General features: G+C 33.5%; 1 protein-coding gene across 1 annotated transcript; it reads right to left on the reverse strand.

The window, feature by feature from the left end:
* Positions 1-31,445: 31,445 nt before the first annotated feature.
* LOC149261494 (protein JINGUBANG-like) lies at positions 31,446-32,676 on the reverse strand. Its single transcript, XM_089369441.1, has 2 exons — positions 32,472-32,676; positions 31,446-32,347 (listed from the first exon to the last, which is right to left on the reverse strand). Exons 1-2 carry the CDS (start codon positions 32,674-32,676, stop codon positions 31,446-31,448), a joined length of 1,107 nt encoding a protein of 368 aa, XP_089225567.1.
* Between the last annotated feature and the right edge of the window lie 39,413 nt (positions 32,677-72,089).

Consider the following 72,089-nt stretch of genomic DNA (forward strand, 5'->3'; position numbering starts at 1 on the left):
CATTTTGATTATATTAGATACGGTGTTTTGCATTAATCTAATCTAATATCTAATCTAATTTACTTTTCAATATGTTTCGTATGAATCTTGATGTTAGCAATTAAAATCTTTTTACCACTACAAATATCTCTAGTGCAGCATATCAGTGGGCATCTTACAAAGATCCTTATACTTTTGTAGTGATTATGTGCTGCAAGGCATTCAGACGATCTTCTTTTCTCCAACATTTCTGGTTAAATGGACAAAAAAATTTCTTCTTTAGTACTCTTCATCACCATCCCAATTTCCTTCATAATTAAACACTTCCAACTGTACTCCCAATTTCCTTCATAATTAAACACTTCCTACTGGACTCTATTGTAAAACTCTTTCTGAGAATTGTCTGTTGCAATGGATGTGATTTGCCTTATATGGCAACTATTTCCACTTGTATTCCATCAGATTTTGTCTGTTTAAATGGATCCGAAGTCATACTAACCCGGTTTTGTCTGTGTCAGCATTTGCTCAACCAAAGTTTAGTAATAGTAGTATTAAATGCAGCTTTAATAATATATCTGACCTTTGAATATCTGTATTTTTATTTAAGATGTAAACTCCTGGGCTAAAAAAATTCATGCATCTCAAAAACCACAAAATTATTTTTGATAAACTTGCAAAATTATAATAAATTACATTGTACTGAATGATTGTTATCTTTATTTGTCATTAATTAAGGTAAATGCTTTCTAAATTTTGAAATAATGTATATATATATTTTTAAATAAATTTATAAATTACATTATACTGAATGATTGTTATCTTTATTTGTCATTAATTAAGGTAAATGCTTTCAAAATTTTGAAATAATGTATATATATATTTTTAAATAAATCTAATTTTTAATTAGTTAATTATAAAATGAAATAATATTTATAATCTACAAAATAAAAGGTAATATCAATGCATAATGTATTTAAAAAAATATATATTTCTCTTATCCAAATTAACTAATTATAAATTAGAAAATAAGAGATCAGAATTTATAGATAAAACTTATTTTTATTATGGAAAAATCATAGGTGTTAATTTCGTATAGTTTTTATGTGATGGGAAAAATCCTGGCTATTGATTTTATATAGTTTTTATGTGATTGGGGAATGGGTTTCCTAATTAGTACTTATGGTATTCTTTATTATTAACATCATTAATATCTCACACTAACAATTATTATCTTATTTTATTATTGTCATTATTATGTGAAAAAATTATATTTTAAACTGAGCATTATGTCTGCTTGGAAAGCGCCTCTATTATCGCTAGGGAAGAGCAACACCATAGGCGAAAGATCAGAGAAGCTCTTGAAATTATCAAACACCCGCATAATCTCAACAGAGACAATGGTATAGAGATTAGTGGAAGCTGGCTTTATTATTATTAGTATAATAATAATAATAATAATTAGTACACAATTAATCAATTTCATTATTAATTATGATAATGAACTTTATCATTAATTAATTTATTTATTTATTAATTACCCATATTAATTACTTTGATTCTTAATATTAAAATATCTATTTTAATATAATAATAATTATTTTTAATATTTATACATTCAAATAATTTTAACTAATTTTAATATTGTCCCATTACACTAATAATACTTCTCCCAAAATATCAAAAATATATTGATAATAATTCTATTAAAAAAAATAACATTGTACTAACATGTGTTATATATAATTATTATTAAATATTAAATATTAAATATTAAATATTATACTCAATATTCTAGAATTAATATTATCAATATTATATATTAATACAATATTCTAGGATTAATTTGATCAATTCTAATTATGATCATTATTAATATTATTAATACTAATTATTATTATTAATTATTATATTAATAAATAATAATTATTAATAACAATAATATTTACAATTAACAATAATTTCTTTATTAATTTATTTACTAAGCTAAATAGTAACCTATTCTAAAAATTTATTAATAAAAAAATTGTACCAACATATATTATAATAAATATTAAATATTAATTCACTATACTAAGATTAATATTTTTAACATTAATTATGATCAATATAATATCATTAATACTAATTATTATAATTCTAATTATTATTACTAATTATTATATTAATAATAATAATTAATGATAATAATAATAATAATTACACTTAATATTAATAATAAATAATAATAAATCATTTATTATAAATATTAAATATTAATTCAATTTTCGAGGATTAATACTTTTTAACATTAACTATGATCAATATAATATCATTAATACTAATTATTATTAACTATTATAATACTAATTATTTTTATTATTAATTAGTATATTAATAGTAATAATTAATAATAGAATTAATATTAATACTTACTATCATATTTAATTAAAAGTAACTAATTAATATTAATATAAATTTTTTTTATGATAATGGCCAATCTTAATAATAAGTGATATTAATATAAAAATAAATAAATAAATAAATAAATAAATATTAAAATTAATTAATTAATTAAATTAATCAGAGACAGCCGACATCTCATCAAAAATTATTTTTCAAAGCCGACATTCATCTTTTTTTCTCTCCTCATTACTATTTAATCCCTCAAAATAAGCTCTTCTTCTATCAAGCATTCAAGTTGTCCTGATGATGGATCTCGGTTGGGATTTGAAACATTGACAGAAAATGGTTCTTACTGTGGATTCACCGGTAACTAAGTCGAAAGCTTTACTTTATTTCATTGTAATCATTATTATTCTCTAAAAGATTTAGCTTTTAATTTTTGAGGATAAAAAGCTCATAGATGTCCAAAAAAAATCCACATACCCAATGTTTAAAATGTCATTTCTTCATAATTTGTTTCAAAGAATCTTCTAAAATATTTCTCTCCACATATACAATAATGTGTACATTAATCTCTTTATAACTTTTTCAATATATATAATATTATAATTTTCCAAAAAGTTCTCAATATCCTCAAAAGGGGATAAATATAAAATTGTAATAGCAAATTGTGAAGTGAATCCAAACCAACATTCTAGAAATGGACAATCAAAATTTACAAGCTAAATGATTTTAAAAAGTGCCACAATTAATAATAAAAAAAATATTTTCATCAAACATTTAATGATAATTGGTATGACTATGAAATTAAATAATAAAGATTGGGGTGACTATGAAACTAAATAATAAAAAATTGAAGCATGAAGAGAGATGTAATAAAAAATTTGAAGCATGAAGAGAAATGTAATATTTTTACGGTAAAAATCCATATATTTACAGAATGAGAATATTACTACTTTAATATATTCATATTTAGAGTTCAATATTCATAATTTTTTTTCTAATTGTTTAACAATTTTTGTTAGCATTCCTAATGGTTACAACTATTGTATGGGTAAGAAAAGTCAAGGCAATGGTGTGCATTCACTCTATTTCTTGTTGGAATAACATTTTATTTTCTCTTAAGTATGTGTGGATGTTATTGGCTCTCTATGGAGAGATGGAAAAGCTAGGATTCAAAGGCCTTCCCCACAACATATGCTCAACAATATATTGTATATTGTGAGATATTGTGAGCACAATGCAAAAGAAGTTGTGCATAAACATGGCCCCTAATTGACCAGAGAGCTTCTATCTTCTCAGCATGTGAATGATTGTGGAAGTTCCCCTCTAGTTTAGGGGATTTCAATTATAGTCTTTGTAGGATTTCATCACAAAATCTCTCATCTTAACAATGATTGACCTATTCTTTGACCATGATTGTGGAGTTATAGATGTGGTTAGATAACATCACATGACTTTGATACCAATATTACAAAAAATCATATGCTAGATTCTATCCTAGAGTGGAGCAACTAAACCATCTATGGAAGTGTTATTGAAATTATAGCTACTACAAGAATTATGGTAATAAGCTACTTAAAGTCTTCCATACACATAAATGTTGCATAAGGAAAATTCTATGCTAAAAATTCATTAAAAACGTAGGAAAAATATCTAAGAGTGTACAATAGGTTACCTAATGACAATTGAAAAGATATTCTTCAAAAAATGGTAGATATAATAGTATAATGGTTGATAGTAGGGAAGTTAACAAGGTAAAGAGATACAATTGGTAATGCAAAGTCATGAAAAAGGTTGAGCTCATTAGTATAATTATGACTTCACATTGGAGCACCCTTATTAGTTATAGAGAGCTCAATCCCTATCAATAGGTTTCCAATTGAGTTATTCTTCATAGGCGTATTAGTATGTTTTCAATGAATAATAGGAACACAAGCTTGAAATCCATTTCATAATCAACAAATGAGTTAGCTAATAATTTTCATAGGAACAAGAATAATTCTCATGATGACAATAATGCATATACAAATTTAGAAGGAAAAATTCATTATAGGGAAAATTAATACCCTAAAAAGGAAATAAATCTTGTTGAAATTTTTTTCATGATGATTTACATAACAATTACAAAGGTTGATCTTAGTTTACCTATTCATTTTTTTGGGACTTCTTCATATTCCAACTTCAAGCCAACTATTTTTCCTTTAAAATGGATGCCTAATCTGTAAGGGGATACTATTAAAATATATGGATGATGATGTATAATGTTTACAGGAGATTTGTTAGAAAGGTTCCTATTCCTTTTTCCTTAGAAAGTTTTTAATTCTTGGAACATCATTGATTAAATCCTTCCAAATCCTAACTACATAGAAAAAATGTGCTTTTATTCGAGAACATATCCTCCTAATTTCTTTCATATACATGGGTTTTTTTTAGTATTATCCTTATCTCTTTTATAGATGTCCCATACAAAGGTATCACTATACTAAGAATTTATTCATTAGTTTTGGGAATTCTAAGGGATCACATTTTAACCTTTTGGGGGAAGACTCACAGACGGTCTGACAAGACTACATTAACATGAAATTATGGTGAAGGGGGTCTCAAGGAGGTTTCCACACTCTAGGTTTAGAATACTCCTTGGAAGACCCCAATGACATTCTTTCAATGAATTTTATTTCCAAGGAATGTCTAGGATCATCCTAGGGCTACTCCAAGTAAGTACTTGAATAGGTAGATTAACATGATTAAAGGATGGTGTGGAACTAAGCCACATGGAGGGTAAGGGGAGACTTAGGAGTAGGGAAGATTTCAGGAACTAATATTTGCAAGTGGGCTAATTTTCCATGCTTTTTCAAGGAAAAAAGATTCACCAATTTCTAATTTTTTTTTAAATTATTTTCTCAAATTTTAAAGTATAAAATTATTTTACCCTAAACATCGCCAATATTTTAGAGATACAATATAAAATCATTATATATTTAATAAGTTTTCTAATTTTTTTAAAATTATTTTCTCAAATTTTAAAGAATAAAATTATTTTACCCTAAACATTGCCAATATTTTAGAGATACAATATAAAATCATTATATATTTAATAGGTGGTAGGTCAATAAAATGACACAAATTCAATGGATAGTACATGTTAGTGAGAAGACATCCTGTGATGAGAAGGAGTGGTTATGACAACAAATAACCAAATTTTATACTTCACAAGTGAGTGACAAGGTTGGCATGCCCTAGTTGTATTATTCAAATACAAATGGAAATATTGTTCAATATAAACTTTATAGTATCAATTTTTACGAGAAATGTGGTATAAATTACTAAGAGGTAGAACCTAATCATATTCAACATTTCAATATGACACAAACTATACATTAATATGTAGCCAAATTTTACTTTAATGCACACAAAAAAATGTTAAAGCTCTTACATACCCATTAACCCACATGCATATAGACCATTCTTTCAACACTAAACAAAGCTTTACTATATTTTCATGTGAACTACACTGAATAAGAAATCTATTTCTACAATTGCATTAGTGTTGGAAACAAAATTGTTGTATCTATATGTGTTGATGGATTTCTATTTAAATTTAGCAAGTTCACACACGCTAGAATTAGATATATAAAATGAACCACACATTAAGAACATAGATATGATTAAGATACTAACCTCCTTCATGAAATAATCATATTCAACAACCTTCATTAGCCCATAACATGTATGCTTGCAACTTGAACATTTATGAGGGTCACAAGAACTAGGATGACAATGCTTAATGTGTCCATGAGACCTCTCCTCTCCAAACTCTATTGTAGCCCTTGAAGACCCAAAATCTCCCCCAAAAAAACTTTAACCTCACTCCGAGTAGGATAATGCTATCAATAAGCTGTGTCACACTAGGATATGAGGCAAGTTAGATTTGGATGACTAGGTTTAGTTAATACTTTATGACATGGAATAATTTTAGGTGGGATTGTTAGGCATCTTCTTGGGAATATGAGGACCTATGAATGGCTCATGCATGGTACTTTGTTGATCTTATGTATATTGATAACCCTCCACTAGAACCCAATAATGTCAAAGTAGTTCACATGGTAACCTAATATAAACCTAACCCATATTTTCTTAAGTAAATGTAAAGAGAATTACCTATAATAATGGAGAGGTTTGTAAAAAACCATGAACCACTTATCCATCCAGTTGTATACGCAAGTTTAGTAGGTGCACTAGTCCATGCAAATGCATTTTGTTGTGGCTAGAGGCTAAGTTCTAGTTTTGTGGTCAATAAATAATGTCATCAAATCTTGTTTGATATGGTGAGGTATTTGACATGGTTTATATGTAGATATATCCTATAGTAGTTAGACATTTTATCCCCATAATGAAAAATATATAATAATTAGCCTTCAACATTCACAATAAAAAACGAATTGTATCTAGTGATATGGCTAGTGAAAACTCTGAAGGATCTATGGTATTTATAAATTTTGTATAACAGTTCTTATTGACCTCAACCCTACATCAATTTTAAAGTTTACATTTTTTGGTTATGAGTCTGGGTTTAATTTGTCATCATGTCATGACCATGGATGTGTTATTTAAAGTTACATTTCTTGGTTCTTGGTTGGGTTTTTGTCTATCTTCATGTGGTGATGGTGGATGTGGTTTTTCTAGAGGTGCAAGCTCCATGTTATTTAAATACACTTTATTAAAATAGGGAAAATCAAACTTTTTATTTGTTTTAATAAATTTAAAAAATTATGGTCAATTGGGTTGGGTTTATCTCAGGTGGTTGGGAGGAATGATTGGGATCCTCCCACAAGGTTCAATTCCCCCAAATGACATGATGGTATTTGATGCAGGGGATTTGTATTTGAGCCTTGTTGTTGAGAACAAATAGTCCCTTAAGGAGTGGAATATGTATATTCCTCAAATGGAATACCACATGAAAGAAAATAAAAAATTAAAATTATTAAATACAAAAGCAATAAGTTTGGATCTACACATGAAAAGAAAAGGAAAAAAATTTAAAGATATGAAATGAAAAAAAATAAGATTTAGAAACTTTTTTATTTAAAACTTGAATTTATATTACTACTTTAAATTTTTACATTGGATATGGCTCTATGTGAATGATCACCCTAAAGGGAAACCAACCCAAACCATAGATTGAGTTTCTTCAAATTGCAAATGTTTTTTTTCTTTTGATAAGCTCTTCAAACAAAATAAAAGAGAAAATAAGATTCCTAATTGTGTGCCAAGAGATATAAAAAAAAGTTGTCTCTGTTCCATAAAGTCATTTATACAAAGCAAAAAGAAATAGTCATTATTCATTGCCAAATAAAACAGAAAAATGTGCCATAATATAACATGATTCCTTGCGGAGGTCGCCAAGTTGATGTGTTGTTGGGAGTTATGAACGAGGAACCATAAACCATCCATCATCCACAGAGCCCAAGCCTTTGTCTCTTAGACGCTTGCCCTCTATCCATGAACCATGATGTCCAATACCACCTCAATCTAAGGTCAAAATCCTTTAGACTCTAGGGGTAGATACACAAGGTCATACATATACCCATCCACTTGAGAGTCACTAAATCTGAGCCTTAAATTCCAATTGAGGCCACATAATCTATACCGATCCACCCCTGCCACAGTGTACCATGGTTCCCTCTGCTATTCACCATGGAGAGGTGGATGATTTTGTCACGTAAATACCAATGTTGAACCTTATGTCAAAGTGGGATAAGGACATGAATTTACATACACCAAGAGGTGGAGCATTGAGCCCACTAGTTTGATTCGACACTTGTAATTTTCTTTTTGAACAAAATCGAGCTCCACTAGAAGAAGAGACTACCTAACCATAGATAGAAAGTTTCGAAATTACATTTTCTTTGAGTTATTGAAGCTGGTGAAAGGTGATGAAGAAAATTGTGTTCTAACAGGGCCTCACCGTGATGGTGAAAATACGTGGCCAATTGGATGTCCCTATCATCATCCTACAATATAGAGCGAGTATGAGGGGGCAGGCGAAACCAAAGGTAAGACATATTCCACCAATGCCTAGCTAGCATATAACAGATAATGCATAGGAGTAGACAATTTGAATAAGAGCGTGATGAGAGAATAAATAGTCCAATAGGGCATAGGGTGATTCTTGTGATGAAAAATAAAATACCATATCGCTACAAATATGGTATTTGGCCCATGGATTCACAATGAATATGTTTGGCGTATAAAATGTTTACTTGCATGAGACTTATGGAGAAATGACATATTCACATAAAGTGATGTGAAAACGAATGATTCACTTCCATCATGCGAAGTTGTAACCATACCATTCCATGTGATGATTTGTCTACTATGATACTTCGCTGAGCAAAGTTATGCTACTGAAACCAAAGGTAAGACATATTGTCCAATGCCTAGGATAATGCATAGGAGTATTAAAGAGCGTGATGAGAGAATAAATGCAATGGGCATGGTGATTCTTGGATGAAAAATACAATAATCGCTCTTGGAAATGAACAAATATGTTTGGCGTGGTACCAGAGGACATATTCAATAGTGATGGGACTGTTCATAGGAACCATGATACTTCGTCATTCCTTGTGATGATTTTCTCATAAGTGAGCAAAGTTTGCACTACAATACTCAAGGTATGAATTGTGTTATCTATCACAATTAAAATATAGTAAACGTTGGTGTTCTAGTGGATTGTGTTTTTGCTCACCACCAGTCATTGGGAAATAAGATTTAGAAACTTACCTAGAACTACTCAAGCCTTTTTTTAATAATGAGTAGTCCTTACAGAACAAGAACATTATATTCCTCATATACAATTCCATGTGAAAATATGAAAAGGAAAATTATGAAGTGCAAAAATAATACGGTTTAGAAACTTACATGCAACCAATAAAAAAACACATTAGTAATGTCCTATAATACCTCCTCAAGTTCTCTTCAAATCACCCAATTTTCTTAAAGAGATCAAAAAACACATTAGTAATGTCCTACAATACCTCCTCAAGCTTTCTTCAAATCACCCAATTTGCTCAAAGGATCTAGAGAGTCTATTGGGTGACAATGGACTCGCCACTACCCTTTTTGCACAATTCGTTTTATAGAAGTGCATGAATGCTTCCAAAAATACATACTCATTCTTAAGAAATTATACATTTTTTAAAATTTCTCTCAATGGGCAACCATTACAATTTTTTGGTTGAGAAATGGCAACAAGAAATTCCAGTTTAATTTGTCCTGGAATTAAACTGTGAAATAAATTCAAATTCTATTCTCATAACAACTTAAAATAGTTAAATTAAGTTTATTAAACTTACTTAACTTAGGAAATTCGAGTTGGAAGTATTTTGGAAGTCATGTATATGTTCTCCCTACTTCGTAGGAGTCTAGTGTGAGTTAATTGTCAGTTGTAAAATAGAAAACCTAGTTTCATGAATCAGTTCAGTTAAAACAGTTCTGAAACTAATTGAGAGAACTAATAGTGAGTTAACAGTTAGTGGTGTCACTAATGAACTCCATTAGTGCTACTATAGTTAACTAAATATTTACTGATCAGAAAATCATGCATGTCGATTTAGAGAAAGACCTAGTTGAGACTAGAGTGTAGGGATAGTGTACTACTTGTTTTAGATTTTTTTGAGTTGCATTGGTAGTACATGCATTCATGAAATGATCCTTAAGGGATTGCGCTACTTTTAGAGGTTTTATTTTCCATTTATGTACAATTTATCCTTCATAGGAATTACACATTGGAATAGAGACTTGGAGAGCTTGTGAAGAGGCTAAGCTTTGGTCTTTAGCTTGCTTATGAATTAGAGATTGAATTTGCTAATTGATGGGATTGTTCTAGAGAGAACAAGCATTGTAATTTCATCTTTATTTTCTGGATTAATACAAAATAGATAGTGGGGTTTTGTGTTGTGGATTTCCCCGAATATTATTGTGTTATATGCCTTTAATTCACTGCCTCTATTGATTACTGTTTGCTCTATGTTTATGGGCTTCCACTTTAAATAGTAGAAGAAGATTCTTGTCTCTTTCTTTAGCAAATTGCATTAGCTTGTGAATCTATAGGATTTTCTACATGGTATCAAAGCAAGATTTTTTTTTCAACCGAGAGTTTGCAGAGAAGATCTGAGAACTTTTATAAAAAAAAAATTAGAAATAATTTGTATATATGGTTTCCTTGGGAAACAATACCTAAATTAAAAAAAGAATCAGCCGAATTGGAGTTCAGGTAAGGGAAATATTGCAGATTTAAAATCAACTCTCTAGAGGAGCTTTTGAAGTTTTGAGTTTCTAGGTTACAGGTGAAAGTCAAATTTTCATACATACTTCAGGATTGGTACACGACATTCCATGGGTTAAAGCTTGAGTATGCCTTGGAAGGTAGCTCAAATTTTATAGCCTAGAGGGACAGGATGGAGGTTGTGCTAGAAGATAATGGCTTGAAGGAATGCATTGATCATGAAGTGCCCAAGCCAGCAACTACAGATGTAGAGAACTTGGCCAAATGGAAGAAGTGTGTGGCAAGGGCAAGGCGGATAATCCTTGAGGGAGTTCAATACCACATTGTCTCAAGTCTACATGGAAAGAAAACTTCACATGCTTTGTGGAAAACACTGATTAACTTGTATCAAAATAGCAGTGATCAAAGGAAGTTGGCACTGAAGAATAAACTTCGTAGAATCAAGATGGAGAAAGGCGAGACGATTCCAAAGTACTTGACCAAGTTCACTCAATGTCGGGATGAACTTGTAAGTGTTGGAATCATGGTTTCCAAGGAGGATATGGTGAGCCTTGCCTTCTTGGACTCCTAAAGAGTTGGCATAGTTATCATGACTCTGTCAATGGTCAGGAGAAGCTGCCAAATTGGGAACGACTATGGTCAGATTTGATGCAGGATGGGATTAGGAGGAACACCAGGAATGGCTCTTCATCAAGGACTGATGTAGAAGAGAACTGTGCCTTAGTGATTAGGGTGAGGAAGGGGAAAGGTAAAATTTCTTGTTCCAAATTAGATTATTATCATGGAGGTAAGAGGAAGGACATGACGAAAGTCAAATTCTTTCATTGTCACAAGATGGTTCACTTTGCTACAAATTATCCATTGAAGAAGTCCAACGAGAAGTCCTTAAGAGGAGTGTCGAGTGAGGCTTTGGCCGCCAATTCTAATTGGACGGTAAGTATAGTGTTATTGGTGTGGGCACTATTGCTTTTCAAAGGGAGCATTCAGCTCCACTCATGTTGAATAATATTATGCATGTACCTAGACTAACGAAGAACTTGGTATTTGTTTCCATGCCTGAGGAGAGGCTATGATGTGATATTTTCGAAAGGAAAGGCGTTCCTTTGACACATAGACATGATAAAAGTAAAGAAGATAGGGATTAAAGTTCAGAATCTCTATACGATAGAGGTATAGGAATGTGTTGCTTTGAGTTCAAAAGTGGAATATATGTTGAGCCAAGACATTAGCGAGTTGTGGCATAGGCAATTGGGCCACTTGCATCACGGGGATTTGAAGATATTGCAGAAAATCTCTACCGGTCTTCCCAAAGGTATGCTTGAGCAAGTTGATACATGCAAGGGTTGTACTTTGGGAAAATACACCAAGCCTTCCTTTGGAGATAGAGAAAGTACAACAGAGTCTATTCTGGAGAGAGTCCATTGAGATGTGTGTGAAGAATTCTCGACAACATCCATGGCCAAACACAAGTATTATGTTATATTTGTTGATGACTATTCTCATAAATGCTGGGTATTTTTTATGCAAAAAAGGGATCAAGCTTTCATAAAGTTTTGTGAGTTCAAAGCATTGGTAGAGAAAGAGTTTGGAATGAAGGTTAAATTTCTACTGAGTGATAACAGTGGTGAGTATGTCTCCAATGAGTTTAAGAACTTCTGTGCAGTGGAAGGGATTAAACGAGAGTTGACAACACCCCATAACGCTCAACAAAATGGGGTTGCCGAGAGGAAGAACATGAGCATAGTAGGGTCAGCAAGGGCAATATTGTATGATCAGGGCCTACCACTACACTTGTGGGTTGAGGCATGCCACACAACAGTTTATGTTCAAAACCATAACCCACATCGAATACTTGAGAGGAAGACACCAGAGGAAGCTTATTCTAGTAAGAGGCGAGATGTTGGTCACTTCAGGATTTTTGGGTCATCGGTTTATTTCCATGTGACCAAAGATGCAGGGAAGAAGCTTGAGCCAATAACAGAGTTTGGGATCTTTGTGGGGTATAAAAATACACCCCACAACTATCAAGTGTACATGCCAACTAGTCAGATGACAATAGTTCACAGGGATATGACGTTTGATGAGGAGAAGGCCATGCAAGTATCCCTTGAGAGGGAGCTTGAGCTACATATAGATGAGGATATTTTAGCTCTTAAGGTTGAGGGGACTCATATTGATGTGGATAAGCCACTTTGAAAGGTTCAAAGAATGGAGACATCCACTCAAGCAGAGTCTTCCAGAGAGGGAAGAAAGTGCACTAGAGAGGCTGACAGATTGTTGGATGATGCACGGGAGAATGTGGGAGCACCCTCTTCTCAGCACAGAAGGAGGAGGTCACGAGAGAGGTACACTGGATACATGGCACTTATGGGTGGATGTATTGTGAGAGAGCCACATTCCCTTCAAGAAGCATTGCAATAGTCGGTTTGGGTTGATGCGATGGTGGAGTATGACTCCATAGTTCGAAACAGTGTTTGTGACATCGTCCTAAGACGAGAGGACAAGTCAATTATGAGTTCCCGTTAGCTTTAAAAGGTAAATCAAGCTGCAGAGGCAATGTGGAGAAGCATAAGGCCAGATTTGTGGCTTGTGGCTTTTCACAGGTAGAGGGGATTGACTATGATGAGACATTTTCCCCTGTTGCAAGGTACTTGTCAATTGGATATATTTTGGCATTATCAACACAGATGGGTTGGAAGATCCATCAGATGGATGTGAAGGCTACCTTCCTCATTGGGATGATTGAGGGAGAGGTGTACATACAGCAGCCCGAAGGTTTTGAAACCTTGGACTGTGAGTTGCATGTGTGTCAACTCAAGAGAGCATTGTATGGGCTGAAGAAAGCACCTCGTGCTTGGTACACCAGGATTGATAGTTACTTCACTAGGTTGGGCTTCATGAAGAGTGAAGCAAGTGAGAACCTGTATCACATAGCGGTGTAAGGTAAGATGTTGATCATTATACTTTATGTAGATGATCTCATACTGACAGGTGATCAGAAGCTCAACAAATATTGTGAGGACCTTGCAAGAGAGTTTGAGATGAAGTACATGGGCTCATGCATTACTTTCTTGGCATGGAGGTTTGGCAGGGAGATGGGGAGTTGTTTGTATCTCTGGGAAAGTATGCCAATGAGATACTTAGGAGATTCCACATGGAGAGCAGTAAAGCAATGAAGACTCCTCTAGTTGGTAACTAGTGGAAGGAGGATGCTACTTCAGGGGAAGTAGTAGAAGCTATTGTTTACAAGAAGCTTGTGGGTTCACTCATGTACTTGGTAAACACACGAAGGGATATGTGTTATGCAATTAACTAGCTTAGTAAAGCGATGGTTAGGCTTACCAAGCTGTATTGGAAGGCGGAAACACATGTATTGCGATACCTCATAGGCACTATTCAGTTTGGCTTATGGTACAGATGGACAGAGGGAGTGAAGCTTCGAGGCTTCTGTTGGAAATAATACTGAGAGGGGGGGGGGGTGAATCAGTATTATCAAATTCTTTTCAATTTATACAAGGATTTGTAGATCTGACTATTGAAACTTGCATATACATTCCAGACTTATAATTTAATTTATTATTCAGATGTTGATCATTAATTTGTGTGTCAGAACCATATAACAGTAAGCAGGAACAGAAAAGTAGAACAGATAGTCACACAAAAGGAACATAAGATATAAGGTGGAAACCCAATGTGGGTGAAAACCACCTGCTGCAATATGTCTTTATCTTCTTTCAATTAGAAACTTCTTTTTACAATGATTCTGTACTGGTGCAGTCTTATACTAGCACATAGGCTTCAACCTGCAAAAGGCTACAACCTTATCTCATTCTCTAGACTCTTCTGGAAGGAAGATACAACCCCCTTAGCTCTTGTACTAGCTGAGGTACTAGTGCGTAGGTGCTGACCTACAAAAGACTTCTCTTTTCTTCCAGGGACCACGTTTCATAAATTTTCAAACTGGATCCATGAATATCAATCAAACATCAAATAGATCTAAAATCAACCAACTTCCTTGTGCAAATACTAAATCGATAACTTTTCAGAACACAGTACCAGTAACCAGACACCAATTCAGAACCCTAAACACTACAGTAATAGACATAAGAAGCTAAAACATATTTCAAGGAAAAGTCCACAAATTCACCAATAGAAACCTATGCACGTTCGTGCCTTCTCTGTGGCCAACCTACGGGTATCCGCACCCTCACTCTGTTGCTCCTGCGGACTTCGTGCCTGCGCTATGTAAAACCTGTAGATATCCGTGCCTGTATTGTGACGATCTTGCGGATCTCTGCACCTGAACTGTGTCGGACCTGCGGGTATCCGCGCCTACACTGTGTTGGACTTGCGGGTATAGATAATTTTTCAAACTTCAATTATACCCCAGACTATTAGATTTACAGATCTGATCTTGCGCCAAAGAGATTTCGCCCCATCAGTAGCTTCGTCTTGTAATGTTTAGGTTTCTCCTTGCTTTAGGTCCAGCTATAACTCACCAACCGATCACAGAGTTTCAGATCTTGCTCTTCTTAAGATATTCAACACATCAGTACCCAAACCAAATGATCTCCTTTCCTTTTTATAGTCTAGGCCTCACTCAAACCATGGTCCAAAACCATAGAGATCCAATACTAGGGACCCAATACCTGGGTTCAATACTTTAGATACAAAACCACGGACCAAAACCATAGGATCAAGAATGTCAGAATAAATACCATGGACCAACCATAATATTTCCCACGTGCGTGCTTTTTCTCTGCATGAAAGTGCATGTACTTTACGTCCGCACTTTTTGTTCGCAGCACCTGCATACATGTCTGCAGCTTTTGTTCGGTGCACCTGCGTATGTCCACAGCTTTATGAACAGGAACATGCGAGTATCTTATTTTCTACTATTTTGAGAGCCTGAACTTGTGATCTGCTATTTGAGTGAGTTGCCGTCAAGGAAAACACTGATTTCATCGAGCCAAACCTATGCCAATCCTGTGTCATGATGCCAACAATCTCCCCCTTTGGACTTGATGGCAACCCAAAGTCACTCAAAGTCTTTTATCCCACTTTGACATCAAGGGAAAAGGGTTATGCACCCCCTGAGTACATGCTAAAATCTCTGCTCTGCTTTGTTGTCCAAGCTCCCCCTAACATATAGGCAAGATCTGCAAGAAGATATTCTACAAAAGAAATCTGACATTATACACCATAACAGACCTTCCTATCACCAAAGACTCATACATACAATTCCCAACCAAGTGGGAATATACCATTGACTCATCCACCCAACCAAATGGGGATACATGATAAGCACATTACATTATCCATCCCAGGCATAGTGGGGCAACCAAGATAGGCCGTTACATGACCTTGACAAAAGAAATATAAGACATAGAGGCAAAACATCAACAACATCTGTCAATCATTATTTAGATCAACATCCATGTTCTCCTTCTCCTCCAAGATCTTCTATAATAATGCCAACAATGCATTATTAGAAGAATATATGCTCCCCCTAAACCTGTGCCTACTGGTCTCTCACAGATCCATAGCGGACTCTTCTCATCCTTGCTTTTCTGTATAAACCAACGAATGTATGCATATACCCCATATGAAACTCGCGTAAAATCAACAATCTCTGAAATAGATAAGATTCAACAGCTAGATGATGCATCAACTACCCCCAGCTTTTGTCTGAGGTATTCAAAGGTCTCCCTAGGCAGTGGTTTGGTGAGAATATCAACAACTTGTTCCTTAGAGGGAACATACTCCAATTTGACCTTTTTTTCAAGTACTTGTTCCCTGAGAAAATGATACTTGATTGGTATGTGCTTAGTCTTTGAATGCATGACAGGATTCTTTGAAATACTAATTTCACTTGTATTATCACAGAAGATGGAGATAGGTGGAGTACAAGTGATTTGCATGTCTTGCAATGTTTGCATCATCCAAAGGAGTTGTGTGCAGCAAGATGCAGTAACTACATATTCTGCTTCTACTATAGATAATGCAATAGAGCTTTGTTTCTTGCTGAACCAAGATACTAATCTAGGACCCATGAAGAATGCACCACCACTAGTGCTTTTCCTGTCATCCACGCTTCCTGCCCAATCCACATCTATGTATGCATGAAGTGTGAGATCTGTACCTCTAGGATACCATAAGCCATAGTTTTGAGTTCCTTGAAGATACTTGAAGATTCTATTAATTGCCTGAAGATGAGTTTCCTTTGGATTTTCCTGAAACCTTCCAACTATTCCCACTGCATGCATAATGTCTGGTCGGGTACCTGTTAGATAGAGAAGATTACCAATCATGGATCTATATGTTGGTTGATGTACGACTGCCGATTCATCATTTGCGCTGAGGCTGCATCCTGTCACCATAGGGGTACATACTGGTTTCAAATCCTCCATCCCATATTTCTTCAAGATCTGCTTGAGATACTTGGTTTGTGATAGAAAAATACCGTCATTTTTTTGTTGGACTTGTGAACCAAGAAAATATGTGAGCTCACCAAGCATGGACATTTCAAACTCCTTTTGCATCACCAAGGCAAAATTTTGACTCATGTCTTCTTCATTGCCACCAAAGATGATATCATCAACATACACAACAAGTATTAGCATCTTTTCATTGTCAACCTTTATATATAGATTGCTATTAGTTGATCCTCTTATAAGGCCTTGTTGATGGAGGTACTTATCCAACTGATAATACCACACCCTAAGAGCCTGTTTAAGGCCATAGAGAGCCTTTTTGAGTCTGCATACAAGTTTTCGATCATTTCCAAGAATAAACCCATCTGGTTGTTCAATATATACTTCTTCCTCCAAGTCTCCATTCAGGAAAGCAGACTTCACGTCCATTTGAAATACTTTAAACTTCTGAAAGCTAGACAGAGCAAGGAACATCCTTATAGCCTCAAGTCTGGCAACTGGTGCAAATGTTTCTTCAAAGTCTATGCCTTCTTGTTGCGCATACCCTTTACAAACAAGTCTTGCCTTGTTTCTAACCACATCCCAATTTTCATTCAACTTATTTTTGAAGATCCATTTTGTCCCTATGACATTCTTATCTTTTGGTCTAGGAACCAGCTCCCAAGTATTATTCTTTTCAATCTGCTCGAGTTCTTCCTCCATGGCCTTGACCCAGAATTCATCTTTGCTAGCCTCACTTACATTCTGTGGTTCAGTGGGGGAGAGCAATGCTAGATAACTTGAAGCTTCTAAAATGGTCCTCCTTGTTTGTACACCTGCCTCTTTCTGCCCCAAAATTTGAGATTCTGGATGATTCTTCTGAACGTATCTGGATGGATTCTTTTCTTCTATCCTTATCTGTTCTTCTGGAGCCTCATGAGTTTCTTCTTCATTAAATCTGATTTGATGTTGACAGATAGTCTTTGCCATCTTCGAAATCTTCAGATTTTACCTACCTAGGAGTGTTTCCTTCTTCATCAACAACTACATCAATACTTTCAACAATCTTACCAAGTCTTTTATTGTAACATTTGTAAGCATTGCTGTGGGGAGAGTGGCCAAGTAAAATGCCTTCATTTGCTCTAGGTTCAAACTTGCCAAGATTTTTATCAGTCCTTTTAATGTAGCATTTGCTTCCAAAAATTTTGAAGTATTTTACCGTGGGAGTCTTACCATACCAAAGTTCATGAGGAGTCCGAGTGCTTTTTACCCGAACGCTTGTCTTGTTGAGAATAGTAACAGCAGCAAATGCGGATTCACCCCAGAAGGTTGCTGGAGTTCCAGACTCATCAAGCATAGCACGAGCCATTTGTTGAACCGTTCTGTTCATCCTTTCCACTACTCCATTTTGCTGAGGAGTCCTTGCAGCAGAGAATTCCCTTCTTATTCCATGTTCTTCACAAAAATCAAAGAATTCATCTGAGGTAAATTCCCCTCCTCGGTCAGATCTGAGGCATTTGATTCTGCGATCTGATTCATTTTCAACCAAAGCTTTGTATGACTTGAAATTTTCGAAGGCTTCATCTTTATACGTCATGAGTCCTATCCAACACATCCTTGAAAAGTTGTCAATGAATAATATGAAATACTCTTCTCCTCGAGGTGACCTTTTCCTAGTTGGACCACATATATCGGTGTGGACAAGTTCAAGTGGCCTACTAGCTGATCCTTCCTTCTCAGGGAAATTAGTTCTGATTTGCTTACCAACTTGACATGATTTGCATATTGTATTGTCTAGAATTCTGATGTCAGGAAGATCCTGAATTGCCTAATATTTGCATGCTTTCCTTATCTGAGAGAAGGTAAGATGCCCCAGTCTTCTGTGCCATAGCCAGTGTTCATCATTCTTGCTTAAATAGCATTGTTGTTGTCCTCCCTTGAGTACATATAAGTTATTTGGAGTTCTAATGCCTCTGATCACTGTTTTTCCTGTATCGAGCTCACGAACAATACATCCATTTGATCGAAATATTACCTCAGTTCCCTGATCACACATCTGACTGACACTCAATAGATTATGCTTTAAGCCATCAACATACATAACATTTCCAGCCTTGACCTTTTCTTTCAAACGAACAGAGCCTTTACCTTTTATGAATGCAGGGGTGTCATTTCCAAATGAGACCTTCTTTTCCTTTTCTAAGGCACTATATGACTGAAGTTTTTCTTTATCACCTGTCATATGTTTCGAGCATCCACTGTCGATGTACCATTGATTTTCCTGTCCTTCTGCATATAAGGCTATCCCACATCTTTCCGGTTGCGTTTCTTTCCTTTTCCATGTTTTGGAACTCAATGAAGTTTTCTCCTTCTGAGTTGTTTGTCGAAACCTGCTTCTGCATTCAGAATCTTCATGACCGAAGTTGTTACAGATAGAACATTCTATTTCATTTTCAAGAGTAGAGAAGTTATTGTAAGTTCTTTTCATGATTCCAGTCATACTCCTTTGTTTTTGAGCTTCCCTAGGTCTTGTAGGCAACACATTGAGTAGATTTATGACCAAAGTTGTGACAAGAGAAACATTGGCCATTGAAGAAAGTCCCGCGATTATCAAATCTACCAACCATATGATTGTAGTTTCCATCCATTCTTGAGCCAAATTGAGAATGAGTTACCTGTGGTTGGTTGAAGCTTTTGTTCATCCTTCAAGTAGATTGCCCCTGATTTACTTGATAATCTTTGATCATTCTTGAAGCAAATTGTCCCTAATTTACCTAGTGATCTGCATTGTGCTTTTGTTGTCGATTGTCAACTTGTTCACTTCTCCTTGCTGCATCAAGATAACTTTTGGAGGTGGATGGATTTTGTGCTTGCTTTTGAGCTTGAGATGCTTCTTCGGAATATCCGAGACCTGTCTTGATTAGAGGAGAATGTTGCATTTTTATAATCTCATCTAGAGTTTCAAATCCTTTAGCGAATCTGAGATTAAGGGATTTTGTTTTCTCAATTTCTTTTCTAAGTCCCACAATTTCACATTCTAACTCTTCATTGTGTTTATCTTTTTCAGCAAGTTGGAATGTTAGAGTATCTATAATCATATTCTTTTCTTCTAAACAAACTTTAAGTTTACCAATTTCTTGATAAAGCCCTTCTTCATTTGTAGCATCCAAGAAATCATCATCTTCAAAAGCCATCAAAAGTCTATCATCATTACCTTGTTCATCTTCATCACTATTTGACAATCCATCAATGTCTTCATGCCTGTAATAGCTCTTCTTATTTACATTCTGTTTTCTGTTCCATCTAACAGGATCCTTACCTTTGTCTAGTTTATCTTTATAAGGACATTTTGCAGCATAATGACCAACTCTTCCACGAGCAAAGCATTTGAAAGGTAGCTTACCTCTTAATCTTCCAGTTCCCCATTGAAGGTTCTTGACAAAATTTGATTCTTCCTCTTCTTCTGACATATATCCTGACTCATAGTAATCTCCTTTTCCTAAAGCATTGAATGCAGCTTCTCTCTTGTTTGATGGTCCTCCTTTTCTCATTTCGTAAGCAGTTAGAATTCCGTGCAGCTGTGACATGGTAAGGCTTTGTAGATTCTGCTTTTCTTCTATGGCAGAAACTTTTGAATCAAACTTAGAGGATAAAGATCTTAGAACCTTTTCAACCAAAACAACTTCTTTTATTTCTTCACCCAAGTTTTTCATACAATTTACAATCTCATCTATACGTAGGAAATATCTAGCCACACTTTCATCATTATGCATTTTGAGACTTTCATATTGAATTCTAAGAGTTTGTAATTTTGCTCATTTTCCCTGTTCATCTCCTTCGTAGCTCAAAACGATCTTGTCCCATATTTCTTTTGAGCTTTTGAGCTGCATAACCTTGATGAATTCTGATTGAGATAGACTTCCTAATAGAGTATTGATAGCTTTTGCATTTGTTTCATACTGCTTCTTATCAGCTACATCTGTAGGAGTTGCTGATGGAAATGTGTATCCTGTTTCCACAATATCCCAAACTTTTGTACCAAGAGATTGAAGATAAGCAGTGATTCTTACCTTCCAATAGACAAAGCTTATCCCATCAAAAATCAGTGGCCTCATAGATGCTTCTTTTTCGTAGTTGCTCATGATGATAGATCTTCCTTCAAGCGATCGAGCTTTTCCTGAAGGACCCGCTCTGATACCAATTGTTGGAAATAATACTGAGAGGCGGGGGGTGAATCAGTATTATCAAATTCTTTTCAATATATACAAGGATTTGCATATCTAACTATTGAAACTTGCATATACCTTCCAGACTTATAATTTAATTTATTCTTCAGATGTTGATCATTAATATGTGTGTCAGAACAATATAACAGTAAGAAGGAACAGAAAAGTAGAATAGGCAGTCACACAAAAGGAACACAAGATATAAGGTGGAAACCCAATGTGGGTGAAAACCACCTGCTGCAATATGTCTCTATCTTCTTTCAATTAGAAACTTCCTTTTACAATGATTCTGTACTGGTGCAGTCTTATACCAGCACACAAGCTTCAACCTGCAGAAGGCTACAACCTTCTCTCGTTCTCCAGATTCTTCTGGAAGGGAGCTACAACCCCCTTAGCTCTTGTACTAGCTGAGGTACTAGTACGTAGGTGTTGACCTACAAAAGACTTCTCTTTTCTTCCAGGGACCACGTTTCATAAATTTTCAAACTGGATCCATGAATATCAATCAAACATCAAATAGATCTGCAATCAACCAACTTCCTTATGCAAATAATGAATCAATAACTTTTCAGAACACAGTACCAGTAACCAGACACCAATTCAGAACCCTGAACACTGCAGTAATAGACAGAAGCAGCTAAAACATATTTCAAGGAAAAGTCCGCAACTTCACCAATAGAAACCTGCTTACGTCCACGCCTTCTCTATGGCCAACTTGCGGGTATTTGCACCCTCACTCTGTCAATCCTGCGGACTTCGCACCAGCGCTATGTAAAACCTATGGATATCCACGCCTGCACTGTGATGATCCTGCGGATCTCCGCGCCTGAACTATGTCGGACCTGCGGGTATCCGCGCCTGCGCTGTGTCAGACCTGCGGGTATAGATAATTTTTCAGACTTCAATTATACCCCAGACTATCAGATTTATAGATCTGATCTTGCGCCAAAGAGATTTCGCCCCATCAGTAGATTTGTCTTGTAATGTTCAGGTTTCTCCTTGGTTTAGGTCCAGCTATAACTCACCAACCGATCACAGAATTTCAGATCTTGCTCTTCTTAAGATATTCAACACATCAGTACCCAAACCAAATGATCTCCTTTCCTTTTTACAGTCTGGGCCTCACTCAAACCATGGTCCAAAACCATAGAGATCCAATACTAGGGACCCAATACCTGGGTTCAATACTTTAGATGCAAAATCACGGACCAAAACCATAGGATCAAGAATGTCGGACTAAATACCATGGACCAACCATAAGATTTCCCACGTGTGTGCTTTTTCTCTGCATGAAAGTGTGTGTACTTTACGTCTGCACTTTTTGTTCGGAGCACCTGCGTACATGTCCTCAGCTTTTGTTCAGCGTACCTGCGTATGTTCGCGGCTTTATGAACAGGAACCTGTGGGTATCTTATTTTCTACTATTTTGAGAGCCTGAACTTGTGATCTTCTATTTGAGTGAGTTGCCAACAAGGACAACACTGATGTCATCAAGCCAAACCTGTGCCAATCCTGTGTCATAATGCCCAACAGCTTCACTGGTGAAGAATGGGAAGGGATTCCATCCAATAGGAAGAGCACATCAGGAGGGATCTTTAGTATTGGGTGAGTGACAGCTTCTTGGTACAACAGGAAATAGATATTGGTTGCACTATGTTTGATAGAGGCAAAGTACATGGCTGCAAGTCAGGCAACATGTGAGGCTACCTGGATGAGGAAGATCCTGGTTGTTCTGTTTTCTCAACAGATGGATTCGATAATGATTTATTGTGATAATCAGAGTTGTATCAAACTCTCTGAAAATCTAGTCTTTCATGATCAGTCCAAGCATATTGATATACAGTATCATCATCTCAGAGATTATGTATTGAGGTGGATCATGTTGTTATATTACATTCCGACAGAGGAGCAAGATGTTGACATCTTGACAAAGGCATTGTCAATATGTAAATTCAAGTTTCACAGATATAGAATTGGGGTAGTTAATAATCCCTTTCTTATTAGGAGGGAGTGTTGAGAAATGGAAACAAGAAATTCGGTTCTAATTTGTCCTTGAATTAAACTATGAATTAAGTTCGAATTCTATTCTCATAGCACTTAAAATAGTTAAACTAAGTTTATTAAACTTGCATAACTTAGGAAATTCATTTTGGAAGTCTTTTGGAAATCATGTATATGTTCTCCCTACTTTATAGAAGCCCAGTGTGAGTTAATTGTGAGTTGTAAAATAAAAGACTCAGTTTCATGAGTGAGTTCAGTTAAATTAGTTCTCAAACTGATTGAGAGAACTAATAGTGAGTTAACATTCAGTGGTGTCACTAATGAACTCCACCAGTGCTACTCTAGTTAAATGAATATTTACTCGTTAAGAACTCATGCATGTTGATTATAAGAAAGACCCAATTGAGACTAGAGTTCAGGGACAATGTACTATTTGGTTTAGATTTTTCTGACTTGCACTGATAGTGCATGCATTCAGTAATTGATCCTTAAGGGATTGTGCTATTTTTATAGGATTTATTTTCCATTTAAATATAAGCTATTCTTCATAGGAAATACACATATGAATAGAGAGTTGGAGAGCTTGTGAAGAGGCTAATATTTGGCCTTGAGCTTGCTTATGTGTTGGGGATTGAATTTGCTGAGTGCTGGGGCTATTCTAGAGAGAACAAGCATTGTAATTTCATCTTGATATTTCAGATTAATACAAAATAGAGAGTGGGGTTTTGAGTTGTGGCTTTCCCCAGATATTTATTTTGTTTTGTGCCTTTGATTCGCTTCCTCTATTGACTATTGTTTGCTCAATGTTTATGGGCTTGCACTGAAAAGAGTAGAAGTAGATTCTTGTCTCTTGATTTAGCAAATTGCATTAGTTTGTGAATCTACAGGATTTTCTACAATTTTCACTAATCATCTTCATCCCAACTCCATTTAATATATAAAGCGTTATATAAAGTAAAATAAAAAGATATAGTTAAATTTAAATGTAAAAATACATGAAATATAATATTTACATAGAAATATTGTTACTCATTTTTTTATGCTCACATTAATTTTAATCAATAACTTAATAAATAAATGAAAAAAGTTATATTATATTATGTTTTATTTTTTTTTAAATTCAAATAAAGATAATTCCAAAATAATTCTATTAATTATAAATGTTGTTTTGATAAGGTTGACACCTAATCCGGAAGGATTGGGATTATTGTAAATATTGTAAATAGTTTCAGTTGTGCATTGGAGAAAACCAAGATACTTTGGAATTGGAATCCCAAGATTCTTTCCACTCATGTATATATTCATGATCTAACTAATGCAATAAACAAGTTATTCATGCAATTACCCTCCCATCCTGACATAGTATAAGATCCAACTCCCAAATTAGTTTTTTTGTTGTAACTTCTACCATTGTGATATTTTTCCTTGTCATTATTATCTGTCCCAGTGTTGAATTTCAAGTGTCAACCTGTGTATCCATTTTTCTTGGCCTGTGTTAATGGTTGCGTTGAATTTTCTATTGCTCCTCTGCGTTGAGCTCATGGAAAAAAAATCGGTTCATATTTTAATGATCATATCAGAGCAAAGGAATTAAGTTGAAGTCTTGGCTGATGGTGCATAGTTATGAAGAATTGTATTAGAAAAACAAGTTTATGATTCACTTTGGAGAAGAAACATTTCTCATCGATTTCTGACTCAAATTACTTTTCATAAGAGACTTGGTTACTCAATGTGGTGTGGCCACTCAGCGTGGTGTCACTACATATGTGTGGTCTGACCTGCTAGATACAAACCAGCGGTGTGTTGTGCATTGTTTGGAGGAGGTATCGATGACCGAAATGAGTGATGATATAGTCGTGATGTGAATTGTGGTGTGTTTCTTTTCATATACCTACAAATGGTTCCTTTAAGACCGTGTTAAAACTCCACTCTTGTTTGGTAAGTCCCAATTTTTAATGGTCGATACATTAATAACATAGTACATTGAAGTTTAATGGTCAATGGCATGAATGGTGAATGCATATGGTTTGAGCCAATAAAAAATCATTGGTTGAAGATTTGTATTCCAAATCTTGCATTCAAAACCTTTTTGGGCATACGATATATATTAAGGAGGAATAAAATATATGATGGAATATATATCATATATATTAAAATGCATTGAATGGGATGGACTACAGGTATTTTATATATATTTGGTGTGATTGAGTTTATATGAGATCTGGTTGTGTTGGAATGTTTTTCGAACTTCGTATGTGATGGTATTGATAGGGTACATCCTTAGTTGAGGTTTGTTTTTGAAGACATAGTTGTATGTTAGTCAATTAATTGTAGAAAAAAATTAGTTCTTTGTTGCAATTATTGTCTTCCAAACATTCTTCTACATGATGTTCTATACCTCCCAGATTTGAGGAGAAACTTGTTGACTTTGGTCCACATCCACATCACTATGATGAAGGTACAATTCCATCAAGTCTTTTATGGCATGCTAGATTTGGACACTTGGACTATGACAACCTTTGTTTGTTGAAGAAAAATGGTGTTCTAGTTTGCCTACTATTCCTAAGAAACTTAAGCAATGGGACGTTTGTATCTTAAGCAAGTGCAACAAATAGTCTTTTCATGATTCTCATTCTAGAACACATATAAAACTTGAACTCATTCATTCTGATTTATGTGGCCCAATGCATGTTCCTTCTGCAAATGGTAATTAATATGTGATGACATTTATTGATGACTACACCAGAATGATTTTGTTTTATTTATTGAAGAACAAATATAAAGCCTTTGAAACATTCAAAAACTTTCATGCATGGATTGAAAATTATGCACAATATCATATTGGATTTATTCATACCGATAATGGAAAAGAATATGCATCAAATGAATTAGAAAACTATCTTCTCCAACATGGGATCAGACAATCAAACAATTGTTCCTTATAATCCCCAACAAAACAGAGTAGCTAAAAGAATAAACAAGACAATCTTAAGTATGGTATGCTCGATGATATTTTTCAAGAATGTTAAGTTGGTGTTTTGGGTTGATGCAGTTTTATGTGCTATGTATATAAATAATTGGTTTACATCTCATGTTATAAAAATAAAGATGCCCTATGAAATTTGGTATGGCTACATTCCTCTGATGATGCATCTTAGGGTTTTTGGTTCCACCTTTATGCCTTGATACCTAAGGAACAAAGAAACAAAATTGGTCCAAGGAGCCGGAAATGTATCTTCTTAGGGTACTCAAATACCTCGAAAGCATATTGTCTCTATGATGAAGTTAATAAGAAATTTACAATATCTAAACATGTGATCTTTCTTTAATCTTCCAAGACTCATAATGTTGTTGAGCGATAAGTTGATCGTTTGGATAGATTCAAATATGCAAAGTCTTTTCGAGATTTTGATAATGAGATTCCACATAATGAAGGGGGGATCCCTATACTAGATCAATCTATGGAATATTTTTCTGAAGCACTCTCTCCCCCGCATGAATCTCTAGCCACTAATGACACTTTTAGTGACGTGATTGACAAAATTAGGAGAATAAATCTTGATTCAACCTCATCTTAGTCAACTGGGTAGCCTGGGCCATCTCAGAGAGGTCCTCCAGAATGGCTAACAAAGACACTTGAAAGTGTTCATCCTCATGAGGTTGGAAAGACAGGAACAAGAAGCTCAACAAGACAAAATGGAGGCGATGTAGGCGATCTTGATTCACTTGTTGATATGGGTGTTTCTTATGATTGTGAATTGAATTTGTCTATATATTTCAAACCCAATTCCTTCAAAGAAGTTTATTCTCATGACGAATGGAAAGAAGAGATGGAGAAAGAATATGATGCTTTGAAAAACAATGGAACCTAGAAGCTGGCTCATCCTCCACTGGGAACCAAAACAATTGGCTTCAAGTTGGTCTTCAAGAATGAGTATAAAGTAGATGGCTCATTTCGCAAGCATAAAGTTAGACTTGTGGAAAAAATTTTGCAAAGAAAGAAGGGGTCGATTATGAGGAGAATATTTCTCCCAAAACAAAATGGGCTACCATCTGGACACTCTATTCCTTGACAACTTCGAACGATTGGAAATTCCATCAAATGGATGTAAAAATCACTTTCTTGAATGGAGATTTGAAAGAGAATGGGTTTATCTCCCTACTAGAAGGATTTGTTGTGAAGGGTTAGGAACACAAAGTATCAAGCTTGTAAAATCCTTGTATGGCCTTAAGAAAGCACCGCAAGCCAGGTACGAGAATTTAATAGAGCATCTTCTGATAGTCAATTTAAACATTATGATCTTAATGATGCAACTTCTTTTGTCAAGAAAGTTGGAAAAATAGTTGTAAATCATTTGGTGTATGTATATGATCTTTTTATGACATGGAACAATGAGACTTACATTGCATCCATAAAGAAATGACTTAGGAAAGGTTTTGAAATGAAATATTTGGGCTATGCTCAATACTCTCTTGGTATTGAAATAACTAAACATCCGAAGTTTATATTCCTCTCTCAGAAGAAGTACATTAGAGATATATTGAATAGGTTTGACATGGTTGAGTGAAATCCTTTGACTACTTCGAAGGAACAGAACTTGAAACTTACATCCACTGAAGGAAAATAATTTGAGGATGCAACAAAGTATAGATAGCTCATAGGAAGCCTCAACTACCTAACTAATACCAAACTAGACATTTAATTTGTTGTTGGAATCCTCTCTGGGTTTACGAAAAATCCTTGCGAGGATCACTAGTCTACTGCAAAGAGAGTTCTAAAGTACTTGAAGGAAACTCAAGACTTTGGACTAAAGTATACACAAGTGGGTGACTTTAGCTTGATTGGATACTTTGATTGAAATTTTGACAGAGTTAAAGAAATTGGGGCATATAATTTAGGTTATCTTATGAGTCTTGGATCATTTGCTATCTTTTGAAGGTCACACAAACAGTCAGTTCTAACAGATTCCACAACTGAGGAAAAATATGTCGCAACAATTGAAGTAATGAAGGAAATTATGTGGCTTAGGAAAATTCTGGAAGATTTATGAGATAAACAAGTGCATTCAACTCCTCTTTTTATTGACAATACTTCTGCAACAAATTTGGCCAACAACTGAAATTCCCATGATCGAACCAATCACATTAATACAAAATATCATCTAATTCAACATCATGTTGAGGCCAAGACAATCCACCTATGATATTGTTCCACAAATGAGCAGATTGCAGACATCTTCACCAAAATGCTTGGAAGGGAAAATTTTGAAAGATTCATAATGATGCTTGGACTCACCAACATCTCTTCAGATTAAGGGGGAAAGGTTGACATATAATCTTAAAGGATTGTGATTATTGTAAATAGTTTCAGTTATACATTAGAGAAAATCAAGATACCTTGGAATTGGAATCCCAAGAGTTTCTCCACTCATGTATATATATCCATCATATGACTAATGCAATAAACATATTATCCATGTAGTTACCCTATCCTTACAAATAATAATATTGAATTACTATTAAAAATAAATATATTATTAATACTACACCAGTATATATATATGTATGTATGTATGTATGATTTTAGGAAAAAATTATTTTAAAAAAATAGGGAATATTATTTATATTTATAATTATTTAAAGTATTTATAAATATATTATGTTTTATATTTCATAAATAAAAAATGATAATCTATCTTACATCATATTATTTTTAGCTTCTTTTAGTAGTTCATTTTTCTCTTCAATTTTTTTATTTCTTCATTCCTATTTCGTCTTTTGCCTCATTCAAATCCATCATCCACAACATTTTAATCTTAATTGTTTAATTAATCCCATCTCATTTTGACCGTATAGTTAATCTTATCCCTCTCAACCCCTTCTTTTTATTTTATCCTTAAATCCCTTAACCTCTTTTATCCAAACCCTTATCACTTTATATTAATCCCACTCTCCCTTTTATTTCCCATTTCTTTCCTTCTTTCTCTCAACCCTTTTTTTTCACTTTTCCCAATTCTATGCTTCTTACCTATTAAATCTACCATATTCATATTAATTAATAATTGATTTTTAATATATTAATTAATATAAAAATCAATTCATTTTCTTAATTATTAATATTAATATTAATATAAATAATTGATTTTTAATATATTAATATAAAAAACCATTCATTTTCTTAATTATTAATATTATATTAATATAAATGTAATTCTTAAACTTTTCAAATAATTATTCCTAATCTAAATAGTTTTCATTACAAATTCAATTATCTAATTTAAATAATTTATAACAGCATAGTATTCAAGTATTATATCTTCATCATATTAATTATTTTTACTCTTTAATTATGTATTTCTTTTTTTATTATTAATATTTTATTTATTTTATTATTTAGTATAAATGGAATGGTAAAGTATTTTTTATGGGTTGGAATATGTCCTAAAACTATATTTAATTGGCTAAGAACTAACTACTTTTTTGGACGTAAAGAAATGTTAGATTAATTGTCCAAGACCCATAGGCATCTAGCAAGATTGAAAGACAACACCTTTATGGGCCACTAGCTAGCTAATTCCAAGTGACTTGGTTTTTCTTAAATAACAATGATGAGATAACCTATATTCATTCGTAACATCTAATAATAGTTATCTTCAATATTAATTTGACAACTAAATTTCCCACTATATAAATATCTATTCTTATTTTTATCTTATTATTTACAACTAAGAAATATTTTATATTATTTTTCTTATTATTTATACCTATTACTCTACTTGAATAATTTTAATAATCTCTCCTCTTAAATTATATTACTTCATAATTTTCTTTAATACAATTAAATCAATCTCTTTATTATATCGAAAAGAATGGCATCAATCTGTTTTAATAATCTCTCCCCTTAAATTCTATTATTTAATAATTTTCTTTAATACAATTAAATCAATCTCTTTATTATATCGAAAGAAAAGCATCAATTGTAACTTTCATTGCACAAGTTCTCTACAGACTCAGTCTGTACAGGCGAAATTTTTGACAATATAACATAAAGCTGTTCAAAATGTTTAAAAATTTCTTTTAAATAAATATATTATCCATGATTGTTATCTTATGGAGTGTAGATTAATTATTTTTTTTAGGATTTAAATTTATATTTTAAATTAAAATTAAAAATAAAATTAATTATACAATTGTATTTTTGTTGTTAAGTAAATTATTTTTCATTTCATATTAGAATTTTTGTTAAAGAAATTATTTTTCCATATAACCTGAAGTCAAATTGTGAACTATCTATTCACTTAAAGGAATATCCAACTTAGTTACCCCTTCATAGTTAACACCACTTTCCAGTTAAAACTGTTACACAATGTTAACAGACATTTTATTGCAGACATAAAAGTTCAAAATTTTCTGCTATCAAAGATAGGGAGTCTTATAAATATGCATTTGACTTAAAAATATTTAAACTTATGTACATTGTAGAATTTAAAAATATCATGTTTGTTGCAGATTCTAAAAATATTTAGAAATTTGAGTATAAATCTTTCTCGTTCAGGAGTATTCACAAAATCTGCTGATTTTCAAGAAAGAAATATGTTCGATTTGTACATCCTATTTACCGAATCTTATTTCTATGATGGTTGAGGTAATTGAAAGAAACAAATCTCATCGATTACAATTCCAATACGAAATAAATTGTATGAACACGATACCATAGGTGCATTTACGGCCAATACCAAATTTTCGGTAGAGAGTCGAATCACAAGTGCAGTTCTTTACCATGAAGGAATTTGTGAGCCTCATGGAGTACAACTCCACCTTGAAGAAAATTGTGATTGTGATGAACGCCGTTAGAAACAGAAATTATGTCAAATTAACCAGATTTTTTGCAGAAAAGAAGAGCGTTTGAATGCTTCGCACCACATAGTTATCACAAAGGCATAAGGATCATAGTACCAATACTTACCTATATGCTGCACTGCAACAGTCGTCAGCACGAAGGATATATTTTTAGTCGTAAGAAGAATTTTATTTGCTAATATCAAGATTTATACAAGACATTTGAAAATTAAATAGATGTAGCTTCAAATAAAAATAAAGTAAATGTGAAGTCGCGATTCGACTGGTAGTTGCCATGTGATCTGAACTTCGAAGCCACTAACGTATTCGTACTGGTGAGGTAGGCCGAGAATCCGTTGTGGTTTTCAAACGACCCATCCACACCTTCACCATTCCGTCAAGGCTTCCACTGTAAGCAACAAAAGAATTGTCGTGGAGATCCAAGGTAGTAGCAGCTATGCATTTCACGGGACCGCTGTGCCCCTCCATCACTGCAACGCAACATATTCCGGTGCCGCCCCCGTCCCTTTTCCAAACGCGAATCGTTGTATCAGCCGAGCCACTCAACAGCAGATCGCGAACGGTTACCAGACAGAGAACGGAGTGAAGATGGCCTCGAAGGAAACCGCAGTAATGCAATATTCGGTCGGAGAATTGGTCTTCCTCCCAGTAATGAATATATCCATCGTAACATCCCGCGTACAGGGCGATGCAGCAATCTGGGCCGAGGGGCCCGAGAGCGATGGCTTTTACCGGAGATCGCTGCATGTTAAGAGTCATGATTAGTTCGTGTGTCCGTCGGCCGCGACCCGGCCGCCTCCATACCTTCACCGTGCCGTCATCGGATCCGGTGAAGAGAAGCCCGTCGTGCCGCACGACGACGGCATTGACGGAATCGGTGTGGGCTTCGACAGTCTCGATACACTTGGACTCCGACACATTCCACACCTTCACGCTCTTATCCGACGACCCCGAGTACAGCAAATCGTCGTTTGGATCACACGCAAGGCAGGTCACGGGACCCGAGTGTTTACCCCTGCCGGTGCCGCTGTCGGTAACTAAGGGCCTGATAAAAGTCTGAACTATGCTGAACTTGGGGAGCGTGGCCACGCGCGTGTGGACGTTGGGATTGGAGCGCGAGCGGCGCCAGAGGCGTATTTTGTTGTCCCCGTGCGCGCTCAAAACTTGCTCCCCGACAACGAGCAGAGCCTTGACGTTGCCTGACCCGGACTTGAGACAACTATGTTGTGGGAAATCCGTGTCTCCATACTCTTATGTTTTGGCTGTCGGAGCCCGTGTACAGAAGTCCGTCTGGTGCAACCGCCATTGAATATATGTGCCCACCTGACTTGATCATCGAAGCAACGCATCTGAAAGGACGGGTATCCGGGGAATTGAAAGGCAGCAGCCTCCAGGGAGACATAGACTGAGCATTAGGAGAGCTCGTGCTGAAGCGCCCATGAGAGATGCTGCGTTGATCGGATGGAGAGGGGGGAAACATTGGATTGATGTATTCGGGATTTATCATTTCCCAATCTTCGCGTCTCATTTTGTTGCTCGCTCTCTCACCCTCGTCATCATCAAGTTCAACTTGCTTTATTACCACGTTCTCTGCTTCTATTTTTCTTACAGATGTTATGTAATTGGTGAGTCTTTCATTCAATTTCTGTTGAGTTTCTTTATAATACACAGCTCATTTCTGATCTGTCAAATCGTAAAAAATTTAAGACTAAAATCATGAGCCTTCCTATTACTTGACCTGACGCAGTACACCATGATTTTCACCTTGCGAAATTCTCCATAATGGACATTTTACGCAAAAGCCTGCCAGGCTACAATATTTCGTTGCCGAAAATTGAATTGATTTAATAAAGAAGTAACTTTTACAGTCTGGAAAACGATTTAAAAAATAGCCCAACAAAGAGAGGTGCCAAAGCATCAGAGGTCGATGCATTCATCGCTATGAAAAATAAAAACAAAATTGAATTGAGGAGTACAGAATTTTTAAACTATTAGGTGATGACTTGCTGCGTTGGGGCAGGCAGAATTCAAGTTGTCCCACCAAGTTAAAGGGTCTTAAAGTTCATTAACGAGACTTGTACAGTCGATCCTTCCCATTTGCTGCTGTGCGTTAATAACATGACTTTGGATGTCTATGTCAGTATAAATGGCCAGAGAAAGCCTGCCTGGCGCTCAACAGCCCTCTCTCCAACTTCCAGTTGAATCAAATGAATTGGGCGCAGCCGCACAGGTCTGTAATTTAACGCCCCAAGGGGCGTAGCCTTACTCCCGGCCGTATTTGGCAGGTATATTCAAATTTGAAGGGTAGAACAATGCGTTGCATTAAAATCGAAAAACTTAAATTTTAGTGGAGTAAACATATATATGTAAGTCCAATTTCATTTTATTCACAAATAATTAAATTGAGGCATAGTATAACTAACCGTCCAAATAATTTGTTTTTTAGCATGATATAACTAATAGTTTAAATAGATTTTTTTATTTAAATCGGGATATAATTGTAAGTGAGATTGTAATTTTTTGTTATTTAAAATACATTTTTGAATGCATTAATAGATTAAGAGCCTTGAAAAACTAAGGCATCACAATTCTATAGGTTAAAAAGCTTAAACTTATTTTTTAAAAGTCTCTAATGATTTTGGTTAAAATTAATCCAAAAATGTCCAAAAAAACCATTTAGTCTTATTAGTTAGACTACCCTATTAAATATATATTACCACAATTACATTAATAAATTTGGTTGACATACATTTAGACTCTTTACCATATTTATTAATATGGTTGTACTAGTTCATTGATGGCTTGTGTGAAGAGGATTAGTAAATCATGGTTGATTATGGTTGACTACGACTAAATATGTTCAAGTTATGGTTGATGAGGGCTTATAATAATTAGCATATTGTCAATAGTGATGAACATGGTTGTCCACATCTAAATATAGTTGACTATGACATATTATGAGTGACTATGGCTCACCATGACTCCATGTTTCATTATAGTTGACCATGGTTTCCCATGGTTGACTATGGACAACCATGGTGACCATAGATGACTAGGGTTGACCATAGTTGATTTTGGTAAACGTAGTAATGTAGGCCAACATATTAAACCTAGAACAACCACATTAATCAATGTGGAACTCGTGCTAATAGAGAGGATTAATAAACCATGGTTGATATGGTTGACTATGGCTACGTACATTCAAATTACAATTGAGGAGGATTAACTATGGTTGACTATGGTAAAATGTGTTGACTATGGTTGAATATGACTAAATATGTTCAATTATGGTTGACTATGGCTACATATGTTCTAGTTATGGTTGACTATGGCTAAACATAGTAAACCTAGATTATGATTAGCTATGATTGAACATGGTTGTTCATGTTTGATTGTGGTTGACCATGGTTGCACATGATTGACTATGGTCAACCATGGTTAACCATAGTCAACCATGGTGATCATAGTTAACTATGGTTGACTTAGTAAACCTAGGTTAACCTAATAAACCTAGTTCAACCTAGGAAAACCTAGTAAACCTCGAGAGCCTATGCCAAAGTAGTAAACCCACATCAACATAGTAAATTGTGGTTGACCATGGTTGTTCATGCTTGATCATGGTTGACCATGGTTACCCATGGTAATCTATGATCAACAATAGTTAAATGTATCAAACATGGTGACGATAGTTGACTATAATTGTCCATCGTTGACTTGGTAAACCTATTAAATCTAGGTTAACCTGGTAAGCCCAGTGAACCTAGGTCAACCTAGTAAACCTATGTTAACCCGGTAAACCTTTTAAAACTATGTACAACTAGAAAACCTAGTAAGCCATGATCAACCTAATAAGCTTAGGTCATCCTAGTGAACCTAGTAAATATTACATGTTCACCAACCTGATATATCAACCTTAGTAAACTAAGCGAACCTAGTAAACCTGATATGTCAACCCAGTAGACTTAATATATCAACCTTAGTAGACCTAGTAAACCATGGTCAACCGAGTATATGTTACATGCTCATCCCCTAATATATCAACCTTAGTCAATTGTAAGAATTATGGTCCATGGTCAAACTCAGTAAACCATATTCACTATTGGCAAACCATGCTCAACGATAGTCAATCATGTTAAACTTAGTTAACCATGCGTGAACATGGTGTGACCAATTTGATAATGATGACCATGGTTGGACATCTTGAACATGTTGACCATGGTTTACCATAGTCAATGATGTCGATCATGTAAACCATTGCTAAACATGGTTTGACAATGTTTGACCTTCGTTAAACATAAATGCTTATCTTGAGCATGTTGACCATTGTTGATCTTGTTATCTAGGATTGGCTATGCTTGACCACATATGACCATGGTTGATCTTGCTTTATAACAGTCAACCAAGGGACAATCATGGTTGACCCTGGTTAAGAATGGTTTTCTTTGTCTTATTTCACATTTTTTTGTCGAGTTCTGAGGACATTTAATATTCATCACATTTTGATTTCATTGTTTTTTTCATCATATTACAACATCATTTATTGTTTGTCAAACTTTGACATCATTTGTTATTCATCACATTGTGATGTTATCTATTGTTTATCACATTCCAAACAATATTAAAGTTTATATTTTTTTCAATGTGAGGAAATGGAGCAACTTGTCGTGCCTAAGATTGGACCACATGACTTGTGGGGACCACATGAGCAACATAGGGTTAAACTAATATTAAAGTTATATTAATGTTATAATAAAGTTATAATAAAAAATAAATATTGGAAAAAATAAATATCAAATAGTATTAAAATTATATTGAATATTAAATTTATTATGTAAATTCACTAAACTTTAATGAATATAGTAATGTATATGCCTATGTTGACCATAAGAATGATGCTTCTAGTTGACTATGGACATGTTGAACATGAGGCCCATGTTGATTATGGTTGACCATGTCAACCGTAGGTGATAGAGTTGAGTATAGATTCCTATAGTCATGTTGAACATGATTCCTATGGACATGTTGGGCATGATGCCGATGGATGACCATGGGCATGTTGAACATGATGCCTATGATTGATTATAAATGAACATGATTCCCATGTTGACTATGGTTGGCCATGCCAACCAAAATGAAGTAGAGTCTACCAAAACTAATGAAGTTGACTATGGTTTACAATGGTTAACTTTTGTTTGTGAGCATTTACATAGATAAACCATGATGCCATTGGCAACTAGGCTAACTATGGATTACCATGTCAACCATAGCCAACCATAATTGTCATGTGTTAATATACACATTGATTTACAGTTAATATGTTATCAATGTGTTAATGTATGGGATAATGTGTATTAATGTGTGTTATTAGTGTTTAACTGAATGTGTTAATGTATAAACTTGTAGATGAATGTGTTAGCTTGGTGCTCGCACGAAGATGCTACTCAATTTTTCTACAATAGGAGTGTGCAAGATATTGTTTTAGGAATGAGTAGCCATGGTTAAAAATGTGAACGTGTTCTTCTTGTTAGGTTTGACGTTTGCCATGACCTTACATTGGAATATGGCATGGAAAAAGAACATGTACGCACTATTTTTTATAAACATGTGCATGCGTTTTTTAACATGCATGTGCTTTAAAAAATAATGTGTATGTGTTTCTCTGTAAATTAGAAAAAACAAGCTCGTGGGCCCTGGTTGTTCCCCTGGACTGTGATTTACCATCCAAGTGAAGAATACCAACTCGTAGTGAACACATGAATGCTCGTGGTAGAGATTCATTCAAAGGTTCATTGGGCAGAGGTACGCCATGGTTTTTTGGAATGAAATTAAAATGCACAATTTTAAGGGGATGTTATTTTTAATTACATATTTATTAAACACAATACACTGGCTAATAACCTCAAACCAAATCAATAAATCAACCCGACAATATGACCATAATAAAAAATTAACCTAGAGGTAAATCCCAACCTATGAAAATAGATTAAGGATGATTTAAATGAATTAAAAAAAAGTGATTGAAGAGTTTGGGAACAAAATGAAACCATCACGATACTCATTAGCGACATCTCTTGAGAACATAATTTCCTCCATTAATCATGCCCATGGTTAATTAGAAAATATTAATGAATATAGGACCAAGATGAGAGAATGATATGCTATTGTTATTAGTAAAGACCAAGTTAAAAATTTGAATATCACTAAATAGATGATTGTGTGAGTTTATTTATTGATTGAAAAACCTACCAAACCTCTAATCCATGGAAGAGACATATTTTCCATGGATTGATGCATTTTATCTATGGAAAGAGAATTAGTTGAGTCATTGGTTTATGGTTTTTAATAAACCTTCTTTTAAGAAAGGGCAGGTGTCATTATATTCTTTTTGGAAATTATGCTCTATGTTCATAATTGGATTCCACATTAACTATTTTTACATTAGCAAGTACTATGAGGTTGGTGTTGGATCTATGCTAGGATCGGCCAAATGCTAGGTGAAATCCATTGAGAGGGCCACCTACTCCTAGGAATACGCCCAAGACCTCCCATAAGAACCTTAGCTTTTAGGAATATGCCCAACACCTCCCACAACAACCTTAGCTTTTAGATTTCCTTATTGACACTAGCAATCTCGTAACACATATAGCACCTACTCTAGTGCAAAATGGTTCATTTGTGGTAGTCTCTAGACAAGATCAAGCAAAGGAGTATCATAGACCTCCAAGTGTAGCCCTTTGGGCCACACTAATTATAGAGCATGAATCCATGTAGAAAGGGAATTATTTCTAGTTTGAGTTGAATAGCACCACATCTATGCTTTCATTGTGGGCATAATTTTCACTACCTATGGGAGGATCCCATCCACAAGATATTTGTGGATCAAGTTAGTATGGTTTTAATTGATGCTAAATTATTAGTAATAAACTTGATAATTTAAATTATTAGTTATAAATTTGATAATTTAAATTATTAGTTATAAATTTGATAATTCAGTTGAAAAATATTAATGAAAATATGGTTATTAGAGAGTATGCATAAAGACAAGGATGACAAAAGAATGATGCCAAAATAAATCAGCTGTTATATAATAACCTTTGAGCATTAGGGTTTCAACCTCAAAATCCCAAGTTGGATGAAAATCGACCAAACTATAAGAAATGACTTCAAGAAAAGTGTAAGGGTTTTTCCTAAAAGGAACATTTTATTTTACCTTCCGAAAGGAAAACCCTTATGAGAAATGGTATCCTGTTGAGAGTAAAAGCCCTTCTAAGGAATGAATCATTGTGAAGAGAAGGCCAGGAGAGTTTTTGTACCTTTGTGTCAAAAATGCGTACAAAGGAAAAGAGGGTTAAACCCTTGAATGTTATCAACTAAACGCGATCATAATTAAGAAATGTGAAGCGTAAAAATTTACCTAGAAATGCAGAGGAACGAAACAATCACAAATGCATTGCGCCAATCATCACAGTAGTTTTGCTAAGGACGGAGGCTGAGAATACTCTCGCCTTCAATATATAAAAAATCTAATGAAAACTAAAACCATGAGGGAGAAATGAATGATTAAATTAATAATGCAAGAAGATAACAGAGTTGAAGCAAGATATAAAAATAAACCCTAAATGACTCAGAAGGTTGTGCCACTAAACAATTCGAATACATGAAGCCGCACAGAGTTTTCATAAACGAAAATTGAATGGAAACCGCTAAAACCAATGAGTTTCAGCGAACTGTAAACAATAGTGGTGGAAAAAAAATAAGCATTAGTCTCAGAGCAGAGTGGGCTCTGTCTGTAAACTCAAACGAAACAATCACCAAGTGAACAGGCGAAGCATAAGGCCATAACGACTAAAACCCAACCCTAGAAATGTACATTCTCGATAAAACCAAGCTTGATCTCGTCCGTTCATTAAGTTTCACATCTTTCCAAGTTGGACCATGAGAAGGTAGGTGGTACTTTCCTTGTGGCTTAACAAAATTGATCCACGTGAACGAGAGAGTCCACGTTATACGTTCTAATATGCCACCTCAAGTATAGAGTAAGGCCAGTTGTATATGTAACATTAATTCATAAACTAGCGTCACAACATATAATATTTAAAGAGTTAAATGTGGAGTTTAATAAACATATTTCATATGTCGTGTGTAGGGTATCAATAAAACGTTTCTTTGGTAGCCATCGAGGATTGGCTTCAATATTTGATAATGTATAAGCTCGTGGTTGTGGATATATTAGACATGCGAAAATCGGGATGCATAGAGAGACAGAAGGAATGCCTTTTAATTGAATCCATGTTATAAAGTTTAAATGGAGAATGGGGGTAAAAACCTGATAATGTTTTAGTATAACCACAATTATATTGTTATATAGGTTGTTTGACTTATTAATGTGGGAACCACCTTTATTATATATATTTTTATATATTGGTATATTTTTCATATTAATTTTAAAAAGGAATTTAAGAATGATCTAAGCTTAAGTATATATACTTACAACTATAGGAAGATATGGAAAATGGTGGATTTGGAGACTCTACCGTGATTTCTGACCATGATAGTGTTATTGCAGGTTATTAATCCAACCGTTGATGTAAGATGCAATAATGTAATAGGATATGTAATAGGATATTTATTGGAAAATTTAAAGGTGAGTAAGAAAGAGCCACTCAATCTTATGCGGAAACTTAAAGTTTAACTTGTGTCCCAGTATTGTAAACGGAATATTCACTAGTCTCGTTATTGTAAATGGAGTATTCACGAGAGATCACAATTATTTATATATATATATATATATATATATTATATATATATATATATATATCATAATATATATATATATATATATATATAAAAGTGTATTTAAAGATTTTTTTAGTATTGAAAAAGATAAAATTAGTTTATGATTATTTTCCAGGAAAAAAAAATAAAATTAGTTAAATATAAATATAAATATATTTTTAAGTTTGCTTGGAGTAATTTAATTGGTAATGACTATGGAAATGATATTAGTTGGACATGATGAAATTATAGTCTTATTAAGCATAAAACAAAAATACAATCTTAAAATATATGTTATTTCATTTAAATTTCTTATACTATATTTTTCTTTGAGCATATTATTTTATTAAAAAGTATAAAAACATTAAAAAATAAGTATAAAATTTAAATTCAACATTATCACTATACAACATATTCAAAATTTATAAATATATTTAAGTAACTAATTATGTATTACGGTCCGTTGGGTTATATAGGATGTTTGTGACTCTTAACTTTCTCAACCTAGTTTAAATCCCCACTAATAACATGTTTAATGATAAATACGTTGATAAACATTATTTCAAATGACTATCTGAGTGGATTAACCTCAACCAACAACCTCATATGTTTCTCAATACTATTATTATTTAAAATATTTTAATAATAATAAATATATTTTAATATTAAAAATGTATTTTATTTAAAATTTATGTTATTATTTGTTTGCATTAGTTTCAATGAGTATCTGAGTGGATTAACCTCAACCAACAACCTCACATGTTTCTCAATACTATTACTATTTAAAATAATTTAATAATAATAAATATTTTTTAATATTAAAAATGTATTTTATTTAAAATTTATATTATTATTTTTATTTATTTTAAATAGAAAAATATAATAATAGATTTAGAATTGATATAATTACATGAATATAAAATTAAAGTGATTAAATAAATCTAAATTCTTATATTTATATTTATTCATATTGTTTTCTGTGTTTCCTATTTTTAGAAAATTATGAATAAATAATGTTATATTATGTAGTAATAGTTTTAATTTATTCCTTTCATCTCATAAATATTTACTTTTATATGTTATTATAATTAAGTTATCCTGATTTTCATTTTTTTTAATTTCTTACCATTTATAATTATATTTTTTAGTTTGTAAATTTATTTTTATTTGTATTATTGTGTATATATTTTTTATTTTTTAATTGTTATTAGATTTATTTTTTTATACATTTTTTTAACCTTTTATTTAGTAAAATATTTAGTTTTCTTTCTTAAGTTTTCTATATTTTTTAATTTTATATTTTTAACGTATCATTCAAATATATTAATAATATTATTAGTAGTTAGGTCTTAAGCTATTGGCGGTTGAGCTTTCTATTTCCTTTGAATTCTTATTTATTTCCCTCTATTTTTGTTTTTTTTTATTTTCAATTTTTATATATTTTTCATTTTTAATATTTTTTTATATTTAATATATTTTTTTTTGTGTTTTTTTTAAGTTTCATTTAATAAATACTATTTCTTTTATTTTTTTCTTAAGATTTCTATCTTTGATTTTATATTTTTAACGTATCATTGGAATATAATATTATTATTTTTCTTTTTGTTAAGCCTTAATCATTGCAACTTTATTGTATTTGTTTGTTCACTTGGATAAGACTATTCATCTTGGTCATGATGATGAACCACATAAAGTGGTTTGAAATGTGTTGACTTAAAAATTGTTATGAAATTTATCTGGAAGAGTCTTTGTATAAATCATGAATAACAGAAGCCTACATTTAGAGATTTTATGCCTACATAGAAGGGAAGTTGATGAAAAGGTTCATCTGTTTGAATGAACGTGGTAAAAAGTTTCAAAGAAGAAACTTGATCTGAAAATTTTAAAGTGTTGTAGGGATACATTGGTGGTTCCTATTTTTTCTCATATTATTCATAGCCTTAATAATGTTTATAATAGGCATATATTTTTAAAAGCTAGCTTGTCTTTGTTGTGTTATGAAATTGACAAGATAAGAAAGGAATTAATTTGATTATCAAGTGAGTTATTCACTCTTCATTTGGATATCTCTAGCACTGTATCCCTCTCTTTGTGGGTTAAAGTAGATGCTTTCTCTGCATTAAAATCCCTACTATTGGAGGAGTCAACTAAGCTTAGGAAATTTGAGAAATTTAGAAATAAAATATAATGGCATTCTTTTTTCATCCAGCAGGTCAGCTCCTTCTTAAGATCTTTCCAAAATCCAAATCAGTAGAGAACAAATATTGACTCTCGGTTCATGGATTAGTGACCAAGTTAATTCTTTAGCAGAACCTTATAACAATAACACCTCTAAGGGCTCTTTATTTTCTAGTTTGAGCTTGATTGATGTTTGTGTTATTCCCTCATTTTAGTCTACCCTCAGTATCTCCCCTACAAGAGATTTTGATGCGAGTTCAATTGCTTTTTCTAATGTTCATCTCTCTATTGATATTACAACCTCTCAATCTTCTAGTAGAGACTCTAGTAGATTGGGGTATTCTTCCTCTAGCTGCTACTCTAGTGGATCAGGCTCTCCCTCAGCCTCCTGTTATCGAGGTTTCAAATTTTCTTTTATTTCCAACCTGTCCCATGGACTTGACCATCAAGTGGGTTCTTCGCTTCCTTTAGCCATCAAAATGATTCACTCTCCCTCCTACACTAGTCGGTCTTCTATCTCTGTTGACCATTTGCCTTCCTCCTCTTAGCTTAATCCCTTTAATTCTTACGACCCTTCCAACATTGTTGTCTCTACATAATTTTTCTTGTTTCTATCTCTCACCTAATAATAATAATAATAATAATAATAATAATTTTATTTTTAATAATAAGGCGATCAATGTTTCTAAATTTTCCTTTGATCCTTCGATATATCATCTTCCAGAAAAAGGGATAAATTTTTCCTTGGCCCCTAGAAAGATCTTGGTAGAGAAGATTACTTGCAACATTGAATTTGGTATTAAGGGCTTATTGGATCGTATTATAAATTTCATTAGGAAAGATTGTGCAGTTGCTCTTAAAAGGGTTAAACCCCCTAGGAGCATTACAAGCAAATCAAAATTTGAAGCACTTAAGACTTTGAACAGTAACCACAATATTTTTATTCTCGAGGCCGAAAAGGGTGGGGCAGTTCTTATATTAGATAGAGATGACTACCGAAGAAAAATGACAGATTTCCTATGTAACAACAATAGCCATAGAAAGCTTTGTAACAACCTAGAATTATAGTATACAACTAACTATATCAATTATCTTCTTAATAATAAACATACAAACTATTCAACTAATTATCATGGAATTTTTTAAAAACACGAGCAAATATGACTTACATGTAGCTATGATATTCCTTGTGATTTTAGAGTTGAATTCTATTTGAATCCAGCTAACCGCAACATAAATTTTGGGGATGACTCTCCACCAAACCATATGCTCAGTTGCGCATAATATTTCTACAATTGGCCACCCCAAGCCTTCAATCAACATACTACTACCAAGCAATCCTTTGTCTCACAACACTTTTCTTTCAAAGAATGAATGAATAATATCTTTTTTTTGCTAATGCAAGAGTCATGCCTTCTATTCAAAATGTTCAAAGGGTAAAATTACATAAAATACAAACAACCACAGGCTAAACCTTTTAGCCCTAGGTAAAGCCTTACCAAAAAAAAAACCCACCAACTAGGTTCTAAAGACCTAAACAACAGACCTGAAGTAACTCAAATCCAAAATAAACAATGTGTGGATGGCCAAAAGACCCAAACGCACCAACATGCATGCTGTTCCCTGACCATTGATTCTCCTCGCTTGATCCAACAATGGAGGATCATATCGCATGAACCAAAAGCACAGATAATTACCGCGTGATCACCTTGTGACCTACTGCACGATAAAAGACCCGGACCCACCAACATGAACACTATTCCCTGACCATTGATTCTCATCACCTGATCCAACGACGGAGGATCATATCGAATGAACCAAAAGCACAGAGAATTACCGCGCGATGAGAGAGGTATTCTCTCCCCAGCCTTGGCCACATGTTGTGTGGTGAGTGGAATCGCTCCCACCTCCGAAAAATCACTCCTGACTTTAAGGGCATGTGATAAACCAGAAACCACCCTGAGGGTAGTATTGATACCATGGGAAGTAATGTGGGGGGTTTTGAGTTTGCTGAGAAAGCTGAGACTCCAGTCCCTCACACCATCCCAACTCCTCAGGTGCTTGAACCAAAGGAAGATGAAAATCTTCTTACCATTCTTGATGTTCTCCATCCGATCATCTGAGAACCACTGTCTGCCAAGCAACTTCCACCTGAGACTTCTGGGTTTGCACTTACCTGGGCTGAGGAGGCAGACAAAGACCTGCATCCCAATTGTAACATCACTTCTGAAATAACACTTCATATTGAATCCGAATCAACTAGACCCCATCTCTGCGACTCTGTTTCAAAATAATGTTTTGTCCTCATCTGCCTGATTGAGACAATGCTCCCTCAATCTATTCTAAGGCATCTCTTGCCAACTCAACTTGACCCTGCTTTTGGTGTAGAGCACCCCTTGATTGGCTAGAATGTCCGCCAATTTATTTTCCGTCCTTCGCACATGAGTAAAACTCACGGTTCGCAAGCATAGAAGGTGAAACTGAATCCTTTGAAAGACCTGAAGCAGCCTCCAATGTCTTGAGACTTTTTTCGGCTCTGTGCCACAGCAGATTCTCTTAACCGAGTTAATGATTAACTTAGAATCAGATTCAATTATTATATTATAGAGATTGTCCTACTTCAGGATTTCTAAACATTTCTCAAGTGCCATTAATTCCGCCATATTGTTTGTAGCTCTTCCCAAATGGCAATTAAAAATAAAAAGGATGTAGCCATTTTCATCCCTTAACACCCCTCCATAACCAGCAATACTCGGGATTCCTTTTGAGGCCCCGTCAATGTTGCATCTCAAAAAACCCTAAGGGGGAGGATGCCAATAGTCTGGCTTATTGACCAGTTTCTTCACCTTCCTATCCATGCCCTATGGTATAAGCCCCTGCATACCCAACTGAAGAAGTATCTTCATTTCAGCTTATAAAGGTGGATTCTTTGCGGAAGTTTGCACTAAAGTTCCCATCATCTCCTTAAGTTGTCTTAAGATCTATGCAATAATGCGTTGGGAGGAACTCTTTTCATTTTTGAAGATTTTGTAGTTCCTTTCTTTCTAGACATTCCATGTTATGAAGCTTGGAGTTAAAGCCGAAGCTGAGCGAAGAATTTCATAATTAGAGAAGTTCCTTCTCTAGTTATTAAGGGTATTGATAATGCTTCCTTTGTCCTTGTCTATTTGTTTGAAAATTGTGGCAAAAGTATCCCACGACCTGGAGGTGAAAATGCAATTATTGAGAAGGTGCTCCATCATTTCCTCTTGGGATTCACAAAGCTGGCATCTAGAAGGTCCCAGAACACCCCTCTTCCAAATGTTTTCCCAAGTTAGAACTTTCTTATGATGTACCAGCCACATGAAGAGTTTGACTTTCATCCATCCTTGATGCCTCCATAGGTTCTGCCAAACCCTATCTAGTTCATTGGAATCCAGCTCTAGGATTATGCGCTTTGCCTCCTTAAGATTGAAGGTACCCTCATTATTGTTGCCCCATCTAAGTTGGTCATGCCCCTATGAAACCAAAATTTTCCTTTGTTCCAACATTGTCAGAAGTGCATCAACTTTTTCTTTCAAGGGGCTATTATCCCTGTAATCCATATTCTTCCAGGTTCTCCATTTTCCTTCACTATTGGTTTGATCCCAAAAATCTTTTACCCTAAGTGACCCTTTGGTATCAATATCTTTCTTGAGGTCCAAAAAGTCCTCTCTTAGCAGTATAGGTTCTTGTTGCCATTTATCCTCCCCAAAAAAGTAAGATCTCCCTCTCTGATTTCCCAGAAGCTATTTTTTTGCACTAAACCTCTATTCTCCTAGGCTTTATTCCAAATGTAGGAGCCTTTTATGATGCCAGTCATCCTTATGTGATCATTATCTTGCCAATTACTGGCGTATTTTTCTTTCCAAATATGAGCCCACTGAGCCTTTGGATCTTTTACCCAACGCCACCATAATTTTGCACCTAAAACTTTGCTTAGCACTTCCAGATCATCCAGTCCAAGACCTCCATGGTTTTTAGGTTTGAAAATCTTATCCTATGCTACCAAGGCCCATTTCTTTCTCTCCTCCCCATTACCCTAAAGAAAGTCTCTTTGAATAGTTCTAAATTGTTGCAAAACTCTTTTTAGAGCTAGAAGGGCTGAAAGCATGAAGACGGGGATTGATTGAAGTATAGTTTTTGTAAGCACCAACCGGCCTACCAAGTTTAAAGATCTAATAGTCCATTTCTGGGTTTTATCCTGCATCTTGTTAATCACTGGCTCCCAAATGCTCTTGTGTAAACATTTACTAGTTAGAGGAACTCCCAAGTTTGGAAGGAAGGACATCCCTTTGAAAGCCCAGAATTCTAGATATATTCCTCTGAAGAGCAATATTAGTATTAAAGAAGAAAATATTATATTTGGAGAGATTTACCTCCATACCTGTAGCCATGGCAAAGTCACTCAGGATTTGTCTATAAGCTAGTGCTTATTTAACCGTGGGGATGCCCTGCAGCATGGTGTCATCAACAAATTGTTGATGGGTCAAAGCCTGTCCAGTCTCAAAGAGTTGGAGACCTTTGATGTTACCCAATTCTTTAGCATGCTTGATAGATTGATCAAGTCCTTCCATCATGAGGATAAAGAGAAAGGGGGAGAGCGGATCTCCCTGCTTGAGGCCTCTTGAAGGAGTAAAAGTCTTGGATGGAGAACCATTAACCAGAATTGAGAAGCTAGAAGAAGTTACTAGGGCCATAACCCATCTTACCCAGTTATGGTCAAATCCAAAGGCTAGAAGGACCTTCCTGATATAGGTCCAATTCAACTTATCATAAGCTTTGGCTAGGTCCAATTGCATAATCATTCCCGCCTTCCTATTGCTTAACAATGAATGAACCACCTCATGCGCTTGAATGATGTTATTGAGAATTTGTCTACCCTCCACATATCTTGATTGCTCCACAGAAACTAGAGTAGGAAGAAGGGGTTTGAGTCTATTGGCAATAACTTTGGATATTATCTTATACACCACATTGCATGAAGCTATGGGTCTAAATCTATTTGGAGTCCGAGCAATGTCCTGTTTGGGGATCAAAGAGATGAAGGATGTATTGAGCACCTTCAAAATGGTTCTATTCATCCTGGAGTCCTCCACGACATTTAGAATATCTTGCTTGACAATGTTCCAACAAGCTTTAAATAAATCCACATTAAAACCATCAGGGCCTGGCGCTTTACCATTCTGCATTTCCTTGATGACATCACTAACATCGTCTTCAGTCACTGGCCTATTAACATTGAAATTATCCTCTCTTGTTACTAGCTTAAAGGTATGTACTTTGTTAAGTCCCCGATAAAATGAGCTTTGTCTAAAATGGTCTCCTTTGCGATACTTCGAAAGTGCTGAACCAACACAACTTCTATATCTTCATGGGTATTGAGTAGTTGACCTCCAGTGTCCTTGATTGATGAGATCCTGTTATGAGATCTGTTCACCATGGTGGATCTGTGGAAAAACCTAGTGTTTCGCTCCCCTTCTTTTAGCCATTGAACTCTTGATTTTTGTCTCCAAAATATCTCCTCTTGTTTACATAAGTTCTCCCAGTCTTGATGATGCTTGGTGACTTGATCATTTCTGACTCTATCAAAGCCATCCATGATAAGGGCTTGATTGAGTTCCTGCATTTTACCTTCAACAACTTTTTTCGCTTCAAAAATATTACCAAATTCATTCTTGTTCCAATCTTTGAGTCTGAGCTTGATGTGTTTTAGTCTTTTGTGTAGAAGAAACATTCTTGTACCCTAAATATGCAGGTCTTCTTTCCACCATTTTGCAATGTTGCTGATAAAATTAGGGTGGGTGAGCTAGATATTCTCAAATCTAAAAGTTCTGTTCCTAGGGGTGCCAATGCCCTGAACCTTAGGTTGTACAGGCCACTGGTCCGAGCCTCCAAAGGGGAGAATTCTCACTATCATTTCCTTATCTGTGAGCATGAGGTCCTCTGAGATTATGAATTTGTCTAACTTTGAGGCTACTTGAGACTCTCCTCCTCTCTTATTGTTCCATGTAAAGAGGCCATTACTCGTATCAGTGTCAACTAGCTTCATATTCTATATAAAAGTTTGAAATGCTATAGTCTTTGCTTAAAGTTCTGGTTCCACCTTTTTTCTCTGATAGTGATTTGATCATGTTGAAGTCCCCACCCATATTCCATGGTACTCTTGCATGTCTATCTCTTAGTTCCACAAGATAATCTAGAAGCCTAAGTTTATCATTCGGTCTTTGGGGGCCATAAACATTTGTAATCAAATAAGTCTCCCTATCTCCCACAGGCTGAATAACCATTGATAGATAATTCCTAGATGCCTCAACATCTATTATGCCAATCTTTTGAGGGTTCCAAAGAGTAAGTATACATCCTGCTGTTTTATCTTCTTTGACTTCTAGAAACTCAAATTTATTGAGCAATTTACTATGTATTTCTTTTATTTTTTGAATGGAACATTTAGTTTCCTAGATAAATATCATATCTGGAGCTTCTTGTTTCATTCTATTGCTAAGTATTCTTTGTTTTCTTTTACTTCCTAGACCTCTGATATTCCACGATGTGAACTTCATTATGAAAGATTTGTAAAGGAGTAGCTGGTTAGATATTTAATCTTACCTGAATCTATCATTAGCTTTCCAAATTCCATTGATAACTCATTCTGCTTTTTTCTGCCTCTTTTCCTTCCTGGATTTCTAGGAGCTAATCTTGGTGTGGTTTTCATAGTTTTCACACCTTCGTTTCCGTGCCCTTCATTGTTTCTTTGCCTTTCCAACCCTTTAGCCTGAGTTTTACATAGGAATAGATGTTGTACTCTATTAAACTCTTCTTGAGGTAGTGATTCTACCCCTCCCATAGTCCCCTATTTCGAGAACCCTTCCAGATCTAGGTGTTCTCTATCAAGAATATCCTGCAGTTCATGATCCTCCATTTCCATCTCACTATGGGTCATTTCCTGGTCCATTTCCAGTTCTCCATCGCTCAACGTAGTCTCTTTATATTTATTAATATCATGTGTTTGCCCACTATTTTCTTCTTTCTCCTTCTCCCATGGGTTACCTTCCATTACCTGATCTACCTTTGTTGTCACTTCCTCTTCTTCTAGTACTTGGAACCTGTTTAGACTAACCTGTTGCCCTTCTATTTGATGTTTCTTTGGCCCCTTTTCCTTTATATCCCACTTTGTGAAAGTTTTCAATGTCTTTCACAGTGGTAGCTTTACTTTTGTTCTCTATTTTACTGAGAGGGAAGTCTCTAAATAGGTGCCCATGCTCATGGCACCTGCGACATCTGAAAGGAATATGTTCATAATCTACTGTTTGCACCCATTCTTCATAAAAACTTCCAAGATGACCTCATCTGGTAGAGCTCCAGAGAGATCCATATCCACACATATTCGTGTGAAGGAAGTATATTTTCCCCTTCTGGTGGCCTCAAATTCTTTGACAAAACTCCCTAATTTGTTTCCTATTGCAGATAAAGATTCAGTTTGCCAATAATCTAGAGGTAGGGAATAGAGTCTTACTGAGACCGGGACCGAAGTGAAAGTCTCTTGCTCCAGGACAAAATTCTTCATCCAAGGCCACATGTAGAGGCCTGCAGCTACAAAGAAGTAGGGCCCTCCTTCAAGCGCCCTATTTTTCTCCTAAATATTTGTAAAGACCACAATGAAGAAACCCTTTGACCCAAGATGTAGGTTTATGCCTCCTTTCAGTTTCCAGTGGTATTTAATCCATGCTTGTAGTACCTTTTCTGTGGGCCATAATCCCATGAATTTACAAATGATAGCATAGGTCTGCATGTGGTCCCTGTGCGCCTGCAGAGTAGGATCATTTAAAACTACTCTAGGTGTGACCTCAGCCTTAGGTTTACATGGCCCCTTTTGTGTTTTGTTTTTTGCTTCCTGTTTCTTGTCTTCTTCCTCATTTTCTTTTGTTCTATTATCCTCCCTTGTATTGGTCAAATCTTGTTCCTCTTCAATGCTCCTTTTCCCTTATCCTAAAGGACCTTTGGTAGTTTCTATCAGTTTCTTACCTTAGCTGGCTACGACCTGACTATAGGAGGGGGTGGAGCTCCCCCCTTTGCACCCCTCCATGGAGTTCAACGCTTGCAGAAGCTTGAAACCCTAGCTCTTTGTAACCTACAGTCTCCTACCAGCTACAAAGCTCTTATTGAATGAATGAATAATCTCATCCTCCTCCTCATCCATTAAATAGACCAAATGGTTCCAAAACTAAAAGGGATCTGCATGTGTACATTCCATGTGTCAAAATGCCAAATTTTATTTCTTATTTTAAGTTTTACTTAATTTAATATGTCTCTTAATTTAAAACTTTCTTATTTTATTCATTTTTTAACCATTACTTTTTTTTACTATTTTTATAGTTATTTATATATATATTTATTTAGAATTCTAGTTTATTATTTACTATTATTATATTCTCTTCATTATTTATTATTTATTTACTATTATTATATTTCCTTTATTTCCTATTATTATTATATTATATTTATGATTTATTATTTATTCACTTGTATATTAATAATAATAATATTATTATTACAGGGCATTACCTACTCCCCTTCTTTAAGGAACTTTGTCTCGAAGTTAAGTTGAAGCATTTAACTTTTTATATTATTTATTTAGTTATTTATTGCTTCATGTTTTCTCTACACCCTTTGTTGAACTAGTACAACTAGCATGCATCAAAAGTTTACACATCACCTAGGAAATCCCAAGGAGTCTTTGTCATTTTTCCAAACATTCAGAACCAGGAATAAAGTCTCATCAGTATATACCATAGCCCAAGGCTATCTCTAAGGCTCATGCCAAGGCTTAGACCTCATATGCCCCAATGCAGACAACTGAGGCTAGTACTCAATGACTTTGGGTATCTCGCAAGGCCAACCCACTCCCTCCACATTCACTAAGGTGCACAACCCCAGGTATCAAATTCCTTACAAACCCACTAGACTTCAACATACCAATCTAATATCAGGCACTTGACCTCCTCAATATGGTCGCATGGAACTTCAAGAGCTATCCATCAAGTGCTACACAAGAAAAATGAACCACTAGCATAAGTAGTGTTGACTTATTCTATCTGCAACCCATATGGTGTTACATATTCTTTCTCACAATTATGGGATCCTGTGAGATCATCAAATAAACTGACTGTCTCAACCCATTTGTGGATTTCTTGTCAGTGGCTACATCTCAACATGCATCCAATGCATTAGTTATATTTATAAAATCTTAGAAAATAATCCACATGCCAACTCTTGCATGTAATCATGATAACATAACATCATTTTTAATCAGAACATTCTGGATAGTAAATAGCTGCATACTCTTGCATGTCATAATCTTTTCATGTCATTACTACATGATTCAAATCATAGAATACCTCGTAAGTTATAATATCAACATATGAACATCAAAGACATAACAGGACATCACATAATAAAATAACCAAATGTCAATATACCCTCATATCATAACATAATAATACCTGTGCATACGATATCTATCATGAGCATATAAAATAGTTATCATAAAAAACTACATAAACAAGAACCACATGTGCATCATTATCCTCATGCCATCATATCATGAAACCTCATCCCACCATTATACTCAACAGTCATATGTTGACATAAAAACCATAACTGAAATGATAGTGTATGATTCAGTTGTAATAGTAAAATCACTACAACAAAAAATGTGATTGGTGAGGTTCGAAAATTGTCACCATAGGCTCATTGGTGATGGTCAAAATGGCTTCCATCACCAAAAGTGGTGTCACAAAAATATAGGTGTTGTGGTGACATTCAAGGTCTGCCATGAATAATGATTATAATGAAGGATAGTGATGGTCACCATTTCATATGAACAACAGTGATTTATGGTGATGAACCTCATGGCCCTCACTATTTATGCATATATATGGTGACATTCGTTGACCACCACCTTTTCATATTTTGGTGAGGGTTGAAAAATAACACCATAAGCTCATTGGTGATGGTCAAAGTAGCTTCCATCACTACAAAATGAACATCACCAAAGGCCATGTCACCAAAAGTATTGGTGTTGTGGTGACATTTAAGGTCCGTCACAAATAATGAATATCCTAGTGATGGATAGTCATCATCACCATTGCATATGAGAAACAATGAGTTATGGTGATGGACCTTTCATGACCCTCACTATTGATGCATATATATGGCGACATTCATTAACTATCACCATTTCATATATAAAAATGACTTTTGATGATGGCCCTTTAACAACCATCACTATTGACACATATAGGGACATATAGTGATTGTAACTATTACCTATGAATATTAGGGCATGATGGAATTGAACAACCAACCACCCACTTGTAAAGAATGTGCTCTTCCATTGAGATAACACCCTTGAAAGAATTAGACCTTAAAACTTTATAAATTCTAAATTCTAAAATTTCAATTAAATTAGAAAACTTTGTAAAGCCTTGTAGTTTTCATTGGCTCAGATAGCACAAACAACCTTCCAATAGATGCAGAACATAACTATTTTATAAGAAGGAAGCAACTTTCACATGGTTAATACACTCAACCACCTAATTAATACCATAGAAGCTGATTGTTTAAAATTGAGATTAAACGAAGTACAAACCTGAAGTCCCCATGTTTTATGGCTCTTCTAATACAAGTTTGTATATGAAAGAAATCAATTAAGAAATTAAAAATTCTATATAGCTATAGAAAAAATTGATGAAAAATAGGCATTATAACTGCTATGATGATTAAAAATCAAAATCATGTAGAGTAGGAAATTCAACAAAGAGACTGAACATGATGGAGCCAACACAAAATCCAGTGCATAGTTCTCACATGGGCTCCATGAATATACATACCTTTGGAATGTGCCTCTTCTGAATCCCCCAAAAATTAATATAGAACTCCAATGATATATAAAGGGAGAAAATGGGCATTTTAACTTAACTATAAAGATTCAAAATCTTGCAAGGAAAGTAAATTTAGTATAAAAATTGAACATATGGAGTAGAAATGATATCTTGTGCATGGCACTAGCATGGGATTCCCAAATATACATACATCGAAAAGTGACTCTTTTGAAGCACAGAAAATAAAAATATAGCTTCAATAATTTCTCTGGTAAAATGGGAGCTTCAAGTACTGAGACAACTTTTCTCTGTATATGTTGTATAGCTTCATTAAAAAGTTTGAAAGTATCCATTATATCCAATAGGAAACAAGAAGAAAAACAATTATAAATGCTATACAAATGCCTAAACACAAATTGTCAAGACAAAAAGAAACTTATTTTTCTTTTTCAAAAAAGAATATGATAAAACAATAAGAAATTAAAAACATTAACCACCATATTTCAATCTACAGTAAATTAACATATGAGCCAACCTTTTTATTGAAACAACAGACCACAAAAATGTGAAAAACAAAATTCAACAGTTAATCATCCTTGAACAAAATATATTCACTTAAGAAAGCCAGATAATAGAATGCCCACAACTTACCTCAAAAAGGAGAATCAAACCTTAATTTTATTATTCAAAGAGAATAAAAATACTGATGAAAATTCCAAAGAAAATTAAATAAATTATCATGTATGCCCTTTGAATATATAAATATTTCAATGAAATAATCACTTTGTCTAGTCAACAGTTTTCCACATAAAATAATAGTACTTTTTGGAAAGCTAATACTTCCAGACACCACAACATTCTAGACAATATTGGACATTATAACTTCTTTAAAATGGCTCATGAAAACTAATCCCTACATCATTAATTCCTTGATTAGTGTCCCTTTTGCTTTATGAGCCTCTAAGTTAGAACACTTTGACCTTAAAATTGCCAGAGAGTTATGCCTAGGATATTTTATTTTAGGAACATATTAGTAATGAGTTCCAACATAGACAAGCAACAACCTAATTCAGATTGATAGAATTGCAGACAAGAGGTTAAAATCTTTGTTATAACATAAATATTTGTTGCTAAAATAAACATATAATAAGAAAATACTTAAGCAACAATGTTGAAGTTTAGTCAATGAGATCCAAGTTGAGGGCTCCAGTACAGTACACTTGAATTTGAGGTGTACATACTCCACTTCTTCTATTTTTCAAAAGTTTCAGAGACAACTATAATTTTTAAGTTAAACAAACATATCATTACACAATGAAGGTTCCACATGAAATGTGCCTATCCATAATGTAGTTTAACACAAAGAAAGATGTAAAACCAATTTCATTACTATCATTCACTCAAAATATATAACTATGAAACATACTCTCCTATTTTAAAAGTAATTTTGACCAATCAATATAGTTTAGCTAACATTTTCTAGATGATTGTCGAAATGAAGAAGACAATTTTAGTTAAAAACTTTGAAAATCATTCTCAACAAAGGAATAATTTAGTTATCAATTGTGTTAAAAAAAAGTATATATAGGTCAAAGCACAAAAATTTCAGAAGCACATTTAACATAAAAAATATCTAATGGTTTGGCCTAGCGAGAAAACATAAGTTACCAAAACATGTAAATGATACAACCCAACATTTATTTAGATGCCTTGCCTTTTACACCTATAATGGAGCATTTATTTAGATGCTTTTCCATCTACACCTATAATGAAGCATTTATTTAGATGAATATTTATGTTTAATGTAGACCTAATGGTACAGAAACTGAAACCCCAAGCAGTTGACGATAATACGATAATGATAATAGTAGAAAGTAATATTAAAGTAAAGATGGAATACATAGCTCTAAGCCATAGCTAAATGTTGAATCTGTGTTTATGACTGTAAGAATTTGCAACCCATTGATCAAAGAGTACCATATTCAATATCTTGCTTTGTGGAGGTGACAAAATTTTAAACTCTGGTCTATGTCAGCTTCCAAAAATATGTGGGGATTAGGATTTTAGTAGGGAACGTTTAAGAATTAGAAATTTGTGAAGTGTAAAAAGATTTACAATTTTTTATAAACTTAAAAGTGCTAAGTAAATTTTCTAAATTTTATATATTTTTCCACATAAAATACTTTCATACAACGAGAAATTCGCAAATTATGTTTAGAAGAAAAATAAATAGAACAAATCTATAAAGTCCAGTAATGTCCATGAATGCCTGTAAAATGTTATTTGGCCAAATGTGAAAAAATAAGATCTTAGGGCCAATGTCAAAATTATATCAAATTTACAAGGGCCAAAAGCTTATGCTTGAACATATTTTTTGAAAAAATAAGAATCTTTCTTAGTGAAATTCAAAAAAGACACTCTCTTAAGTATTATTGCCACCAAGGCTACCACAAAGGGATTATATTGTGAAAAGACAACATGTTTCATGAAATATTCCCATAACCTTCTAGCCACTCATGCTTGATTATTGACCCCTGCCTCAAGAAAAAATGTGGATCCATGAAATTTTCATATAGACAGTTGTCTGGAGCTGAATTCTAGGTACTTGAGATTGCAAAACTCAAAATAATTGAAATAACTAGGGTTGCGTATATTAATATGAAATTGTTTAGGAAGTTGACAACTTATCGTGATTTAGTAGGTAATATGTGGTGAGTATGTCATACATCATCACTTCTAGGAAGTTAAGCATAAATGTGAATCTACTTACTCATCACTACCATGACTCATTATCATGGAAATGGAGATAACCATCAAGAGTGAATATATATGTCTATTTTTGTATGTAAAAATATATTCCTATTTTTATTTATTTATTTTTCTTTTGGTTGACTGATTTCCTAGCCTTGATCCATGACTTTTGATAGTGTGGATGCAAGTTTACCCAGATGCTTCAACATACCTAGTGGAAGTAGAAAATCCAATGGCTAAGACCCTGAAGCGTAGGAAAAAACACCCTTCCCACCACTATTTCACTGAAATTTCCCTAGAAAACTATTTCATTGAATTATGTATGTAAAGATGCTTACTAAGCTAATTGGAATGTAGTGACTGAACGATACATATATTAAACTAATGATGGATATTACCTATGACTCAGGTCGACTCGAGGACAATAAGGCCTTGGATTATCTCCAGAAGGAAACTTGTGTAAAAAAAGGAATACCAATATCGATTAAAGATGGGTTAGGGTTTCTCTAAAAACAAAATTATTAAGACATAAAACCCCAACGGTGACATGTTACCTATGAACTTTTTCCATGGAAAATTGTATCTGTAGTTATAGATAGGGTTTTCATCAAATCCCTAAAATGTCACACAAGGGGCATGCAAGATAGCACAAAACGTAGATTTAATCCAAAGAAATTACCAAAAAAGGTATCATTTTTAGAATGTATAACAGTTTTACTAGATCTTATCATGGAAACAACCTATATAGAAATAATATTTTTGTTTTAGTCAAACACCATCCAAAACAAGGATTGAAAATTTCTTGTATCAGGAATACAATTTATTCCAAAATCAACACCTATGTTGCTAACCACAAACCCACTCAAAGGATTGGTTTCTTGGTTACCCCAGATTTGATTCCCCACCACTCTAAATTGCAACCCTATTCTCTTGTCAAATATCACAATTGTTATGTTCTCCCAACACCAGCCTCATGAATTCGAAGGTGAATTTACTTTCCCAACATTGAGTCTCAAACTTCATCGGAGCATTCATTGCATTGCCCCTTTAGCGACAACACCACTAGTTCCATTCTATTCTAAATCTGCCTATCAAACCAATGGCTCTGACAAAGTGCAATTAAATTCAGTGAACCACGTAACTTAACTCCTTTTAGCGGAAAAGATATGCCACAGGCACAAAAAAGGGTGAATGAAAGTGTGAGGTGAGTCGATTCAAAAGGAATTCCTATCCACATAAATATGAAAATGTTATGGTTTTAGTATGTGTTATGTGCATCCATTCTCCTGATGTCCTATGGTGTGCATTAAGAATTTGTTAGGATTCTAAATGGCTTACGACTACAATGAAAATTAAATTTCACTTAGATAAATAAAATTTCTTGAAATTATAATCGAGTTGGGATGGGCTCGTAAGATATAATTGATGCATAGTAACTTTGTGCAAGGGATAAAACAAGGGAGGTGGATAATTAGGCTTGTCGTTGCCTTTGTGGAAGAACCCATGGATCCAAGACCTCGAGTTAGTGAAATCGGTGAGAAATCGGCTGAAAATATATTTTCTTGGACAGTTGATAGTGTATTTTATAAGATTTCTTGTTCTCCTGTGAAATCTACTTCAACGGCAATTTAGTATAGGATATAAAGTAATTTATTTTCTTATACATTGCACTTATCACATGTATTTCACTTTATTTTTACATTCATGTTTAAAATAGTCCATCCACTGCGTGTGATCTAAAGCTCGGTTTCTCCATAGAATTATTAGCTTCAAATGTATTTATTGTGATATTACGGAAATGCTTTAGGGATTTCTAATGAATTAACATAGCTAAAGTGCTTTTCAGATTTTTTCAATATTGTAGTTACATTTCTAACTCTGCTGTCCCTTACAACATCATTATGTTGTAGTGGATTGGCTATTTATGTAACTGTTTACCTATAGCAATGGATTAGAAAATATTTCATGATATTGGGAAACAATTATTAGTTAACAGGAAGGAACATGTATTTTTAATGTGTAGAAATAATATAAATATTTCCATTTAAAGAAATAATAATGTGTAGTATTTATGAAGAGGAACATAAGTGATGGGGTTTCACTTGAAAATAATAGGTAGTTCTGGTTGTGTTATTTGAAAAATAAGATGTGTTTTTGTGCTTAGCTATGGTGAAAATAAAATGTATGTTATTCTTGCACCCAAGTATGGTAAAAAGTAATATTAACTATACTAATATTTGGGAAAAAGAATATATATAAATATCATTTGCATAAAAATATTAGTCATGTTATTTTCTTGGAATCTTTTGCATAAAATTATAAGTAACCATGTTAGTTCTTGAAAAATTACATAAGAATTTGTATGCATGAAACAAAGGCTCAAGGTTATTTTCTTCAAAACTTGCATATGAATTATGTGCATGAAGTGGTAAGAATGAAGGTTATTTTCTTGAAAGGTTGCATATGCATATTGTGCATACAAAGATAAGCATCCATGCTAGTTTTCTTGGAGAAGATGATGTGTTTCTATACACAAAAGTAATCACTATCATGTTACATTTCTTGGGAAAGAAACATGTATTTACATGCACAAAATTATAGCTATTGTATTAGAGAAATATGTGTTTATATGCACAAAGATAATGGTTGTTGGGTTAGTTTTTTTTTTGGATAAATATTATAAATTTGCATGCACAAGATAATAACTAATATGCGAGTTTTCTTTAAAGATATATATGGGTAGTTTCATTGGTTTATTCTTTTGGAAAATAAGGTGTTCTTATGCAAAGAACATAATAGAAGTTGTGGTGTTCATATCATGGAAATAGTTCCCTCTTTTTGTGCAAAGATATATTCATAACCATGGTGATTCTTCTAAATAGTACTTTGATAACCATGGTGATTCAGAAAGAAAGTTTTCTTATGTAAAGAACATAATATAAGTTGTGGTTTTTATCTCGTAGAGAGACTTCCATCTTCTTATGCGAAGAGATAATGATAAACATGTCGATTCTTTTAAATATTAATATGATAACCATGGTGATTTTTTTAAATATTACAATTTTATTGTTAGCATAGGTAGATAAGCATGCCTTGGTAATCTTATGTATTTTACTTTATGCATGTGACATTTGGATGGATATACTTGTGTCATACTCATACACATGTAAAGATAAATCGACATGTTTTGGTAGCTATGTGATTTTAATTAATGACTGTGCAATGTCAATAAAAAGGAGATGTCTTGATACAATTTTGTATACATTTTATATATGCACATAAAATTATGTTTGAAGCATAACTAGTAAAGATTTGGTATAATCATGAAGTCATAGTTTCATTAGGGGATTTTTGAGGTCTGAAATGGGCCTCCTAAGAAAAATGTACACTCAAAATAAAATTTATAATAACCAATATGATTTAATATGATGATGTAAACCATGGGGGATGATTCATCATTTTTAGAGTAAAAAAGTATAACGATTAAAAAATAATAAAATAATAAAACTTCTTTTTCAACTCGTATTTTCAACTTATCTCCCTAAGGTTTCACTCAAATTTCGAGCAGGAGTAATTTTTGGATGCAAAATTTAATTGCGCATCCAAGGAGTACCCATGTTGCATACTTTCGATGGACCCTGCTAATTGAAAAATGAGAAATACATGAAAAAACGTGATTGCAATCACATTTTTCATGTATTTCTCATTTTTCATGTATCAGGGTCCATCAAAAGTATGCAACATGGTACTCATTAAATGGGGAATCAAATTATGCATCCAAAGAGTGTTTTAGGTCATAATTTGAGTAAACCAATAGGGAGATAAGTTGGAAATACAAGTTGAAAAAATAATTTTTTTCTTTTTTCCCTCTAAAATTTAATGATGTAATGTAATCTTATTTTATTATTTCCACTATTATTTTATAATTTCCTTAGGAGGCCCACTTTAAACCTCAAAAATCCCCAAATGGTTGATCGTTGTAATTGCACAAAAGGATTCTGACTTATGTGGAGGATGGATAGTATTTATCATTATGTTAAGAAATGAAATAATGGTCCATGCAAATTGAGGGATCATCAAATGTAGGATAATACACTATAGGGAACAATCAGGCCACAAAGACACAGGTACTCAAGGAATTGTAGGGTAAATTATATCATGATTAATATAATCATTTCTAACTAGTTATGTTGAATTTAAGATGATATTTCTTTGTAATATTTTTAACAATGGTCAAGGGGTGAACTCCCATACAACCATTGAATGAGAAACATGTAATAAAATAAATGTTCGCTGGTTTTCCCCTTTGGGGTTTCTAGGGTATATCAGTCTCTATTGATGTGTTTTCATATTGTGAAATTCTAAATATGTTGCTTCCTTACATTACATTGACACTTATATAATCAAATATGTGATTAACTAGCAAAATTAAATAAACGATGATAATGATATAAGGTTGAATCATGGAGCTTTATGTTAATATGATGCATCAATAGTTATTACATTATGTGACTTTCTATTCCATTTCTAAAGTTACTCTATATAATGACAATGATTTTAACTCATGCTCACTTAAGGAATATGGAATAAGTGATTGAGAATATTACATGCTAGTAAATTCCGTAAACAAAATTATAATCTTATGTATTTTTACACAAGGTTTAATGGGGGATGTTACAATCATGTAAATACATAAATTTAAAGAAAAATAACGCCAATCAACATATCTCAACCATATTTGTTAATATAGTTGTACGAATTATATAAAATGCCATTTTTCTTTATTTAGTATATTTTTTTATTCAAATTAAAATTCCATAACCCATTTATGCATTAATGGGAGGAACTTAAAATACGTATTCTATAGATGATACATATGATACTTTTATTATATAATAGATCACTATGACATTTATAGAAATCATTCCATAAATTGGTGATGGCCATGTTATGAAGTATTATGTAGATAATGAGATTCAAGACTCAAATGCCCATGAGTTAAGCTAATTAAAATACGTTTTTACTGAATGTTGGTAGGTTAATACTTAATCCAAATTTTAACCATCTAATTATTAATAAAATATATTGGCATATGTTTATCTTATCCTATCGATGCATGTTATGCATTTTTTTACATTTACGTAATAAGATTATAAAATTACTATACAAATTATCAAATAATAATTACATCATGTAAATACATATATTTAAAGTAAAATTATGTCAATCAACATATCTCAACTATATTTTTTAATATAGTTGTATTGATATTTATAAAATCTCATTTGTTTGTTCCACAATGGGGATGCATATTAACAATGACAAAGGTGTGGAGGGGGCCCCACATCAAGCTCCCACATGGAATTTAGCATAGGAAATGTGTAGTAGACACACAATGTATTTCTTGCACGCAAACAACTTTCTAGAACACAGGCAATATTTATATGATTTTGTCTATAGTTTCATGCAACATTTGGTTAGTTTGAGTATGGGAGTGAGGGGGATGAGATTTTGTGTCCTCATTGTTGCAAAAGGTGGCTTCGTGTCTAAGACAACCAATTTTATGCTGTTTGGAAAGACGCCAGTGTGTTTTCGACTGGACCCTGGTGGTGGTTTTCACATGTCATTATGATAGTTGATTATGCGTGTTTGGGACCCAAGAAGAAGGCTTCTCCTTGAGGACTTCCTATGATTATGCTCCCGAGGGCTAAGCCAACATAAGTGGGGATTTACATTGTAAGGGAACTATTAGGAGGGCACTTATGGTTTGAAAAGTCACGTATACCTATTTGACTTAGTTTCTTGGGCTCTATATGTGTTTCCTAATCACGTGGTGTTTTGTCTCTCGACTGGTTACATGTGTCTATAGTTTTCGTCATTAATTATAGGTAGTGATGGTACTTGGGGGTTTTGTAAGAGTAGGGAAGCAATTGTATTCCTTCCTTTGACATTTGGGCTTGAGGGCTTTGGCTGGCGATCAATTAGTTGGGACCATATGCACTTTAGAGAGTCTGGATGGTGAAGAGGGTTCATTACCCTACTCATTATGTCTAATTTGTCAGAAAGTTGTGGTGGATGGGGGTGGGGTTAACTTGAAAGAGGTAAAATATAGTGAGGGCATAGTCTGATGGAGATTTTAGAGTGATAAACCATGTCTTGGTTGACCTAGTTTGAGCAACTTCAGTGTTGTTGGGAGGTCTCGTATGTTCATGGGCTCTATAAGGTGGAGGGGTGGAATGTGTCTGTGGTTTGGAGAGTGTGAACTTACTTTTTGGATGATATCGGTTCATGGTTTATTTCAAACAAAACTACCAACCCCTGAGTCATTCTAATGCATTGAAAATAAGGTAGGGCTCGCCAAGGTGTTGGGCCATGGGGGTGGCATGTTGAACATAAGCCCGAAAAATATGATTTGGGGGATAGGTTGGGTCTTGAAATAACTTAGTCCCTTGGAATAATCAAATTACCTACTCCCTTTGACATTCTCTAAAACTATCTTCAATTGCTACCACACATGGAGAAGCATGTACATTGTGACTGCAATCCTCCTTTGTCACCAATATCTTTGGGTGCATTAGAATCCTTGGGATATTTAGGTTCTGTTGGGCTATGAGAAAGTGCTTTTCTAGCTTTTATGACCATCTAATTTTTTGGTTATGCTTTTATCTTCTGGACAACAAATCTGGTCAGAGTGAGGGTAGAATCAGTTTTCCTATCTTCTCACCACGATGTAATCCTTTTTTGGATTAAGAGAAACTTTTGATTTACAAAAAATAAAAAGAATGTAATTTGTCTTTATTTACTATATATGTATTCAAATGTAAAATGCATAACCCATTTATGCATTAATAGGGGGAACTTAAAATCGATATTCTATGGATGATACATATGATAATTTTATTTTATAATAGACTATTACAACATTTATAAAATTTATTTCTTAAATTTTTTATGATCGTGATATGAAGTATTATGTAAATAATGAGATTTAAAATTCAAATCCAGGTGGGTTAAGCTAATATGAAAAAAAAAATCTTTAGTGAATGTAGGTAGGTTAATATTTAATCCAAATTTAATCACATGATTATGAATAAAAGTTATTAACACATGTTTATATTCTCCTCTTATGTCATTGCATGATTTTTTTATTTTTTGTTTTTTTTATTTTACATTTATCTATTAGAATGATAAAATTACTATATAAATTATCAAATAATAACATCTTATCAATGAAAAATATCTTGCAATTTACATATAATGAAAAATATCTTGCAATTTACATATCTCAACCACATTTGTTAATATAAGTGTAATGATATACATCAAATGTCATTTATCTTTACTTACTATAAATTTGTTAACCCATTTATGCATTAATGAGAATATATTGAAATCCATATTTTATGGATGATACATATGATAATTTTATTATATAATGGATCATTACAACATTTATAATTTTTTTTTTTCTAAATTTAAATAAATTATATATATAATCTTTATGTTTATAAGTTTTATTTAAAATTTAATATAACATTTTATCATAGTTAAACAAATAAATATTATATGTTGTTAAAGCATTTTCGCTACTTAAAGGTTATGGGTCCAATTCTTTTGATGCTCTTGGGGTTAGGATTTGTGGTTGATCCACTTATAATTAATGCTTACAATAATATATTGACATATTTCGTTTGCTGGTTGTTGGATTTTGTTGAGAGGTCTTCTCATCAATATTTTCCTATCTTAGAATCTATTGGATCTAATATGCAATATATATTTGTGATGTATTTTGGTTTCAAGGGTAATATACAAATATTGTTTTGTCTGTATTTTTAGTACTATGTCTCTAAATTCAATTTCTTTGTTGGTATCAGAAATGGTTCTCTCTCAACTCCCTCATGGGAGCGCCAAGATGATGTGAAAATGGTGATAGTTGAGCTTCTGTAAATAATTATCTATTGTAAAGCATAGGTCAATGTGTGAGAATAGATAGTCTCGTGCATGAAAGATAGTTGTGAGCTGTCGTTGGATGTTGCTTTGCTATCAAGTTCGCATAGAACATCTATCAAATTTGGAATATGCATAGGACGTCACTCAGTGGTCCACAATGTCAACTATGATAAGTTATTTGCTACTATATGTCAAAGCCATCGAGATGACATGATTGCAGTATGATTTTTGACAACATAATATTGTTTTTTACTGTCATGCATAGAAGATTGGTTTGTTTTCATCATGAGTTTGTTGGGTTATTTGTTTCTTTTCCATTGTTTAGCTATATTGGTGTGTGTTTTCCACTTAGTGGTGTATAAAGTTCGTATGAAGAAAAATTTATTGAAAAAAGTAATATAATTAAATTAGTGTTTCTCTACGTTCTTCAGTGGAAAGCGAACATAACACTAATTTGATTATGTGAGTTTTTTATATGTTGATGAGCCTTGTTGTACTTTGATATACAAGAGCATCAGTTACAGGTTATTTTTATGAGACCCATGTATTTTAGAAAGATCAACTATATGATTGACTACTCGATACACTCAGTACCCACACAACATACTTGTATAACTATCAAAACTATAATTCAATGTGTTTTGATAGATGGAAGTCAGTCCATACAGTAGTTCAGTATCGATATTTTCCTTTGAGAGGTCAAAGCGTCAATTCTGTAAGTTCGTCAATGATGGTTGGAGATAGTTGTACCTTAAATGAGTCAAGTGGGAAGCTCAAAGATTTTGGTGGAGAAAGACGTTGGTAATATGGTATGTTAGATTTTAGAGTAGATAGAAGTGCCAATGAAGACCATATCAAACAGATGTGACTTATATGTGAACTATAGTTTGTGATTTTTCTATTAATCTTTGTAATGTTAATGATGTAATGTAAACATTAATGGAGAGACTTATAATTAACACTTTAGCATATTGGCAAATTTGGTTTGTTGGTTGTTACAGTCTGTTGAGATATTTTTTCAACAATATTCACCTATCTTAGAATCTGTTGGATTTCATATGCACTTTATATGTTTGGTGCATTTTGGTTTCAAAGGGAATATATGAATATTGTTATGCTTGTATTTCTAGTACTTTGTCTCCAAATTCAATTTTGTTGTAACCTGAAGTGATCCTTTGGAGTGCATTTGTCTCGTACAAATATTCCATGAACATAGTTGGCACCAATTTCCCAGTCTATGAACCACATAGAAAGAAAAAACATTGTACAAAAGATTCACTCACAAAGAAATATGAAAGCAAGCCCCATCACCAAGTCCGGCCTTTGGAGTTTTGGTGTTTGGAATCAATTTGCAGTAGTCTCACCCATGTTCAAATCTCTGGAGGCATCACCCATACGACCATAGTGGAGGAGGAAACAAGCAATATGAAAGCAAGTCCCTTCACCAACTCCGGCCTCTTGAGTTTGGTGTTTGGAATCGATTTGCAGTAGTCCCACCCGTGTTCAAATCTTTGGAGGCGTCACCCATATGCCCATAGTGTAGGAGGAAACAAGCAATACGAAAGAAAATTGTTGTTTGGAATCAATTTGCAGTAGTCCCACCCGTGTTTACGCTCGTAGTGTAGGAGGAAACAAGAAATATGAAAACAAGGTCCCTCACCAGCTTCAACCTTTGATATTTTGGTGTTTGAAATATATTTACAATAGTCCCACCCGTGTTCTATCTTATGGTTTTAATTTCTGAATAATATTTTTTTAAAATATAATAATATGCATTTTATTTAAAATAAATATAATTATTTACATTATTTTATATAATTTTATCTCTTTTAAATTTTTACATTTTCACTCCATATTTTCCAAAACATATAAAATATATAATAATAGACACTTGTATTTCTATTTTCATTTACTACCAACTTAATTAAATTACCTCCATATTAATTTCACAGATTCATCTACACATTATCCATATATCATCAATGTAATTCAGTTAGTCATTTGCATATCATCAATGCAAACTAATACGGAAGAGGTGATCGTTCTCAAAATGCCAAAACTCTTAATTTCCGATCTGGAAAGTTTTTCAATTCAATTTCCAACTTACAAATAAATAATTATAATCGACAGTCAGATAAAACATTAATATAAATGGAAATATATCGAACCATTATAGATATTATAAAGTAGTTTTAATTCTAATGTAGAAATAGTTAATTATAGGTTTAAAAAATTATTAAATAATATCACTTTTTAGTTTATTTTTAAATATTTTTATAATTTATTAAAAATATAAATATTTCCAATTTTATGGTGATTATTTGACGATAATTGTTAAAAGCAATTACAAAAATATACTAACCTAACCGTATCCAATTGAAAATGTAAAATGTATTAGTGCTTGGAATTAAAGTAGAAGCGTTATAGTAACAACACTTTAAGACTTGCTATTACAATTTTGCTCAATAAGAATTTAACGTCACCAACGACCTATTATTGAAGGGTATTCATTAGACTCTCGTACGCCTACGCCTGCATCTATTATGTATTGACATTTTCCGTTTTATCATTAAAGTCCTACCTTATATACAGCCTTGCGTAGATGCCTATCAAGGTTGGAATTTCACTCTTAAATCCATTTTTAAATTTGATTTTTATTACACTTCTTTTATCTATTTTCATGATTTCAACCGACAATCTTCAACAGTTTTATAATTTTTTAAACCATATTTAACGAGCAGATCACCCTATCACGTGCATCACATTCCATCCATCGCTAATACCTACCATCCATTGGTGGACGACAAATCGAAGCTTCCCATACGCAGTATCCATTTTGAGAAATCCCTCGGTATCCATGTGCATTGAGAGGTGTAAACTCTCAGTACAATTACATAATGCCAGCATTGACGTCTCGATTCTTCCTATTAGAGGTGTAAACCCTCAGTACAATTACATAATGCCAGCCTGTGTCCAGGCAACCAGATATAACATCGCCAACCATCTGGACTTTAAGGGTTTTCAATTTTCTCCTGTCTTTTTAAGACTCGGTATCATTGTTAGAAAAACCCCAGTATCCATGTGCTTCTAAGTGTTTGAAAAAATCTGGAAACACACGGGTCTTTATCACTAGTTACTGCCGGGCTCCATGACTGAGCAGTGGAAATGAATAGAATCACAGCCGTAAACTCTGAGTACGATTAGTAATGCCAGCGTCTTTAGAGGCAAAAAGAATTTAACGCTGCCAGCTATCTGGACTTAAAGGGTATTCATTTGATTCCTGTACGCTTACTGTTGCATCTATTACATGTTGAAGTTTTCACTTTACGGTTGCATCTGTTACGCGTTGAAGTTTTCACTTTTCAAGTGAAGTTTTACAAGATACACGACTTTTACATACCAATCCTTCCAATTGCAGTATCGAAGGGTGAGCACTCGAATTGTTATGAACATCTGTTAGGAATTCTAAAATAGGAAGTGTGCCTTATTTTTCAATCGACCAGGAGATATAAAAATCCCCTTTCAATAGAAAGTGTGATCTATTTTTCAATCTATCATATATGGAGATTTAAAAATTCCCTTTCAAGTTATTAAAAAAAAGAAAAGGGAATTGATCCTTTTGATTTCCGTTGCTGCTGGTATATATAGAGCGAAAATGAATTTTTACATAATATATAAATATTCATTATTTTGAAATTGAATATTTGTTTGTGAATCAATTTTTTCTATTAATTGAAAAAATGAGTGTATCGGGTTACACCAATTCAAAATATCGAAGGCCTTATTCTTACAGGATTTACTGGCCAATGAGTATAAATAAAATAACTATACAAAGCAAGAAGACTCGAGATTAATGATCAAGAATGCTCAAAACTATCTTACAGGATTTATTGGCCAGTGAGTATAAATAAAATAACTATACAAAGCAAGAAGACTCGAGATTAATGACCAAGAATGCCCAAAACTATTAAAAAAAAACACAAGTGGTCCCAAAATAATAATTAACTAACCCCACCTAGCTTCATGTACATGTGATTCCATATAAGCCATCCTCCCTTCAAAGTCGTCCAGTTGTTGCTAGAGTTTCTTTTGGCCTCTACGAAGGGAGATTTGCATGTATAGGATTTTCTATTAATTGTGTTGTATGTAGTGCAGAAAAAACTCATTACCTCATGATGGCCATGTTGCCCAAGTTGCTCCACCACCACCACTGTCACTACTGGGATTTGCGCCTCCAAAGAGTCAAAGGCTGGTGGAAGGTCCACATGCTCGAGGGATGCCTCGTGTGATTGAACCAAACCTTCCTCCTCAGCGAGTTGAGTAGTAGTGCAAGCAACACCTGCCCATGGCCCACCCCCTTTCTGGGCTTCCCTCTTTGTCGTGGCATCGCAAAATCCCAAGGAGCTATTTTTGAACCCCACTACAAATTTTCAACACCGACTACACGTAATATGTTGGAACACGCACCCACAATAGTTACAAAGACCACTTTTCTTCTTACTCCCCATCACAGTATAAAATAACCAATTCCACAATTCTCCCAAACAGGCCACCCATAACCTCTCTCATAACTAATGTTATGAAGCGAACTAGTGATGACACTATCATTCATTTGCAACGAACTTTCCCAACACAAAACTCCCTGGTCATATGGAATAAACTTCAAGACTTGCCCACGTCCTCCATCGGCAAGCACATTACACTCTCAAACTCCTAAAAGGAAGCAGAAAAAACTCCACCTAAAAAAAACACACATAAAGCTTGAAAACAACATCCAACTCTCCCAAGAATAGAACCGATCATAGAAACAAGATCCCCTCAGCCTTCAGCAAGGCGCACAAATCCCTACAATCTCTACCTAACTTTGCTCAAGCCCCCACCAAAATAGAGACCATTGCAAGTGAAAGGCAACATGGGATAGAAAATGGAAATATACAAAATAGAGGGGGTGGCTTACTTCCAAGAAACACTGACTAAACGAACACGTGAATATGCAAACCTTCCTCCTTTAAACCTTGCAAATGTTGCGTTCAGTAGAGGAGGATGTGAGCTAGGATCCCAATTCGCATTCTAATAAATCTTGGGGGTTTGCACAACACCATTCTTATTGCCAATAAAATTGTTGGCAAGTACTTGCTGACGAGAGAATAGGTAAAGCAAGACAACATTGCCTTCCCACTCCTCTGAAACCATGGTTTCACAAACTCTCCGCTCTTTCATTTCCTGCCAAAAACAAATACTTTGTAACTATAACCCAATTCACATATAAACAAAAAACTCTTTACAACATTGGGCTTTCATTACCTACTACCCATACATTAATGACATCTTAGATGACATGTTAGGTGTACAATAAGATCCTGAATGACCGTGAATTGGGGCTCCCATAGTCCATTTACCACCACGTTCCGGAATTTTTATATTAAATATTAAAAGAAAATACACATCTTTTTTACATTAAATAAAATATCATTAAATTAATTTAAATTTAAATTTTTAATTAATATATAAATAATTGTAATTAAAAAAATTTATATAACATATTTTATTTTAATTAACATTAATTTTTTTTAAAAATATTAAAAAATAATTTAAAAAAAATTATACATCTTAAATATAAAACTTTACACTTTTATAATTTTGAACATCTTTATAAGTCTGAAATAACGAATTTCTATAAGAAACTTATTGATGAGGCTTTGGATAAGAACATATCACTTATGTCTCAAACCATGTGAATTATACGATTATATGGTGAAAGAAGCCATATTACTCACGATATATATCCCATGGGATATATGGATTAAATAATAATATATATATTTTTAAATTTAATATTAAGAATAACATAAATTAGGTGGTTAATTAAAACTTAATTTTAAGTTTATTTTTAAAATTATCTTTGTTTTTTTAGTTTAATTTAAATTATTTCATTTTTTAAAACAAATCAAAATTTCAAGAATTATTAACTAAATGTAATAATAATATTTTTTTTTTAATTAATTAATTAATTTATTTTATATTTAAATGAAAATTGCTAAAAGAGATTAATTTATTGATTATTAATATATTTATACACCATTTCCTATCCATTATTTTCATTTTATAATGTTAATTTATAAAACATATTGGTTTAAATGTAAATTATACAAATTTATTTTAATTTCAAATCTATCATATGGTAAAAGGAATTTATCATAGTTAAAATCCCTTAACATAAAATCATTTTTCAATTGTTTTTAACATGAAAAAAATCACATTGAATGATTTGATATATTTTTATCCATGATAAATATAAAGTTATATATATATATATATATATATATATATATGAGAAATTACACCTTTTTTATACACAATGTAACATAGAATTTTTTTATTTTTATTTCTACTTATTTTCCTTCATTATATATATATATATATATATATATATATATATATATATATATATATATATATATATATATATATATCTATATACATATATACATATATCAAATAATTTATTTATTATTAATATTTTTTTAAATATTGTGTTAACTTATTTATGAAAAATATTTTATTTATTATTAATATATTTTTAAAATATTGTGTGAACTTCATATTATATGAATTTTAAACATGAAAGGTGTTATACATTTTAGTTATATTAAGTTATAATACTTTTAGAGTCAATGATAAAAAAAAATTACACTTTGATCTTACTTTTGATTGATTTATGGATATATACACAAAGTTGATATTAAATTTTTGTTTTTTTGAAGTTCCATATTGGTGAGGCTACATCATGGTCATGTCCATGAATAACACCCTAATAGTCTATCCAAGACCTTGTCGGCAAGTTGATATTAAACTATTTATTAAGATGAACATTGAAATATTTTATTTATGGATGATATTGAGATATAAGCCAATGCCATGTGTAAAATTCATGTTCAACACAAACGAATTACACATCTCTCTATTATTATTGTCTTGTAAATATAGGTATTGACAAAATAATCATTAACACTTAATATTATTCCATCATGTCATTCAAATTTGTTACCATTTATAATAAATTGAATTTGATAGAGTGGTTGTTTATGTTACATATTTCACTTAATATCCTCTTGGGTGTGCACTGAGTGTCATTTGGAGGGCACGCCTCGCGCAATGTTATTTTAGCATTAGGGAACTTCATGTTCACTTAATTTTCTCTCAAGTAGGGATAGAACTTGACGGGTGAATTCCCATCACAAAGTGATTTTCCAATCAAATACAACAAAAAAATTTCCTTACCCATCGAAATACTATGTTAAAATGATCAAAACAGATATCAGAATTGCAGACACGGTGAAATTTTATAGGTATTTTAGATTTGAAATTCCTATCCTGCTCCCAAGGGCATGTCTCACTTAATTTTCTTTTAGAATTAGGGAACTTAATGTTAACTTTATTTCCTCGCTCAATGTCCTCATATGGTATGCACTCAATTCCATTAGGAAGGCATGTATCACTCAATGTCCTTTTAGGGTTAGGGAATTTAATGTCCAATCTATGTTTCTGTGAAGTTAGGATCATATTACTATCATTAATTAAATACATAAAAACACCCAATTTTCTTTATGAAGCATTTATGAAAAATATAATTTCTTATAAATTAGTTTTAAAATAATATACACTTTTTAAAAATTATATAAAAAAGAAAAATCAGTAAAAGCCCTAATTTGAAATATTTAGATATAATTTTTTTTTTTTTTAATCAATTTGTATTACCTCTAAAAAAACTAGATTACATCCTTCATTCCTTAAACACAATACATAGTGATACATTTACAACCTTCCCAGGCTTAGATCCAAGTATTGAGAATGAGTTTATCGTTCTTTCCTCTTCTCTTACATACATCTATCCAATCAGAGGGGTTGTCAAGAGTAGGTGATACAATCATATCCTTCACTTGAGATTCTTCCATTAAGAAAGGTTCTAGTCCATTTGAAATTTCCCAATTACTATGTGAGTGGTCTTACTCATGGGTACATTTGTGCCCACTTATTAGCTGATATAGAATTATGGCAGAGCCTTTTATGTGTTTGGCCGCAGAGTGAAATTCCTCTGTAGAGGGATGTAATGCCTCTACATGATGTTGAATTGACACCAAAGGAGTTTCTTTTCCCATAGAAATCTTCTATTGCTAAGGGGTTTCCTTCTTATGATTTGTAGTAGTTTGGGTCCTTTTGATCCCTTAGAATCTTGCGAGCCATGGTTCATTTCATTAGGATGTTTTTGAGTATTGGACCCTTGAGAAAAGGGTAAACCACTACAGATATGACTAGGTTGTTGACAGTTCCTACAGTGAAAATGAATTTTTTCACAATCAATGTTGTGGATAAACCCTACCCTTCC

Source organism: Pinus tabuliformis, chromosome 6 (assembly GCF_031772625.1).
Source record: "Pinus tabuliformis cultivar Carrire ecotype Pingquan chromosome 6, CPIR1, whole genome shotgun sequence".
Taxonomy (NCBI): Eukaryota; Viridiplantae; Streptophyta; class Pinopsida; order Pinales; family Pinaceae; genus Pinus; species Pinus tabuliformis.

What these genes read in the sequence shown, in the direction of transcription:
- LOC149261494 (XM_089369441.1), bottom strand. Translation starts at nt 32,676, where the DNA reads ATGAGACGCGAAGATTGGGAAATGATAAATCCCGAATACATCAATCCA. An exon ending in TGCTTCGATGATCAAGTCAG is followed by an intron (nt 32,348 to 32,471) that starts GTGGGCACATAT and finishes AGTCCGGGTCAG; the next exon opens with GCAACGTCAAGGCTCTGCTC.